The 72089-nt window shown below is 34.6% G+C and overlaps 3 protein-coding genes and 1 pseudogene across 3 annotated transcripts; 3 read left to right on the top strand and 1 right to left on the bottom strand.

Moving 5' to 3' along the window:
• Positions 1–492, top strand: part of LOC145578720 (protein GLUTAMINE DUMPER 3 pseudogene) — a 1195-nt pseudogene extending 703 nt beyond the window's left edge.
• Positions 493–9944: 9452 nt separating this feature from the next.
• LOC145578719 (putative receptor-like serine/threonine-protein kinase At5g57670) lies at positions 9945–15129 on the top strand. The gene is made up of 9 exons (XM_081636019.1): positions 9945–10151; positions 10358–10476; positions 10611–10729; positions 11006–11517; positions 13036–13290; positions 13489–13646; positions 13759–13980; positions 14423–14572; positions 14776–15129. Exons 1-9 carry the CDS (start codon positions 10013–10015, stop codon positions 14935–14937), a joined length of 1836 nt encoding a protein of 611 aa, XP_081492145.1. The 5' UTR covers positions 9945–10012; the 3' UTR covers positions 14938–15129.
• A 28123-nt stretch (positions 15130–43252) lies between these two features.
• On the top strand, positions 43253–45116 carry LOC145579954 (zinc finger protein CONSTANS-LIKE 3-like). Its single transcript, XM_081637265.1, has 2 exons — positions 43253–44272; positions 44382–45116. Exons 1-2 carry the CDS (start codon positions 43406–43408, stop codon positions 44697–44699), a joined length of 1185 nt encoding a protein of 394 aa, XP_081493391.1. The 5' UTR covers positions 43253–43405; the 3' UTR covers positions 44700–45116.
• Positions 45117–50632: 5516 nt separating this feature from the next.
• On the bottom strand, positions 50633–58547 carry LOC145579953 (ADP-ribosylation factor 1). Its single transcript, XM_081637264.1, has 9 exons — positions 58379–58547; positions 58094–58281; positions 57930–57968; positions 57735–57797; positions 54209–54227; positions 51629–51740; positions 51365–51412; positions 50976–51106; positions 50633–50884 (listed from the first exon to the last, which is right to left on the bottom strand). The coding sequence occupies exons 2-9, from the start codon at positions 58194–58196 to the stop codon at positions 50851–50853; spliced, it is 549 nt and encodes a 182-aa protein (XP_081493390.1). The 5' UTR covers positions 58197–58281; positions 58379–58547; the 3' UTR covers positions 50633–50850.
• Between the last annotated feature and the right edge of the window lie 13542 nt (positions 58548–72089).

The following is a 72089-nucleotide window of genomic DNA, read 5'->3' as shown; positions in this document are numbered from 1 at the left end:
GAGAAAATCAAGAAAAAGAAATTATATGGTGGTATTAGTAAAGGTAATTAGGTTTGGGATGGATGAGAGGATTAGGTACATATGTAGAAGGTTTTTAGGTAGGTAACTTTTTTTTTTTTTTTTTTTTTTTTTTCGGCTGGAATTAAGAGTTATGTAACAGCTTAATCAGATGGAGGGAGTAACTTCTTTTCGTTTTAGTTGCTGATGATAGAGATAGCGGTTAGATTTGATCATTATTTATTGAAGAATTTCAGGGACATAGGTAACTTTTTCAGTTTTGTGTTGTTCAAGTGATTGCAAATTGCTAATTGCTATATAGAGATTGAAGTGAAAGGGAGAGATTTCATGAAATTGTGCAAAAGTTAAGCATGCTTTGTTCGTTTTTCTTTTAATTTCTGCCGGATATTACGATCAGTTGGGTTGGTTACGAAATGAGACAAATTTCGTTGAAACTAAAAAATCATAATAACTTCGATGCTGTTTAGATTTAGAATAAATGTGAATGATGTACAATAGTAATAGATGGAATGGTAAGATCCTTATGACACTCACATGAAAATAATTACGAGTAATCAAAGAGAAGAAACTTGAAAAAATTTAGAAAAAAAAGGGAAAATGCTATATATAAGAAGCTTATAAAAAAAATCATCAATTTAGAAATAGTTTAGTCTTAAAATTAAATTTATATCAACTTAGAAAATTATTTTTAATTCCTACACAAGTAATAAAAAATAAAATGAGGAATATTGTTGTTGTTAAGACGTTGAAAGTTCCAATGTTTTCTGCGGCGAGCCGAGACTGCCTTGCACTTCACTTGTTGCGTATTCTCAATTTCTCATCTCCGGGTATCAAGTATCCGCCACCCTAGAGATGTGAGCCTACCTTAAATAATGTATTTACATTCTCTACCAACAAAATATTATTTTCTACTAAAAAAAAGTACAATTAAAATGAAAAAAATACGTAAACTAATTATATACACATTGCGATCTTAGATTTACAACTATAAAACTATATATATATATATATATATATATATATATATATATATATATATATATATATATATATATATGACTGAATTATTGTACTCCGTAGTTGATATCTTATTATTTTGTCTTTTAGCTATATAATCGTTAATGAAATACTTCTCCATACTAGTTTTGCGTTGTGTCCATTTTACAGTCATACACTGTATTACTGTGGGCACATCGATCTGCACACGTATGAAAAATGTATAATTAGGGGTCGTAATATACAACTTGAGTGTGGGATAGAAAATAAAAATTAGATGATATTGCAATAGCTTTGAGTCAATCAATTTTCTCAACTCATAAAGTTAAAAAGCATTCCATGAAATTATACCCAATTTGATATAAACTATAGTTTGTTACATTAACTTGTTAGCTTAATTTGTCTTATATGTCGAATAAGTACAATTGCTTTAAGAATTTTCCCCTAATTGATCAACCAACAAATAAAAATATGACTTACTATAAAGTATTAAATTCTTACATTTACAGAAAGGCCCATATATAATGAAGTTAGTTAGATTAGCAGGTAATTAATCACGATCTTCCAATTGTTCCTATCCCTAATATGAGTAACATTCCATTAAATTAAATTAAGGCCTAATAATGTAATCAAAATACAATCATTGGCTAAAGGACGTTTATAGTGCTTTTATATGTCATCCCACTAATTAAACAAACCAACAAAAAACTAACGACTAATAGTAGTATACAAAGAAAGGTGATTTTTCCTACTTTACCTTGTCTTTTTTTGCATTTTGTCATAAACAACACTAGGATATTCTACTTTAATTAATTAATTCAACTTGCATCACTGATTTTTCTAGCTTTAATTTTAGTAATAGATATTTTGCTTTAAAAAGTAAATGATTTTATATGTAGTTCATAAAGATATACTACTAGTACTTTGCATTTTGTTTATGTCAATTTCAAGAGTAATACTTGTACGTCCTCGCTATAAAATGTACTTTTTCTTCAATTCAATGTTTTCATTATCTGTTAATGCTCTAGAAATTAAATCGGGATGGAATTTTAGAAAGATTAAAACATGTGTTTGAGAGTAAATTACCAAGTTATTACATTAAATTTGAACTTGATATCAAAAGTGGTAATAAACATTTACATTGAAATTTTCTTAACAAAAACACACTTTTATAAATTAGAAAAAAAGGTTGTATATAAGAAGCTAAAAATGGAAAGAAAAGACAATAAATAAACATTTATTACAACGATTTAGGGCCTGTTCACTTCACCTTAATTTCAGTTAGTTCAGTTCAGCTCCTAATTTCCTTCTCTCATAAAATATTCATTTCAGCTCTATTCAGTTCAGTTCAGTTCAGCTCCAATCAGTTCAGTTCAATTCAGTTCGGTAAATGTAAACAGGCCCTTACTCATGAATTGTCGATAAATTTCCAATTTAATACTAAAAAAGAAGTATATTAAATGTTTAAGGGCTGCATTGCCTGCATATAGTATTACCCAAATAAATTTAGTATAATTTTGCCTATTAATGACATTATTCTGGCTCGATCACTAATATTTTGCATAGCTAATTAAAGGCTGGCCTTTGTTCCATTCGTAACAGACTAACTGAAAAGCAAAATCAACATCTGAAATTCAAATATTTTAGCCAAACCTTTATGCAATAAGACTTTAATGACTTATTTCACAAAGAATAATAAGGAATAATGAGTGCGCTTTTTTTTTTTTTTTTTTTTTTTTATTTTTTATTAAAAAAAAATGAAAAGATACACGATTTACAATTTATTTCGTCTTTTCTTAAGACACATAACAAATTGATCATAATAATGAAGAAAATAAGAGAAACAGAGTTAATCGATCTCTTGGTGATTATATTGTTTATTCGGTGTCTCAAATAGGGTTGTTCATCGGTCTAAAACCAAACCGGAAAAATAAATATCTCGATCCGGAGACCAGACCAATTAATTTGAATCTGTGATTCCGTCCTTTTTTTCGGTCCGAACCAATTTTAGAACATCCCTAATCCCAAATAAGGTACATAATTAGATGAGAAACGAGTATATTTCACATAAGAAAATCACAAAAAACACCTGAAAATTCCACACCTTCTATACATGAAAGAAAGTGTACGGAGCACTTTAGATTAAGGAATCATGCACACTTAGCTAGGCCACCTTAATTGAAATTATTTTTATTATTTGTAATTGATTGAATAGGTAATTAAGAACATGATAAAGAATCATAGTTATTATATTGACGATGGCATTGTTGGATTCTTGGCGTGACTTCATCTTTGTTATCTTTTAGAAGTTTGGAATCATTATGTTGTTGTTGATGGATAATATGGAACAATAACTCAAAAATTAAAATTAAAAGAAAGAAAGTGCGTTGTCATGGGATCCATTGGCTATTGCAATAGAAATTTAAATGTTGTGGCCTGACAGGTTAAATAATATACTGTTATAAATAATTGTGGAGAATATAGTCTTAGATTATCTAATGTTATGTTGAATTTATTGGATTTAATTTTTCAAAAGAAACAAATTATAAGGTGTTTATAACCAAGTATAATCATTTAACACAAAATGAATTTCAATGATCTATTAACAATCAATTTTCCATAGTGATTATTGATAAACGGGCTCGGACCACACCCGTCACAACTGTCCACTTTACACGATGTCAAAAATTGATTTTCCTTAGTTTGTATTTCTGTATGACAAGGTTTATATACAACCTAAAAAACATATTAGGGCATAAACTTAGGCCCAAAAGCTAAATACAATATTAAGGCTTGACACACGACCAAGGAGGTTCCACCTCAAAACCATATGGCAATAAGGGGAGTAACCCCTTAGCCTTAGCCTTATAAAGTGGACACAACTTTCTTATTTCTTCAATGTGGGATACACTTTTCAACACTTTCTACACTTAAATAATGTGGGACAACACACCACTCACATGTGGGTTTTCTCATGGGCTCAACAATTATTAACCCCCAAATGGTAGGGTTTTTATGTCGTCTTCCTCCATTGAAGATGCTCATGCATGAGTATCATATTTTTCATTAAAGGGTGAGTTTCGAACCTCCATTAAATTAAAGCTGAATAACTTTAATTAAGAAACTCTGTTAACCACTAAAACCAAGAAATATGGTAAATTACAACTCTACCCACATACTAAAATTGAAATTGATAAAAATACCCCAAAGATAAACATACACATTTATCTCGCAGATTAACCTTATACCATATGAAGTACTCGTATGTATTAACTCATAAAAAAATGTCTTTTTTTTGATATAAATCACACTTTTCTCAATACTTTCAATTGAAGCGGACATATGATAAAAAGAACCCATCTCCTAGAATGATTTAGTTGTAGTGCCCAAAATAAAAGAAGTCAATGATTTTCCATGAAAAAATAATGGAACAAGCAAATATATATCAATAATACACATATATTTACGGTCTAACATTATCTTCGTCACATCATGCTCATGAGACTATACAAAAATGTAAATAATGTAATCAAACTACGAAGTATATCAAAACAAAAAGAGGTGAGAGAAATTAGGAAGAAATTGAATAGATAAAGTTAAGGGACTCAAGCAATTGTAGCTTTCCATTTATTTTAAAAAGGTAAAAGATTGAAAACTATACATAGATAGGTCCATTTATTTTTATTTGTATGCATGATAAAGTTTAAATACAGCTAAATATATTCCATACCTTTGCAAAATAACCCAAGTATGTACACTCACTTTTTTTTGGTAAGCATAGTTTTGTACTTTTGTATTACATGATTAGGTTGTAAATGACCATTTTATACATATATTGATCATGCACAAATTTTATGTTTTGTTTTGTTCTTGATTGATTTTTGTAAAAGTTGATGGATTCCATCTAGTGCTGTCAAATTTCAAACCGAAACCGTTTAACTGCCCAAAACTAACCGACCCAAATGAGAACCGAACCGATTAAAAATCGATTTTTTAAAACCGACCCGAATCGTAGTTAAGTAAACCCGAAATTGAACCGATCCGAATAATGTCAAATTGTATAAGAACCGAACCCGTTAACAAACCGAACCAGTTCTAAGCCGAACTGAAATCAAATCGAACCGAAAAAGAACCAAACCGTTTCCAACCCAAAACCGTTTGAACCGAGGTAAAAACCGTTTACACCGAACCGTTAATAAACTGCAACCCGTTTGCACCGAACCGTTTATAAACCGAACCACTTACAAACCGAATTGTCTATAAATCAAACTGTAATTTCGATGTCACAACAACACATCAAATTATGATTATGACATATCAATTAGATAATTAAATAAGAAGCAGCTAATAACTTGATAGTAAAACAATAATAATACATTAATACACTAAACTTTTATAATCTACTTCGTAATAAACTAGTAAGATCAGTATGACTAAACTTGAAAATAACATGATGTGTATTTATAAAATCGATGAGAATTTGTATATAATATGATGCCTAAATATGAAGTGAAGAAGTCTCGGCTTAATATAAAACTTGTTAACCAGCAAAAGGTTAGCAAATACTATCAAATTTAAAACCAAAATCGTTTAACTGCCCGAATCCAAACGACTCGATAAAAAACCGACTTTTTGAAATAAAAAACCGTTCCGAACCATAATTTAGTAAATGCGAAATGGAACTGATCCGAATAACGTTAAACCGTATAAGAGTCGAACCCGTTAAACTGAACTAAAATAAAACTGAACATAAAACAAAAAGAACCGTTTCTAATTCAAAATCGTTTCCAACCCGAAACTGTTTGAACCGGTATAAAAACTGTTTACACCGAACCGTTAACAAACTACAACCCGTCTGCACCGAATTGTTTACTACCCGAACCGAATTTAAACCACTCAAGAATAAATCAGACCGAATCGAACCGATAATTAATTAAACCGAACTGAAACCGACTCGTAAGACACTTGAACCGATTTCAAACCGACCCAATTTCAAAACGACCCGATTTCAAACCGAACCGAAACCAAACTATCAAACCGATTTGACAGTACTAAGTCCATCCCATGACTATTGCCCCACAACTTTTTTACAAAGTACTACTATTTGTCTAACAATAAGACTATATTTTTCCCGTGATAAAAATCTCATTAGAATCCGCTAGAAAATTAAGGAATTGAAACAAATATCATTGATTGAAAACGACTTGAAAATCATAACACACTCTTCCTTGAAGTCATGAACATCAATGTGATGGATTATGTATATCCATATCTTTCTAAGACTTATCATTAGCTTGATCATGCTCCATCCATAGATATTTTGATCGATAAAGTACATTAAAATCTAAGACTAATTTAATAAACATCTTTAAGTCAAATGTCATACTTACATATTGAGGAATTATTATGATATTCCGAAAATGTTCAAGCATTATTCATGTTACTTTTTTCTAAATATAAAATTTTAAATTGGGCCACATGGATAGCTCAAACTAAAAGAACGAGGCGGAGATCTATTGATCAATTTCAATCTCGAGTTTCTTCTAAACCATTGAATAAATTATAATGTCAAATCGATTTTGAATTTCAATGGCCAGTTTGTCATTATTTTCATTCTATACCCAATAATTGTTTTGATTTCAGGTAGTAAATGGTTTGGAATTAATGATTTGGACAAAATAATGCACATCAAAGAGGAACTACATGTGATGAGCGGATAAGGTACGTGAGATTGTAGAGCCCAAGTATATTGCATGTAGGTTGTCAACATGTTGGATGATTATTATTGAACATTTCGATATTCAGATCTCGAGAAGCTCAATCTCAACACAATGAAATTACAAGAACAATGGGAAATACCTAGTAAATTTAACAAGAGCAAAGTGATTTCAATTGCTTTAATAGTTACTTGTAGGGTATTCTTCACCAAGAGATTATGAGACTCGACGTAAGACAATCCGGCTAGATGATTATAGTTTAAGGAAAAAAGGATTGTCTTCTTTCGAGACATAATTTTAATTTATATACACAACATTATGATTTAAACTGCAAAATGGAAGTAAAACTAATCTTTCTATACTTGAATACGAGATGGATTTGGAGTATGTACGAGGAAGTCTGTAATAACCCTATTAAATTCACCATAGACATTTTGTAAACTCTTGTAGAAAGCCAAAAGACGGTTGATGTCTTCAACAAGAGCTTGAAACTTCCATTGACTATGAAGTCGACCTAACCAAACTTTCTAATTCAATGCACAAGTTTAAGATTGTTATTACTAGTTATACTTCAACGTCCATTGTGGACTTGTGGTAGGTTGAATTTTTCTCTACTACCACTAGATAACTACTATTTTTTTTTGGTGTTTAGAGAGACACAAGAGCGAGTGATGAGAAATCAAACCCAGATTTGCCTAGAACCGGAAGGAGAGCTATAACCATTTGAGCTATCCTCCACTCTCGCTAGATAACTACTATAAGAATAATAGTTTAATGTAATGAGATTTACATTCTTGAATTAAGCCACCTTCAAATTGTAATCTTTATAAGAGCTGCTAAACGACTCCATATCAACTACACCAAGTACAATTAGGTAGATGCATTCTCTATTTCAAAATTCAACCTTGAGATATTCTACATGGTGTTTTAAAGCAGTCCAAATAGAATATTGGCCCGAAACAAGTAACACTAATATGTTAAAAGATAGAACAAGTGGAATTTAAAACCATTAAATATTAAAATGGACTGATCTAGTTGGGCCAGGCATATCATGGGCTTTCTGACCCAGCCCATTGTCATTTATCATTCTAGTATTCTATTGTATTGTGAATTACTTCGTAAATAAGATATTTTATGTTTTTTTTTACACCAGTTTAGTAAATAAGATATTTTATGTTTTTATTGCTTTCTACTTTAGTTTTTTTTTTTTTTTTTTTTTTTTTTTTTGGACAACAGTTTAGTCCAAATTTAAGTGTTGTGAAAACTCTAGGCAATAAACCAGGTTGTATGCAGAAACAGTGAATCACTTTAAAACCTAGGTTGTGCATATTGTTGACAGAGAAGAACCTAACATTTTAGTTTCCTAAAAAAATAAAAAAAAAAAAAGGTACCAACATTTTAGTATGGAAAATTTTGGACTAGAAATGACCCATAAGTCGTTATTAATTTAGCTCGTAACATGACTACATGATAATTTGAGTACGTATGCATTAATTGTAAGTGCAACTGGAATAAGGTGAAAGCCTAATCACACTATTATATTGTTCAACGTAGACTCCCGTGATTCATCATGCTCATAAATTATCAAAATGCCCTTAATATGGAATGCTTACGAATCATATCTCTCTTATTGATCAGGCCCTTAGAAAAAGTGAATTCAATATCAATACTTAGAGAATCCAATATGAAAATTTGGCAAATCGATCTGTATAGTAACAATAGCAATCTATAGATGACAATAATTATAATAACAAGAACAACAATGATGATGTGTTGGTGCAACACTTAACATGTAGTCTAAGACAAACAATTTCCAAGAGCAATCATTTACCTTATCATACTAAAATAAATCACCCCTTTATTTCTTCCTTCTTTATTTAATCTATCTCTCAATCTAACTAATTAACTAAAGTCTTCATCATATGCGTCAGTTACATCCTATTCCAACTGTTCATTCATTAATAAATTTTAAAAAGTTTATTTTCTTTCTTTTTTTTAAATTTTTTTTTTTGAGTGCCACATCATCAATGTGTCTTCTTCTACCAAACCCTTGAAAAGAATAGTAAAATTACACACATTTAATTTGTAGCCAGTAAGAGATGAGGCTTTTCTCAATTTTATGGCTTTCATAGCAAGAAAAAATAATCAAATAATAAAATTGCAATTGCAATGTAATCCCACCACCTTTGCTTACCCCTTAAAGCACCCTACCTGTAACACTTAACCATTCTCCCAAAAAATATATAAATTGATCATATTTTATTAGCTAGCCAATTATATTATCTTTTAGATTTAAGACTATTAGATTTATGAAGTTTACACGTTATAGAAAATTTTGGTAGACATCATAATATAGGACAATATTGCATGTTGTTGAACTTCTCATTTTATTTTGTGCTACATTGTTACAATGTGCATTACAAATTTTTATAACATGGATGGTGTAACTTGTTATTTTGTTTTAATGGATGCGTTGTTCTAAAATCATTTATATACATTTTTAGTTTTTAATTATTTAACATTTTTTCGACCAATTACAAATTGAACTATAAATTCTCTGAAACTTATTAAGCCATAAACTAAACTCGACATATGTAATATGGCATACATTTCCACATGGACAAAGTACATACAACTATTGATCTAAATTATCTATTTTTTCATCAAGATAAGATACATCCTTATTATTCATTTTATGATCAACACATATATGATGTCTCTTAAAGTATAAAAAAAGATCTGTAACAATGTTGAAGGGAAAAAAAATTTAACCCAAACAATAATACTTTCAATCCAATTACTTGAGTCTTGAAAGGCAAATGATTGTACATGAAGTACAACTCAATTTCCTTCTATATTCAAACTTCCAAAATTAGTCATTTATGTCAAACATGATTATCATCATTAAAAGTGGTTATATATAACACTTCTTGTTAGTTATTCATTCTTAGAAATCAATTGAGTAAATTTCCTTATTTTTATTTTTTTTTTCCCAAAAAAAAAAAAAAAAAAAAAAAAAAAAAAAAAAAAAAAAAAAAAAAAACATGCTTGTATGAGAAGAATGACTAGGAAGCGAGGCAAGCAAATAAGGTGGTGGTGTCACTCCTCCCCACTATACCTAATCTACTCTTTTTCATGCACATAAATAAAATTTCAAACTTCATTCTTTTTCCACTCGTGTACTTCTCATAATTTTAATCCAAGTTAATTTCAAAAAGAAATCAAACTAACAAATTCAATTAAACACCCTTTAATTTCATTACTATTATTATTAAATTGTGATGATCCCTTGTTCAACAGCTCCAGCAACAATAATAGTTGCAACTTCATTACAATTTGATGATGCAAAAGATCTTCTTTCTTGGGCTATCAACATTCTTTCTCATCCCAACGACACCATTATAGCACTACATGTTATAGGTTTGTCCTTATTTTTATTAGATTAATTATGTTTTAAGTTTAATTATAAGTATATTTCTTATAGTTTATTTGCTGAGTTCATGCAATTTTTTTGTTATCTTATCTTGTTACCTCTATGGAGTAGTTGAATGTGATATTGTTTAATTTCCTTAGTTTAAATTGATCTCTTAGCTTGTTATAATGAAATGTATGTATATATGTAACAGTAGAGAAGGAGCCTAAGAAACTTGTGCCTAAATCAAGAGATTATAGACGATTTCGCCGAGCTAAATCTTTTGTTCTTTCTGTCATGGGAGAGTTTGCCGAGACTTGCCAATGTAAACAGGTACATATATACTTTGCCAATTGCTTAAAATCATCCAATATGATATGGCTTTATTATTGTTCTATATATATGTACTACTACATGTGTTTCTTTTTCCCATTTTCGATTATATCGTGTTGAATGATATGTTGTAGGTCCATTTGGAGGCTAGAGTTGTATACAGCTCAAGTATAGGGAGTGGTTTGATCGACGAGGCTAAGAGAACAACCGCGGAATTTCTAGTTCTCAAAGGATCAAAGCTTGAACCTAAAAGGTAAACATATTAACATAATACTGGTTTTTGATTGGATTTCGAAATTTTCAATTATGTGAACCTTTTTAATCATTAGATTCATTGGGAGACGTGAGAATTAATGTATTCTTGTAAAACAAAACAAGTAATTTTGTAAATGATGTCATGTACATTTTTATGAGAAGTTCATAAAATATGACACGTTAATCATAAAAGAATTATCGATTACATGATATTAATTAAATTTATATTTTATATAAGTTACTAATGTTTTTTTGGAATCCACATGACAAACAGAACGACCGGGGAAATTACAAAGTATTGCATGAAATATGCACCAAAAGGTTGCTCAATTATCTCAATTGAGCAACTAGAAAAAGAAGCAACATTGGATTCATCATCAATCTTAAAGGAAGGTACATTAGAAGAGAAGTCTCCTAGGACAGTTTTGAATGGAGTTGAAGGGGAAAGTGCTCCTAGTACCGAAGATGATAACTCTAGTTTTGATGATTCGAGTAGCAACTCCGAATCATCTGTACCTGTATCACCACCACCACCACCGAAGACAACAACAATAGTAAAAACAAAAACAAAAACAACAACAACGACGACGACGACGACAACAACGACCAAGTTTAAGGAGTCGCCTTTGAGACGTGTAGCGTCATTTTTCTTGAAGAACACGTCAAGTGGAAGGAGAAGAAATAATGAGAAATGTAGCATTGGTGGAGTAGAAAAGCTCCCACAACCTTCTTTAAAATACTTTAGTTATGATGAGATCTCACAAGCTACCAAAGATTTTCATCCAGGTAAAATCATAGATTAATTTTTAGCCTTTTCTCTTCTTAAGCAATTATTTTTGTTCCAATTTTGCCGTTATTTATTTTCTTATGTTTGGCTTGACAAGTCGAAATAATTATTAATGCATATATGATTAGGATTATGTACCATCTCTGAAATGATAAAGTAATACGTATTTTTTCTAAAAAAAATAAAAATAAAAAATAAAAAAAATTAATGTGGTGATTTTAAACCATCTGATATAATTTATGACATATAATTGTATTACGTTCTCTAAGAATTATCGATTTTTATAAAACACAAATGCATGTCACACACTCACACTAACTAATAGTGGCAACACACAAAATATATGCTACGTCGTACGTACCTTTCAAAGTAGTATCAAAGAAGCACAATTATCGTTGGCAAGAACGTCTTCATCATTTTAGATGTTTAAGGGTCACCAGATTCTCCCATTGTACCTTAAATTAATAATGCATCATTACAATGACAAAAATAGATCGATTTAGACGTGATGCATTCTTTTTTCATGGTACATTAATTTAATAAGTTATGGACATCTATAAACATTGACCACTATATTAAAAAATGGAAATCTCCTTGTACACTTTAGCAAAAGGTCAATTAATGTCTTAATCTACCACTAAGGCCTCTAAATTATGCCAATAATAAACTAACAAAAACCTTTACAATTAATTTATGGGTTTTTTTTTTTTTTTTTTTCCTTATAAAAAAATTGCATAAGACGCTACAAGTATAAAGAATTAAGTATTATAAACAAAAATAGTTAATATCAATCAACACATAATTTGTCATAAATTCTTTAGCTAATACCAATTTAGAATAAACAAAGTAGTTGTTTATACGTAGTTTATAGGTTTCCATTAAAGTTGCATACATCACAAACCCATGAATTTCATAAGGGATTAAGTTTTGGTCATTCTAGTATATTGGATGCAATCTTATGTCCATTTGAGTGTATCATAAACAAGGGTTGTTTAAAAACAATAATAACATCAAGTTGACAAGTAGTGTGTGTTGCAAGGAATGACAGAAATTCGGGATTTTCTCAAACCTTCTTACCCTCTTCTCTTTCTTAGATCATTACAATTTACAAAATAAAATTTTTGATAATCGGTATTTTAATTTTGCCTATATCCCAACAATTAACGCTAAAATTAAGAATAATAGATCTAAAGAAATAGGGTTAAATTAACATTATCTATATTGATTTCACAATAAATTACTATATATTGTTAAATACAAAGTAGGTTTCTTTATAGTATAGAATTAAATAAATTTTCTTAATAATAATGACATTTTTCATGAAAAACCGCCTTTAATTTATACCCCATATTGGACTACTTAAGATGATGCATGCTACGAGAAAAATTACTACGTATATTAGATCCATATTTCATTGAAAACTATCAGACATTATAAATCTGTATTTTATATATGTTCTATATTTATGTTTACTAAAGTTATAGTTTCTAATCTTAGGCCGTTAAAAATTGATGCAGATAATATGATTGGACAAGGTGGACATTCGGAGGTATATAGAGGAGATATGCAAGATGGGAATAGCATAGCAATTAAAAGATTAGCCAAAGACAACACTAATCCACACAAAGAGAAGGAATTTCTTATTGAATTGGGTATTATTACTCAAGTTTCTCATCCTAACACGGCTTCCTTAATTGGTTATTGCATCGAAAAGGGTCTCTATCTCATTTTTCCTTTCTCTTCTAATGGCAACCTCTTTGATGCCCTTCACGGTAATTTCACCTTTCAACTCTTTGACTCTCACGTTGATAATACTCATTGTAATTATGATACAACCATGATTTAACTACTGTATAATATAGTTGTTAGAGGGAGGGATAACATATTTAAAATTCGATGATTTTTGCATGATTTCGACTTTATTAATTAAGACATGTGACAACTATTAAAGGTTATTTTCTTTTTACTAGGTGACGAAAGCAGGTCATTAGAATGGGCAGTGCGGTACAAAATAGCAATAGGTATAGCAAAAGGACTCCATTACTTGCACAAGTGTTGCAAACATCGTATCATACATCGTGATATCAAAGCTTCCAACGTCCTTCTTGGACCAGATTATGAACCACAAGTAAGATTATATTACCAACCACAATTTAAATTGTTTATTAAGCAAACTTTGATAATAAATACAATATAATCATGTCTATTTTTTTTTTTTTTTTTTTCTTTGGGGAATGTAGATTACAGATTTTGGACTAGCAAAGTGGGTCCCAAGCAATAAATCAAGTTATCAAAATGCATTTTTACCAATAGAAGGCACATTTGGATACTTAGCACCAGAATATTTTTTGCATGGAATTGTGGATGAAAAGGCTGATGTTTTTGCATTTGGCATTCTTCTTCTTGAGATTATCACCGGTCGAAGACCTATTGATTCTTCCACACAAAGTCTTCTATTATGGGTAATTATAATCAAGCTTAATTATATTTTATTAATTATTTAATTAAGCAAAATTGAATAACACTAAGCAAGGGATTTGTTTGAGCATTTGGTAATAAGGTATTGCGGATTTATATTGTCTTTTGAATTTAACATATTTTTGAATTTAACCTATTTTGTGAAAAAAATTTCATCAAAATAAAAAGTTTTGACTAGAGTAAATTTGTTTTGGTTGATTGTTTTTCCTAAAATATGGTTAGTAAGTTATTATGCATTGAGTGACAACTAATTTCGTCTACTCACTTTAAAAGTGAAAATATAGAAATTGCTAAGGCTGTTAATTGGTCAAACAATTCAAGTGAATTAGTGAACTTTAAATTGATTGTGAAACAAAGCTAGTATATTGTTGATTTGTTAAACCCAGAGTTATGTTTTATTATCTTATGTTTGTGTCTCTCGTCTAGGCTATGCCATTAATGGAGAATGGGAAAATCTCAGAGCTAGTTGATACAAGATTAGAGGGTGAATATGACGAAGACCAATTACACAAAATTGTACTTACAGCTTCTTGTTGTGTGAGACATTCCTCTACATGGCGTCCCTCAATGAACGAGGTAATTTAAGCTACAATACACTCAGTAACGGTAATGATTTAATTAAATTCGTTTTCAACCTTAATAATACTCCTACCAAACATGCTTTAAATCCCTAAAATTAAAAACCAATTAATTTACATAAGAACATAATATTATAAGTCATTTCCTTTCTTTTCTTTTCCCGTCAAATCTTAATTTGGTTATTTTGCATATGTGTGTAGGTGTTGGAGTTGTTATCGGAAGGCCAAGACTCTGAAATTGCTCGAATATGGGGTGTCCAAAAGAGTTCATCGGACGAAATAGATGATTATTCTATGGTTTTTGGCTATAATGTCCCTATTGATAAGGAATTAGAAAAAGCAATAGCAGAACTTGAAATTTAGAAGATTTATAAACCCTAATTATGATATAATAAGTAAATAAACTTATTGTTTTAGAGGATTTGAACGCAATGGTATTGAACAAAGACCGTTGTAAATATAGGAAATGCATTATGGGCAAAATTTCGCATGAGATTGTGTTATAATTTTTTCGTTTTGTGAGATAGGGTGACTTTTTTTTTTTTTTTTTTTAATTGTAGGGGGTGATTTAATTGTTCTTTTATCGGATATTCTAGCTATCTTTTGTACTCATAATAAATTAGTGTAAGATTGTTAGCTTAAAACTTGTTATATACTATTATATAGAGATAGAGTGAGGAATAGCTCAAGTGGTTAGAGCTTCCCTCCCGATTCTAGGAGGTCTTGGGATCGATTATATATATATACATGCGCGCACGCACATAGGTCATTATTAGCTAAGCTAGCAGCAATGGTAAAAATGATTGTTAGTACCTTTGCATTTTCGACTTTTGGTTAAGTTGATTCTTTGACATAATTCTTAGTTTTTTATTTTTTTTAAAATGGCCCTTTGGTAATTTATTTTGTAAGATTGACATAAAGCAGAATTGAAGAATGCACTACATGAATTAGCTTGATTGTTGTTGGTTTTGTATAAGCAAGATCTTTTGTTGGGCAAAACACAAGGGCTATCTATCAAAAGCAACTCCAAACCAAACATGTTTTACTTGGGGCATTTGCAGAAGTGGGCTTTCTTTATAACATCTTAAAAAATGGACTCAAGGCCCAGTGATTACCCAACTTTTGATGCGAACTACCTCTTTATAACTTAGTTGTATCTTTGATCTTTTAGCCTTTTAGGCTATTGATGAGCTACTGTGTTGAGTTAAGCCTATATATTTTTTGTTATTTAAGTGCAGATCATTTACCTAGCAGGTTCAATCAGTAGCGCTGTGAGATTGCTTCCTAATCCTAGTTTTTATGATTAAGCTTAGCTCAATCACTATCACAATAATTTACAGTTTATATGGGAATTTTGATTAATCATAACCTAATCTCCAATTTTTAAGCTTTTAATTGTCCTCAATTACAAACCTAGCTGCCTAATTAGCTAGCCCAAATCAGTTCATAAATTGTGCTTAGCATCAAAGTTACATCCCAAGACATGAGATGGAACATGAGCCTAATCTCTGGCCTAACCCTTTCTAAGTTTTATAATAAAAAATCTCTCTGTATTCCAAGTTCCAATTGTAATTAATATTATCTGGTCAAAGTTACCTTATCTATTTGGTGGTAAACATCAAGTAGGTTAATTAGGAAAATAAACACATTTTTGAATTTTTCTTTCATAATAGAACACAATGTTTAATTCAGTTAGAGATAAGATTTAAAAGTATGATAATTCATGCAATACCCAATGAGAAAAAAATAAAGCATTTATGTGATTCTACACTTCAAATTCTCATACTTATTTTGGATGTGTAATGTTTTAATTTGATTCTTAAACAATTAAAAAGGCTATTATTTTCAAAGGCAAAACTTTAGCAAAAATTTGTATACAGCATTACACAGGCTTCACAACAAAAATTATACTACGTATGAAAGTTAATTTTACAAATGACTGACATGTCGGCGACTTGTTAAACCGTAATATACAAGACATTTATTTTCAATATATATTAAATACACATCGAATATCAATTATTATTATTATTATTATTATTATTATTATAAATTAACAAAAACCAACAAAGTCAATTAATTTACAAAAAATTGGAGGGGAGCCGAGATACAATCTGGGCCCCCACCCCTCTAGCTTTAGCGAATCCGATCATGTTGAAGATGTGAGCAGTTGCACGAGCACCAATATCCCGAGTCTTAGCGAACGCCTGGACCCGCTTCAGCAACGCAATAGTATCCTTCTCTAATTCCCCCAACGAAGAAAAGGAGAAAGGAAGAAAACCATAGCCAATAGCCCAGCAATGCGCCCCATACTTGTCCCGCTTCTGCTGAGCCGCTACCGACACAACACGACCAGGAACGAAGTCAGACAACCCCGATTGTGTTAAAGGTGAAGACCCCGTCAAGTCTACACATACATCAAGGCCTCTATCCCAGGAATAAAGCAACACATCTGCTGGTCGAAGAGCCCCGTCGTTCCCTCCGGTCAACCCAACGTCTATTTTCCTAATTATTATTATTATTATTATTATTATTATTATTATTATTATTATTATTATTATTATTATTATTATTATCTTATCTAAGCATTGAGTCTAATTTGGTACATCTTGGCATGATGCATGTGCCACACAACCACAATTACAGTTAGATTTTTGCTGCAATCTAATAAAAAAAATACATATATTATACGGAGTACAATTATTGATTAATACATAATATTAATTATATCATTAGGGCAGACACGTAACGGACTTGGGTTGCAGGAGATAGATCAAATGTAGACGTGGACTTGGCTTTGACATATACAGTGAATCAATCTTGATAAGATTAGTTACTTAAAATAGCAATTCTACTCTTATTTTATTAAAAGATCCTCCATAATATTTTAAGCAAAAACGTAAGTAGTAAGGATACTATTTATGGAAAGAAAAAAGATGTAACGTAAAATGCACGAGCATAAGCAAATCCCGTGATTCGCGAAAGGATGATTGAATTGATGTGAATATTTCATTTAAGGGGTCGCATATTCGCATTTCAACTTTGGGTTCTTCTTAATTGGTCAATTAAAGACTTTTATTTAGTAAGGACTACTAAGAAAAAAATTACGAGTACTAAAAGTGAGTAGTAAACCCTATTTGTCGTCTTTAGATATTCATTTAAGATGCTCGATACTCTCGATGGAATTAGATTAAGGATGGGGTCTTTAATTTAATCATCTGGTTGAAATGTTATCCAATATAACTCTTATCCTAGAAATTCAACTTGATCTCTCATAATAATTAATTATTTGGGATTAAATCTATTTTGGGTTTGTAAACTCTTTTCCATAGATGATGATGACTCCTCATTAGATTGTGAGCATAAGCCCATTTGTTCATTTTAAGGCTATGTTCTGTTCACTTTATTTCCACTCATTTCAGTGTTAATAAGTTCAGATAAGGGTTAATAAGTTCAGATAAGATAAGTTCAAGAAAAATAAGTTGTGATAAGGGTTAATGTTAAATTTCGAAACAATATAAAATGGGCCTGGGCAACCCGAACAAGGAGGACGAGAGTTTGGTCCACAAACAAGGTTTAGGAATTTCCATACTAAAACCAATTGGCAATAGTAGGAGTTACTCCTCTACCTTATAAAGTGGAACCACCTTTCCTCTTTCTCCAATGTGGGACACTCACAAGTGATACACATTGGGTTCCAACAGTTAATCAAAGCTACCCAAGTTTAATTTATAACTAAAATAAGTTCTAATATGGGCTAATAAGTTCAAATAAGATCAGATAAATTAAGATAAGTAAAAATCAGGTGAATAGAACACCCTTAAGTCAATTCCACAATTTGGAAATGTTTAAATTCAATACTTCAACAAATAATGCTGCGAGTAATTAGGTGCTCCGTTTAAGGTCTTTTAGGGTTATGTCATATTAAAGTTGTTCAGCAATATGCTTAAACTTCAAAATCAAGTTTAGTTTGGCTTCTTATAAGTATTCGTCTTGAACCAACGTCAATCAAGAGTATCTGATCCCCATCATCAATATCTATATATTATTATATATTATATATATACTAAAAGATACACTAGCAATGATACGTGTCATCACCTAGTGTGTCATTTTTTTTATTTTTTATTTTTTTGAAAAAATTTCAATTATAGTATAAAATCTTATGTAATAATAATTTCTTACATATGTTAATATCAAAAATTACTTTGAATAAAAAAGATTTGATATACCTTCTACATAAACATTTATGACTATAGTATAAAATATTAACATAATTGACATATTTTAATTTACTTCAAGTATTCATATTTTTTTCCCTAATAAAAAATAGTTGTTTATTTATTGATTAAAATTCACATCAAAGTGGTGTGTATATTTATTATTTATTTTTTAAAATTTTGTAAAATAACCAATTTTATTCAAAAGTTGATATTATTTTTTGAAAATTATTGTGCGTGGCACGGGATCTAAACTAGTTATGACTAATAGTTAAGTTTTGTGTCGTGTTCAAATATTTTGGTTTAGATTTAAAATTTAAGATCGAGAGACTGTTCAATGTAATAAAATTGAGTTGGATATGAACAATATTACAAACCAAAATGATAAGAGTACTATAAATACAATCACCTGATAAATTGTTATCATAGTTGTTGTCGTAGCCTAACAAAGAAGAGCAAATGGATGAGAAGTACATTGATATCTATCTCATCATCCTCATTAATTTCACATGCATACATAAAATGAAGGACATAATAATTAAATTGATGGATCTGCAAAATGCAAGTAGCAAAATACCAACAAATCTTCAATTGACACATCACTCTCATTGTTGCCAGCTTATTTTCGTTGCCCCCATTATTAATTACACCTTTTTTCGTCTTTATTTTTTCTTTATTACTCTTATGAATTTTCCCCACATCCCATATCCAATCCCTGGCCTACTATTGATTCAACCATTGTATTATTGTATTACTTTCTTCGTTTAATTATGGGTTACAAACTTCCAAGATTTTAACTTTTACACTGTTTACACACCTTACTTTAATTTATTATCATTGGTAATGTATTCTTAATTAAATATACAATATTCATGTGAGATATTATTATTAGTGATTAATTAAATTAATAGTGATTGTAATTATGCATGCATTGACAAGCGTACAAATAGAAACATACTCCGTAGCAACTAAAAATAAATGAAACAAGTATTATTGGCTAGAAATGTGTACTCCTACAAATGTATTCCATAAGAGGCATGGTAATTCCAAACTATATTGTACTAATTTATGTTAGTTGAGATAAACACTATAAGAGGGGGGTGAATTGTATGTGACTTCCTAGTGACTACTTTTACGGAATATAAAACAGAATGTAAAGGAACTTGCAATGCATACAGTGTTTTACGAGGAAACCTTCCAAGGCCCAACTGGAAGTAAAACCTCGACCCTCTAAGGGATTTCCAAAACCAAACCAATTCACTATAATAGGGCAAACTCACAAGTTACAACCTATTATACTCAGACCTTTACTCACAAGTCCAGATTGAACTTGCTACACAGTAGAACTCTATTCTACCCAACCTAAGTCTCTTACTTAGATTCACTCGTACTCCCTGGGTACTCTAACACTCAGCTTCAACCTTGAAGCTTACAAAACTGTATGCAAAGATATAAATCACACACACCCAAAAACCCAACCAATACAAACAATTGACCTCTAGTATACGAAGGTAAGTTACACATGAAATCCGAAACTAATATGACAAAGTATGAACTTGGCAAACTTACACAATTAAGCACTCTTCGAATTCTTCACGCATAAACTCACAAGAAAATGTGAAATGTGATTTCTACAATGTATACAAGACTAGCTCGTATAGAAAGTAGGGTTTTCAAAAGATATTAGAAGAAAATCTTTTTAGAAAACTTATCAAAGATAAATTATGAAAAGAATAATATCTTTTAGTAAATCCGGATTTTATGAAATAAAATCTTTTTAATAAATCTTTTCATAAAACTTATCTTATATTAACCTTTACTAATTTAAGCTTGCCAAACTTTTTGTCACGTTTCTAGTAGATTTCATATGTAAACCTGCCAATCATATTTACAACAATTCTAAAGGATAAAAACTTAACAAAACTAAATTGCTTCATCAATTATTGCATTCCAGTATACTTGGGCTCTACGCAGTCCAGGACTAAGTCCCTGCTGTCACTTGATTTCCAGTTCTCAACTGGAACTTCGCAGGCCAAGTTCTTGTGAAACTTGTTGTTTACAACGTAGGCCAAGTTGAGCTTCTCAACTTGCTGTCTTCATGTTCCTGTTAGGGAACTCAGTTAGTTCCTGGTTGGAACTCCTCTTCTACTAACTTTCCTCTTGATTTTCCTTGAGTCTCCATAAAACAACTTGTTCTTATTCCAACACTTAGAAAATACTTATTAGATGAAGTTTGTTAGTTTGTGTTCATCATCATCAAAACCTTTAAGCTTTAACAATTTAATATTCGTATTATTGTTCGATACAGATAATTACCTTCGCAATACTTATGAATGTACTTTGTAACATCTTGTTAGGGTTGAACTATGGCCATGTTTGGAGAAAATTTGAGGTCATCCTTCGATTGGAGGTAAATAAATTAAAAGAATAATAAAAGTCAATGGAAACTAGCTAGGAAAACATATAAAAGTGATTAGAGGTGATGTTATTTGAGATGGGGTGTTTACAAATAAAATAAGACAATTGTAACATGAGGAAAAGAGAAAAATAAAGGTATTACCCTCACTTTGCCCTCAGATAGTTATCATCAATTCCCCAAAATATTTTCTTCACCTCTCACCAGTGAGTCGGTCACCATAACATTACCACATAATCCCCCTTTAGAATTACACCATCACTATTCACTATCTCATATATCTTTCCTTTTATTTACTTTCATTTTCTTTAGTTTGACTTTTATTACCCTTATAATACATGCATTATTACTCTCAATTCAACCATAGTTTAAGAAAAAAAATGTAATCATTTAAATGTTATGAGCAATGCATTTTCGTATATATAAGGTGGCAAGGTCATGCGATGTTGCAATATAATAAATCCTTGACCCAATTTAACTTGAGAAAATACCTGTTAATATGCCATATTAACAGGGCTCGTTTATATGAGGGCCTCAGCGTCATTCCCGCTTCACTATTAAGGGCAAAGTCGTAAAGATGCAGAAAGTCACACTAATAGCTAACTACTAGCGTAAAATGTTTCAAACAGTTGTCCCCCGTGTCAACACCTTCCGTATTCGTGACTCCATACTCAGTCGAACATTTAGGTTTGCAACAGCTTAGACGCTGCAGTTTCAGATCATCATTGTCCACAACTCCGGAGTTCGGCCCTTAGTGTTGAATTCAAATGTATTGTGACAGAGGGTTGGATTAGGGGACGCAATTGTGCATCTAGGGTTCCGACAAGGTATGTGTGTTTTAGTTTGAACTTTTTAATTGATTCCATTCAGTGCTTATAGGGTAAATTGGAGGAATCAAATTTGGTCAAGTTTTGGTACAATTACCTAGCAAAGCTCAACACTTTTCAGATCCGACGAAGCTAAGCTCAATGGATTGACGGCTCCTAAGATAAAATACCTACCCTTTAGGGTTAATAATGTCCTTTATTTCTCACTTTTTCCTCAGGGTTTTCGTAGAATTCGGCGGCAGAGCCGCTGGGAACGGCCGCTGAAATGGTGGGTCGGGGTTCGTGTATGTTTTGGTGTTGGGTTGTTGTCTGAGATGTTGGTAAAAATTCTGCCATTGTTATGTTGAGAAGGAAGGATGAGGAAGAAGGAAAGTAGGAGGAAGAAGGGAAAACAGACGTTAACATCCACAGTTATGTGCCATGTCAACTACAAAACATGAAAATATTAAAATATTGAAAGATGCTTGAATATTAACGAAAATGCCATCATATTAACGAAAAACGTTAATATGGCATATTAAATGGGGCAGGCTCATTTAACTTGATTTCTTATAATTCTATTCTGACTCGAACCTTGGTGGCCTAGCCGGGTGAGTGAAAATAAAGGAATAACTAACCTTGCCATTAGGCTAAGTTTTGCTCGGTTATGAATGTCTTATACTAACCAATCTTCAAAATAACAATGAGCATATACACGCACTAAAGGTTACGTACGTGCTTAAGTGGCAAGCATGAGTAAATGGCAGCTATACACAAACCCTCATGGGCGGGTACGGTGCATGAAATCTGGCAAAAAAAGGCCAATTTTTTGCCATTAAATCCACACTAATTAATCCTAATCATGTTATGTTATCATGTTATGTAAAACTTTTTATACCCCGTATTATTTGATCTTGTAATTGAGGATACTAAGGCCATTGGGAACAACTTTAGTAATTTTAGTGTTAGTCATGTTAGACGTAATGGTAATGTAGTTGCGCACTACGCTGCGAGATTACTCCCTCCTAGTGGGTCGGAGTTTGTATTTCATGACTCCTTTCCTCAGGGTATAATAGCCTTGGCGGATGTTGATTTGGTGTGATTAATAATATTTCCCAATTCAAAAAAAAAAAAAAAAAAAGAAAAAAAAAATTATTAAATTAAAGGATGTTTTATCAAGATCTTCAAACCAACAATCTTACTCAAATCAAAGAACTGACACATACATGAATACTATCCCATTTCTTCCAAGGGAAATATAAAGATGCCATTTAATAACAAGGGATGACGACTAGCTATTCCCGAAGCATATGATCTTACTTAAAATTGGATTATATCATTATTGTACGAATGTACGTTAGGAAATTTATATACTTCAATTTAGACCCTGTTTAGTTCGCCTTATATTTGCTTATCCGAACTTATCTGATCTGGTTTGACCTGACCTGATCTGATTTGATTTGATTTGATTTGATCTGATTGTCTGATTTGGTCAAACTTTAACCTTAAATGTACGATAATCTATAAAGAAAGAATGTATCAAGTGGGATCTTGTTAGATTCGTAATAATGTGTACTTTGTTAATATGTGATTTTCATAATTTTTTTATTATGAAATTAAAGATATTTAGCGATAAAAATTGCACATAAAACGATGATATGATATGAACCTATTTTTTCTGATCTGATCTGGACTTATTTTTTTTGATCCGATCTGATTTGAACTTATTTTTTCTGAAATAAGTAAAAATATGGTGAACTAAATAGGGTCTTAGGCCATGTTCTTTAAATTTGTTTTTCACTCGAATGAATAAATTTTTACTTAGCGTAGGATATGTTCCGTTCAAATCAGCTTAATTTCAGATCAGTTCACTTCTTTTGCTAATTTATTTCAGTTCAGTTCATTTTAGCCTTAATCAGTTCAATTTTTTTGGTAAATCGGAACAAACTCTTATTAGTGTATTAATATTGTGCTTTTTAATTGAAATATGATGTTTGTAAATTCAATTAATACTCGATAGTTTTATAAGAGTATTATTTATTTAGAGCTAGTGAATGAATCAAGTCAGTTAGTTTAGTGTTGTATCTTGTATATCCGTCACATACTCTCTCTCACACACACACAAAATTTTTTTTTTAAAAAAAAAAAAAAAAAAAAAAAAAAAAAATAATAATAAATTAAATTATAAAAAAAAATCAAGGTCTAATTTTAGTTTTAATTTATGATGCAATAAAACGCGTCTTTATTAAATATCTAAAGTTTTGAAAAGGACTGTTACATGTAAATTTAGGACAGCCAAAACAAGAGAAGTAATAGAACGTAAATGAGGTTTTGTAGGCTGTTTGGCAGCTATGTAGTTCTAGTAATGTAGTATTCCTAGACAATTTCTATCCTACTACTGTCCCATATCATTTTGCTACAATTATGAATTTTTCTATAAGTGCCCCACATTATTGGGTAATTTGGATCAACTGTCCTGATCACAATGTCTTATGCATAGATTTAGACCATTAATTTCATAGCCCACTAAATAATACTAATTGGTCAAATTTCAAAGGTTTCCTATGAATGGAAAAAATCTCTAAAATGGTTAGAAATCGCATGAAGGGGATAATTTTTGGTGTAGAGAAACTCACAAAGATTATTCAGATACCATGCGTCAGACTATATATGTGTTGTAGCTTGAGATGTTCATATGACGTTAGTTTGCACACATTAGAAATGATGAGAGCTAAGTGTCTGTTCTGATTTACTAAATTGAACTGAATTGAACTGCTTTGAAATGAATAGAGCTGAAATGAATTGTTTATAAGACAAGGAAATTAAAAAGTGAACTGAACTGAAATTAAGCCGAAGAGAACATACCCTAAATGTACCTCATATATTTGAGGAGTTACTAACTTAATTTAATTCCTAATTAAATTCGGAGAAGAACTTCACTGGCATATATATGTATAGGTCAATATTGAGCCAGCACATACATATGGTATGTTATTTAAGTGAGATTAAAAGTGTAAAAAAGTAACCCGATCTAACTTAATTGATTCAAAAGTAACTCATTTTATATACAACTATCAACTTCTATAGTAATGATTTAGTATGACTCAAAACTTGAAATTGACTTGAACCGATCCGATTCAAATAAACTCAACTCATACCATTTTTATCTACGTAATACATGCATGTGTCATCTACAATATGTCATGATTTTATTTTTCTTTTTCTAGTTTAGGTACACAACCAATATAATTTCACAAGTAATTTGTACTTCGTATTTGAGAAAGGACAAAGTTATGGCTTTCTAATATCGTATTATCGTGCATTCATATGATGTATTTTGACTTAGTTATTATCATAATTAATGTCTAACTAATGACATGATTTTCTGTTTGCTTAAAAAAGAATAAGGACAAAGCTGGTTTATAACAGGCATTAGGCAATGTAATTATAATGATTTTATTTTATTGTTTTTAAAGGAACATTAGGCAATGCATTATCTTAAATACTAGGCCTTAAATGATTCATATAAACATCATTTGCCTAACAATCTGTTGTAAACCAATTTGGTTACTGACGTATCAATCTAAATTTCGTTGACGTATGAATGTATAATAACCTTTTTTTTTTTAATACTTTTGCAATTTATTTCATTTTTGAAGAACGATCGAGTAATCATTGTAATTAAGTGGAACTTCAATATATTAGGTCTGATAAAGTTATTCCACTCAGAATGTGTGAAGTCCACTATACAAGCATTATTCTACCAAGATCTGAGTAGTTTTCATAACTCCTTATATGCATAGATAAGATATAAGGTATACTAAAGGATAATCAATTAGAATTCTAATTCGATCAATCAAAAGTTTAAACTAAGGGGGTGTTTGTTTAGGGGGATAAAAAGGGATGGGATAAAGATAAAAAAAAGTAGGGATAGAAGAAAAGTAGTGTTTGTTTAGTAGGATGGAGATTAGAAGGGGAAATTTTTTTGTTTATAACTGGCCACATTGTATGGCAGGATTACTCGAGTTACTCGGTTAGAGATTACTTAAGAGGTTCGATCAGGGGTCAGGGGTTACCAAGTCAGGAGTAACTCGAGTAACTCCTGACCGAATAACTCGAATAACCTTGTCCACACGGTGTGGTCAACCACACAGAAAAATCCCCCTCAAAGGCTCAAAAGGGGGTTAGGGATAGGGGTGTCCATTATTCGGATGAAAATCAAAATACAATCCAATCCAAACAGAATTATTAATTCTGATCGGATTTAAAATTTAAATCGGATTGAATCGGATTGAAATTTATTAAAAATTCGGATTTTTGGATCGGATCGGATTGATCTTGTTTGGATCCAAAAAACCGAATTAACTGAAATATAAAACCATACTTTTACACATAAAGATACTTTATATTAATCCTGCAAAATTATATTGATAATTACATTAATATAACTTATGTAAAATTAAGTTTTCAATATTTGTATTAACCATGTACAATTATGTATTTAAGACTAAGCTTTTTATAATTGTATTTTTATTTTTATAATCAATTTTGTCCCTAAAAATTTGCAATGTATTTTAATTCAGATTTTCGAATCGGATTCAAATAACTGAATTTTAATTCGGAATGGATCAGATTGGATTCATGAGAAATTCAGATCGGATTGGATTTAAAAATCAAATACCAAATTTTATTTCGGATTGGATTTGGCCTAAATCCAAACCGAAAATCGAATAGACACCCTAAGTTAGGGATAGGGATAAAAACACCCACTTATCCCTTCATTTCTACAACTAGGGGTGGTATAAGGGAAAGGGATAGGGATAAAAAATGGGTTAAAACTGAAATTAAAGGGTAATAAAAAAGTAGAGGTTAGTAAGTGTTATGAAAAATTGTGTGGATATCCATTATCCCTTTTGTATGTTTTCGGAATATTTATATCCTACTCTATGGCATAATGTAGACTAATCTATGATCTCCCAATTTCTCTTCTATTTCCTTTATTTTATAACACGTTATTAGCACCAAAACTCTACCTCTTGTCCTCTACTGTATCTACTGTTGAAATCCATAACATTGAGATAAGTATTTATTGTGTTATTCGCTTTTGTTAACAATCTGAAAAAACGATTATTGATTATTAGATTTTTAATATTTGATTTTTGATATGTTGAATTTAGGATGCTTTTTATTTGACGCAAACAATTCAAGAGGATTTATTCTGCCATCGAAATCAACCTTTCGTGGGTTTTTGTTTTCGAGACATTATATTAAGTTTCTGATCTTGGAGTTGGGCTCTAGCCTTTCATGCCACGTTTGGTGATATACTAATATTGCTATTTTGGATTATCTTTTAAATAAAGTTCTAGTGGCATTTAATTAAATTTAATTTTGAGGATTAATTATATGCTTTGGAGTTATTAAAATAATCGAAATTGTGCGGCAATTATGTATTTATGTTGAAGATCTTTAATCCAATTTGTGAAAAAACAATTAGTTGTGTCAGATAGTTGATATGATTTCATGGTATTTTTGACTTTATGGAATTTATTAATTGATGTTAAGCAAGTGATGATCAATCGGCAGTGATATTAGCAATTAGTTTCGTGACTTTTTGGAACATGAAATATTCCATCAGGATGAACATAGAAGTTTGTTTTTAATTTACTATGCAGGCTACAATAAGATATCATAAGTATGAGTTGCGTCATTAGATCATCTTGAAATCAAGGGTGTTTCTTGAAATCAAGGGTGTTTCTTAACTTTAATAGTCGTGACGTTAAACTTATGCGTATAATATGACTATTGTTTGCCCCTGATTATGAGTATTATTTGAAATCGTGATTGTTGTCTATGTGGGGTTAAGTTAGTTTAGAGACCAACTACATAGTAAGTTGATCCCACTAATATTTGTGAGTGTTGAAGAGAAATACTTTCATGTAAATTTATCTATGACTAATGTGATAGTTGATTACTTCTACTAATCTTTATTTTATTCATTGGTAAGCCGTGATTTTTTATTGTGGAACTTATTATTTGTCTCATTTGATTATGTATTGTTTGCTTACTTTTGAATGATTAAAGTTGTTTAACTGTCACCTTGATCTAGAGGCATATGCAATTGATGATCAGAATTGTTGAGCATGGACTAATTGCTAGGTTTATTTTGTGAGTATCTTGTTAGCTTGCATTGACTCCAAAGAGAATTTACAATCATTATTGGTATTTATTCTTGTAAATTTAGCATTTTATCGAACTGAAAATGTATATAATTGCAAGGGGTGCAACATTTATTTTCTTTTTGAAGGTTTAGATGAGACCCAATATTTCTCCAAGATTAATAACCGAAATGAAAGGTTTGTTTTGGCAAAGGATCAATAAGGTCATACAAAGTATATTTTAAATGTAATATACATGCGGTAAGAATGAGAAATTTGAACCTCAATTTCTTGTTGATGAAATTTCAAGAGTAAATAGGTTTTGATTTATTTTATTTATATACACACACACACGAAAAAGTAATGGGTGAGCAAAAGTTCACCAAAATAACTTATATATATTGTCATGGTGTTTGATGTGTGATGTGTGATCAATATCAATATTATTTGATAGTATATGTCTACGTAAAATTAGATTATTGGAATGATGAAGTTATTTGAACATGTAATTTTCGTATATATAACGGATATGAAAAAACCTAAATTTATGATAGCAAAGGTCAAAGACCCTCAAGAATAATACGAAAACAGAAATGACTAATATAGTTTCTAAAGTATGTTGACTAGATTATCCACCATATTAAGATATATATAAAGTTTTTAAAGAGTTGATGTATCTTTCTTTTGGTTGGATTTTTTTTAATAGCAAACTCTTTGTGAGATCAAATTGGTAAATGATAGCTAACCAGACTCACTAGCTCATTCCCAGAAGTGAATGAGAAATTGCATGATTTAAAGAAAACTAAGCATGTTTGCATGATGTTCTTTTGATTATATTATTTAAGAAAAGTTCATAAGAATATCTATTTGAACAAAAAAAAAAAAAAAAAAAAGTGTTATGAGTTCAAGTAATTACACATGATATTTTGAGCAACTTACTTGAAAAAAGTATTTATTATGCCCATAGTTTTAAGAATTTTCAATATAAAAATTAATATAATTGGGCAAGAGTTACGAGTACGAGTTTATAAGAATAATTTTATTATGTTTGATACATGCACTTCTAAAAGAATTTATGGCTTAAAAGGAGCAAGGGATTTAAAGATTGTTGGACTATTTTTATACCCCCATATGCAAGGATTAGGGGGAGATAGTGTTTATTCCATTGTTTTTATGTAATCCTTGTACATGAATAATTAAATATGTTAATGATTAGTTTGGTACATACACTAGCCTAAATATCAATGATTTATTTAATAGAGGCCACGTGGTAATCAAATATTTAGAATGATACCATCCTGAAGATGAATATGAATAAATGTCATTACCTATATACTAGTTATAAATGTACATATTAAGTTGATGTCCTAGATGGACAAGATCAGTTGCTATTGAACTAGCACACCTGAAGTGTGGTAATCCAAAAGGTTATAACGATAAGAATCCTTGGAAGAAGAAAGGAGCACTAATTGACAATAGCAAATTTGAGAAAGTGACACATTGTGATGTATCTCTTGAAGAGATCAGTTCTAATACATTATTGTCCAACAAGGTAAGCATGTATCAAGATTACAATCAATGCTCCAGTAGAGTATGAGTATTAGTTAATTGTCTTGCCAATTGTAGAAAGAAATACATTGGTGTACTTATATCACATCATATTCATGGACATGCATAAAGTATGTCTAATAAGGTGATCACCAATATTATAAAATTGACCATAATTTAAATACTAAAGGAAAAGTGATTGGATGAGATAATTAATAATCAGACCATTCGGGGTTTAATAAATTCCCTTTATGAAAACCTGAAGTTTCATTTGATATGAAAGAAATAATGTGCTGACGCTCTCTCATGTTAAATATATGAAATAAATTGAATGGCAAGACATAACATTGAGATTGAGCTATATTTGGATTGTGATTTTTAATAGTTTGTGTTAAAAAAAAAGTTCAAATGATAATATATTGGTTTTACTGAATAACTGGTGATTAGAAGTTCACTAGAATAATTTATATGTTGACAAATATTAGGTGACCAGAAGCTCACCACGTACAAGTTATATGTGGAAATTTTAAGTAACTAGTATCATACTATCAATGTTTCTAATGATCCCGAATATCACTACCTAGTGAAATTACAAGAAAGTTTATATTTGTATAACAATTCCCTTGATTGGGGCTATTGTATGTCAGCACATAAGAAATAGAATAAGAAATTAAACAAATGCATAATTTATTACCCCTCTATTAATATTGATATCTAGAAGAGAACTAAATTTCATTATTCTCTAGGAGAGATAGAAATTTGTTGAATTTATATTATTATCCTACGAGATGAAATTTGTTGCACGTGAAATTATATTCTAAGTTAGTGAACAATTGCCCCAATATTTGAGATATTTTACCAACTTAGGGGGAAGAATTGAAGTAAGTTGAAAAAATTATAAAATTATAATTAGTTGACCCCTCTAATAATGCTTTGTAAAGTTATATGCCAACTTTTGTATCAACATATATTGCACATCTATGATTTGATTTGTATATCGTTATGACCCCTCTAGAGGCATAGAGAGATATATTTTAATTATAGTGATAATGATATTATGTGCATACATTAAGATACATCTTACCAATTTTTCTTTAAATCACTACACCCGAAGTGTAGTTTGTATGATCGGTGCTAATATAAATATGTAATATATGGAAAGATAATATAGTTGATACTTTTAAAGTATAATAATAGTGTATTAATACCATAGTATGAGAAATACCCTTGATAGGTGGTATAGATATCTGAATTATTATAATAGATGGCCTATTATGTAAGAAAAGATTATTTTTTTTGGTGCATTTGTAAGAAAATATATGATGGTACCAATGAAAAATGTATTCAGATATCATTATAAAATAGCATGCAAAATGTACATTAAAGTAATTTTATGATACCAGTACACAATGGAACCGATGAATAATTTGCTTATGCATGATAGAATGAACTATTGAATAAGGGATTTAAAACATATGTCCATTATGATGTCGACATAATGATAATCATGGACCAGAAGTCCAATAAAATATGGATTTTTAAATCCACGTTGTACAGTGGCTTGCATTAATTTGAGTCTTATATCCATGTGCATGCGTGAATCATAGGTTAATGGATTGCTTATTGCATGTTTAGGAAGTTGTTAGATGCATTACTCATTGTATATTTTGTTAAATATCTTATCATGATTCCTATATCTCATATTGCATGCACTAGCTAGTTTCTATATAATATTGTGGTATGTGTGAATGTATGTCCAATGTATAGTAAAGCGTATATACAACATTGATGGGAACTTACAAAGAAATATTTATATTCCAATGGGCTTACACTAGTGATGAAATTATTGATGACGTCATTTTAATTAATAATAGCTTGTTATGATTCATGTAAGAAGAGTTCCTGAAGAACTTATATACGACGTATTTAAATACCCAACCCTAAATATTTTATATCTTGAATATTGCAATTATTATCAAACTCATAAAAAGTCAATATGACTACATCATCGATATCTCAACCTGAAGTTTGAGTATGTGATATTCAACAACTCTATGTATTCATTGGCGAACTCTCGTATAAAACATGAAATGTCTAATTAAATAATAGAGTTGAGATACCATTGAGTGAGAATAATATTCTTATGGTCCAAAAGAGCCATGAGAAAAATATGTAATTAGTTTAATTTCTTAATTCATACGATACTGGAAAATGAAATATATGTGATGATATCAAGTGTTGCCATGAAATTATGTTTGGATAATGTGATCAATTATTGATCACCATTTTGTAGTATATATGACCTCCAGAAGAAGGCATACATCTAATTGTTATGATAATTCGAAACAAAACTATCGAATGAAATAGTGGTAAACACTTGTATTATTTCCACAAGTATGAAGAAATGAAGACGCCTCAATAAGTCCATATGAAGATTTGAAGATTCAAGTTCAATTTGAAAAGATCAATCATCAAGAAATGGTATTCTGCTACATGGAAGAAGTTACCCAATCATATCGCGTCGGATTTATTGCACTGGAAGATTTCACGTTAATACGTTATGTATTCATCGGGGAGAGAAAATACACGCTGCACTCTTTTTTCCTTGACCATGGTTTTGTCCCACATTGGGTTTTCCTAGTAAAGTTTTTAATGAGGCAGCATTGCAAGCGTATTACGAAGAATGTTGTACACTTTTTCCATAATTAGGTTTTTATCCCATAGGGTTTTTCCTATTAAGGTTTTAAAGAGGCACAATCTTCGATAATGGACATCCAAGGGGGAGTTTTATGAAAAATTGTGTGGATATCCATTATCCCTTTTGTATGTTTCCGGAATATTCTAGATCTAGGATTTATTGTTATCTAAGCAAATCCTAGTTATATTGTATATATGTTTATATCCCCACTCTATGGCATAATGTAGACTAATCTATGATCTCCCAATTTCTCTTCTATTCCCTTTATTTATAACAGTAAGGGTATTTTTATAATTTTATTACTTATCCTTATTTTGTTTCACACTTATTAAACATAGGATAAAAATTATTTATCCTTGTCCTACCTATCATCCCCTATCTTTATCCTTCTTTCTTATCCCTCCAACCATACGCGTGTAATAATTAAAGTCTAATAATAGGTTCTCTAACCTATGAACTTAGGACTTGTTCTGTTCAGCTTAATTTTAGTTCAATTCAGTTCAGTTCCTAATTTTCTTCTCTCATAAACAATTTAATTCAATTCAATTTAGTTCAGTTCAATTCAGTTATTTTTAGTGAATCGAAACAAGCTTTTACTCAACATTATAGAATTATAGTTAGTCTTGTGGAATATGCCACCTAACCATCACCCAAAAATCCCACTAAACCACCATGCAACGAAATGCGTATGTGCTGCCATAGCAGTATAGCACCGCTCGCTCTCGCTGCTTCAGCCTCCATCACATCCTCTTTGTTTTCCCAATAATTTTGTAAATTTTAATAACTTATTTTAGGAAATTAGTATTTTTTTTTATTCAAATGAGGAATATATTCCAAAGATAAAGGAAAAAACAAGCAAACAAGAAAAACAAGAAACAGCAAACTACTACTACTAAAAAAACAAAACTAGCAAACTAAGGGGGGACTAAACGAGGGAGTAAGACACCCCTCGCATCCTCATTCAAGATCTTCCCAAGCTCAGTCGGAACAGAATTTATGATTTCAAGTTGTGAGTCTTAAGAGACGCCGCAGTTGGCCAACCAATCCGCCGCTCGGTTTCCTTCTCTATATATGTGAACCACTCGAACTTCCATCTATCATCTCGTAGTAGCTTGTGACAATGGTTTATGTCATGTACATTTTCTCCATTACCATTGGAATGTTTCTGGAAAATTCTCACACAAGCTTGATTGTCTAGATGCACTTCTAGCTTCTTAATTTGCAAGTTCTGTGCAAGCTCTAAACCTCTTACCAATGCCATAACTTCAGCTCGGAAAGCAGAACAATACCCAAAGTTAAGGCAGAGATGAATTGGCCCTCATGATCTCTGATTATGGCTCCCCCTCCTGCTGGACCTGGGCAGCCCTTAGCAGCCCCATCACAGTTGAGCACAAACCAACCAGGTGAGGGAGAGTGCCAAGCAACATTCACTTCAATTTTCTCTTTGTTGCGCTTTGAGTTTCCAGATTTATGTTTTTCTAGACTTGTACGCATCTCATTGTATCTTACTCTCAGAAATGCTCCAAGGTCAATAGGAATTTCATCTCTTTTGTTGAAGATCCTACAGTTTCTCCAACGCCAAATCCACCAAGCTGCTACGCAGAACATCATATCCCACCCTCCTGTATTGATATCACTATCACTGTCAAGATTATAACATATCCAATCCTGCAGGGGAAGTCTATAGAACTCAGCATGATACTTCGGATGAAGAATCTTATTCCAAGCCAATTTCGCACTTGGGCAGTCCCTTAGTATATGAATTGCATTTTCCTCTCCATTCCCACATATAAAACATGTTGGATCATTATTCATCCTTCGCTTGAACATGTTTGAATTACCAAGTAATCTGTCATGACAAGCTAGCCATAGAAATGCTCGAACCCTCTGCTGTGATGGTGCTTTCCAAATGAGGTTCCAACAATTTTCATTAAGAACGTCTGTCTCGTGCCTCATTATGCTCATGACTGACTTTATGGTAAACTTCCCCTGCGAATTGCCCTTCCAATATACCAAATCTCCAATCGAAGGATCAGCTCTTACTTCGTGATTTTGTATGCGTTTGAGAACATCTTGAGGCAGGAAAGGAGCAAAAATACTCCATCTCCATCCTTGACCCTCTTCCCACATCTCTTCGACTGTAACTCCCTCAAGTTCCATAGGAATAGGTTGTGTGACCAAATCACCTAATGGTTTGTCAGTAGCCCATTTGTGATCCCAAAACAAAGTTCGATTACCATTGCCAATCGCTACTTGTAGACCTTCCCTTAACACTCTTGCATTTTCAGTTATACCGCTCCACACATTTGACATACCCGGCTTAGGGACAAACATGTCTACATCACACCGACCTTTGCAATACTTTGCCCGCAAAACTCTAGCCCATAGTGAGTGAGGTTCACTTAGTATTCTCCATCCTAACTTAGTTAGGAAAGCTGAATTAGCTTGCTTTGCCGAATAAATTCCAACTCCCCCAAATTCCTTAGGACGTTGTAGGCACTCCCATGACAATAGATGGACTTTTCTTTTCTCTTCATTACCACCCCAAATAAACCTCCTCGTTTTCTTGTCGATGCTATCACAAACCCCTTTCGGAATCTTAGCGGTTTGCATAGAGTAGTAAGACATGGTAGCTAAGGTCGATTTAGCCAATGTAATTCGTCCTGCCAAAGACAAATATTTAGACTTCCAACCTGCTAATCGCCGGTCAATTTTCTCACAAAGATGACTAAATGTCTCCTTGGTTACTCGGCTTGTGATAGTGGGCATTCCCAAATACATTCCCAAGTCAGGTGTGACCTCCATACCCAATTCTGTACCGATTTCTTCTTGCAAATTCAAGTCTACATTTTTCGAAAAATAGACTCTAGATTTCGGTAAACTCACCTTTTCCCCCGAGGCATTGGAAAATCTGGTCAAGCAAGCACTAATAAGCGAAGCTTGTTCAACCGAAGCTTCAGCAAACAATACAATATCGTCAGCAAAGAAGAGATTTGACAGTGCTGGCCCATCCTTACTTGCATATATCGGCTTCCAGTAACCATGAACTATAGCCTCCTCTATTACTTGATAGAATCTTTCCATGCACATTACAAAAAGGTAAGGTGATAAGGGGTCACCTTGCCTTATTCCACGACTAGGCTTGAAGCTCTTTGAAGGTTCTCCATTCCATAACACTTGCAAAGAAGCCGTAGTGATACAATCCATAATAACCTCTATCATTGTAATAGGGATATTCATTTGCACAAGGGTATCCCGGATAAATTCCCACCTAAGCCTATCATAGGCTTTTTCAAAATCAATTTTAATTGCCATATATCTAGTAGAACCTTGCTTTTTCTTTATGGTATGCAACACCTCTTGCATAATGACAATGTTGTCAGTTATTTGTCGACCCGGGACAAAGCTCGATTGAGTATTCGAGATGAGGTGAGGAAGAACCGGCTTGATGCGATTGATAATGACCTTTGTAATTATTTTGTAAGCTACATTACAAAGGCCAATAGGTCGAAATTGGGAAGCCAACTCAGGTTGCTCGATCTTCGGTATTAAGGCAATATAAGTATTGTTCAAATCCTCCGAAGATTTTTTTCCTTCAAGTATTGGCATGACTGCATCATAAACATTCTTCGAAACCAATTCCCAGTATTTTTGATAAAAAAAGAACCTGAAAACCGTCCGGCCCTGGAGCTTTGAGAGCACCCATTTCTTTTATAACATCATCAATCTCATACTTGGAGTAATTCTTGGTTAGCAACTCCCAATCAGCACTAGATAATTCTGGGAAAACATCCTGTGGGATATCCCACCGCCCATGATACTCTTCTTCTGTAAAGAGTTTAGAGAAATATTCAACAATTAGATTTTGAATATCACCTTTGTCCTGTATCCATATCCCATCATTATTCTTGAGTGCACTAATTTTATTCTTCCAACGCCTCACTATGGTGCTAAGGTGAAAGAATGTAGTGTTTCTATCACCATCTCTTAACCATGTTACACGAGACTTTTGGTACCAAAGTGTTTCCTCTCTATCCAATATTTCATCTAACTCCCTCCTGAGCTTTGCCTCCAATTTCATTAAACCCCTATCAACACGTTTTGACAGAGCTTTTTGAATGCCTCCAAGTCGAGCAAGAAGGCTTCTTTTTTGTTTGAAAATGTTTCCAAACGTATCCCTATTCCAATTCTGTAACTCTGTCGAGAGATTGGCTAAGGCAGGGACCAGAGGCTCGTTCTTTTTCCATTTTTGCTCTACAAAATCCTTGAAATTTTCGTGTTGTAGCCACGCAGCTTGGAATCGAAAGGGACGGTGAACAGATTCAAGGGGAGCGAATCCATTTGGTGAGATGAAAATTGGGCAGTGATCTGAACTAGCAGCAGGAAGATGCTTCATCGAGGCTTTCTCAAAGCGCATTGCCCACATGTCATTGCAAAGTGCTCTGTCTAGCCTCCCACTTTGCCTTGTTTCTGGTGTTTTACCTCTAGCCCACGTATGTGCAGCACCAGAGAATTCAATTTCCAGTAAGTCCAAGTCTTCAATCCATTCGTTGAACATAGCCGACCTTCTAGTAGTTTCATAGCACGAAGTATTTCTTTCAGATGGAAATCGAGGTTCATTGAAATCCCCTGCTAAAAGCCATGGTTCGCTATGAGAGTGAGCAAATTCCTCAAGTTCATTCCACAGTTCTTTCCTTTTCGTAGGATCCGGACTTGCATACACTGCCGTGAAGTACCAGGGAACAGCCCCAACACGAGAGATTTCCATGGTGATACATTGGTTATGTTGCATAATTGGACTAATTGACACAACATCCGTCTTCCAATACACCCATATTCCTCCACTGAAACCAATAGCATATGTTCTAACGTGCCCATCATACCCCAAAATTGAAGCTATTTTGTAATATAAATTAAAAAGTGATGTTTGGAAAATTGTAAGGTTCTGTTTACTTCACCTTAAAAAAATAATAATAAGTAAAAATAATTTCAGTTTAGTAAAAATAAGTTCAGTTCAGCAAAAAAAATTTCAGTTCAGTAAAAATAAGTTCAGTTCAGTAAAATTAATTTCAGTTCATTAAAAATCAGTAATTTCAAAGAAGAAATATAACATAGAATCAGTAAAAATAATTTTAGCTCAGCAAAAATAATTTTAGGCTAGTAAAAATAATTTCAGTTCATTAAAAATAATTTTAGTTCAGCAAAAATAAGGTGAAGTGAATGGGGCCTAAATGTAGGGTGTGGCCCAAATTTTATAAGCCCTTTTTTTGAAGGAATATTTATGCATATTCTAAAAGCTTCCAAAAAAATTAAGCAACGAGTGTTTGCTCATGATTTTTCTAGATTAATATATTTTACCGTTCTATAGAATTCTTGACACTAGAAGCAACTAGAAATATGGTTTTTGATCATTCTAGAATATTGTGGCTCCAAGAATGATGAAGGAATTTTTAAAATCTTCGTGTTATTTCTGCCAAGCTTCATCTTCAATTATAAATATAGGTTATGGGCATTCAATCAGGGCATAAGAAGCCACGCATACTCACATAAGCCTTTCACCTCCTTGTAAACCTACCTATTTATCTATTCTAAAAATTTACTATTATCTTCTTGTAATATGTTTTTGTGAGTTCTTATAGTGAGAGTTTCCTTATTAGTTCATTATTAAAGGTTATAGTACTCTCCTATTTTATAATATAGCGGATTTCAGTGCTCGTCGTTCGTGGGTTGTTTACCTTTTAAGAGAGTTTTTTCGACGTGTAATTGTGTGTTGCTTTTTAGATACTTGTCTTGCCTAATTGTTATAACTTATTATTTTTCTCAATCCATACATCTTTATTTCCGCTACGAACGCACTCATCAATCCTAAAAATGAAAGCCATATTTGGAGAAATTATAGAGACTTTTCAAATGATTGTTGTAAAATAATCTTTATTAATTTGTTTTTCCCATCATGACTTATTGTGTGACTTTGTCTCACAAAAATATTTTGAATACAAATGATAAAAAGGATAAGATTGAAGGAGTAATCAATTATTACCAAATAATTAGATCAATATAATCTCTTAGCCAATAACACTACAAGGGTGTTATTAAAAACCTAAAATTCGAAATATCCTTCAATTTTTGTAATTAAATATATAACTTGTGAACGTAAGGAAATATGGTTTGTTTATGATAGTTTTTTCATATTAAATTTGGTCAGTGAAAGATGGTTTTGAAAACAGGTATCAAGAATTAAGAGGATTAATTAGCGAGATTTGTTTGTAGTTAGTAAGATATATCATTCAAAATATGTAAAATCTCTTTATTACATAAAATATTATTAACATAAACCAAGCTACAAAAATTAAAATAATATAAACAAAAGAAAATTCACGTCTACAATATAATTTAGCAAACTTTATAATTAGATGGAATAATCACATATATAAAAGGTTGATATTTTTGTTCCTTAAGATTTTTAAGAGGTTTTTAAAAGAAAAAGTAATGAAAACTAAAAAGTTTAATGTACTGTATTAAACTACTTTGCAATCAGTATTTAGATTTTTTTTTTTTTAAAAAAAAACTATGAAAGGAAAAAAAAAGAAGTTTTGGCGGGAAAAAAATTTGAGGAGAAACTGACAAGTGTACAATTTGAAAAAAGTAATGATATCAGCGGTTGTTGTTTTAGTAATATTTATTTATAGATTGGTATAATTTTAGTAGATATATAAAATACATTTGAATACAATTGAGTTCAAGTGATTTTATGATACAAATTGTAAATTATTAATTATAGAATTTTACAGATGTGCTCTCTTCATTCAGTTTAATTTGCACAATAAGAAGGATTGCACAAAAAATTTAAGGTGTTAAGTTGTTGAGAATTTAATTAGATTTAGCAAAAAACAATAAAGTAAGTGCAATGAGAGATAGTTGAAGAAAATAAAAATTCAATATAGTAAAATAAAAAGAATTGCTCCCTCAGTCCCTGTTTATTTAATCTAGCCATAGGTTTGAGTCAAACTTCAAAAAATTAGATTATAAATTTTGTTAATTTATAAGTGATAATATAGTCATGTAGGATTTTGCTGGATTAGTCTCATTGTATATTTTATTAATATCAACGTTTTTAAAAATTTGTACGCGTATAAATATGAAGATATATATTTCCTCCGGTTTTAATACTTGCAACACAAATTTTTTCACGGTATTTAAGGAAAGCGGGCCTCATATGATTTATTACACCTAAAATAGATGTGAAAGATTGTTACGAGTATAATTTAGTGGACCATGAGCTTTAAATAAGGTTGAAAGAAAACCTTCCAAATATAGTGTATTGTAAGTATTATGAAATTTCCATCTTAGGGTAGTGTTGAATGTATTAAAAAACATAGGAAACACATTTTCAGATTGTCTTAAAGATCGTGAAAAATTATATAGGGCAAACAATTAAGGACAAATCTAGTGGTACTACGGATTACTTATTACTCTGGATACCTACTATTGTAAGGCAAAATTGGTTGAAGCACAAACTATTTGCTCGGGTGCGCTCAACAACAAGACATTTAAGTGGAGCAAATTAAAGTACAACTTTGGGGGTGGGTGCGATTAATGACATAACTGATTCCGAAACTAAGAATTCTTCTATTTCATATATTGTTCTTTATTTATTCTAACCCATTCATCGTAAAATATAAGAGGATTGACTTGTTGTGCTCGTGCCTAGTTAAACCAAAATTTGAAAAAAAAATGTCCATGCATGCATGACTCATAAGAATGCTTCTGCTGTCGTGGTGGGCTAGCTCATGCTGAATCAGGTCATTTTCGCACTGTGTCTGATTATCCCTCACAACAGCTCAACACGTGCCTAATTCTAGCTTGATTGCAATTAGAGATTTAAGAAATCACATCAAAGTGCATAATTATAGTTTTTAAGACATTAATAAGACTATAAATCATAGTTAAAACTTTAGGTCCTCAAACACCATTACGCTAACAATTCTTCAAACAAATCTAAGCGAGATTGTGTGATCAATCTCCACTAAGAATACTTTTTGGGTGGGGATTTTCTTACCTTTATTCCTCCTCTTTCCGAGCCTTGCTTGCTAACTCAGTTAGGTTAACTTAGGGGAGATTTTCTTTTAATAATTCACATTTCCTTGCCTTAAATAAAGAACTCAATTACCTTTTATTATGAAAATAAAATTAACTTTACATCATGTGCACAACGGTTTATTTCTTTCCTAAATATTCGTTACTTTACCAAAAATAGTAATTCAATTAACAAAACAAGTTCCGATTGTTGGAATAAAGGGAGGAAAAAGAGTTATCGCATTGAGCATCCGCCCGATCGGGCTAACTGTGCTCGATCAGGCACGAGGAAGAATAACAGATATGTTGGAATCCCCACCGCCCGGTCGAGCGCGAGTGAAATTGTGGAAACAGACCTTCGCTCGTCCGATCGGGCGAGTCATGCCCGGTCGGGCGCGAGGAGCTTCGAAATTTATCAGATTGTTCTTGGATGCTCGCCCGGGCGCAATTGTATTCGTTGAAATTTCAACGGGTTTCTTCCATTGGATTCTTCCTTGATCTCTTGATGATCCTTTGTAACCCCCACATTAAACAAGATGTTTATGGTGATTACATTATAATATTTATTCTTATTTAATCACCCTTTTCATGTCTAGATTCATTCTCTTCATCTTACGTTCTTGGTTATAAAAAGCTTGTTCATTATCTGAAATACATACACTTGTACATAACCTTGAAAAACAAGCTTAAATACATACTCTATATTGGGTATAAGTTACTTGGCTCCAACCTTCCACCCAAAAGTGTCTTTGAGTGGAAGCGGTGTGTTTACCTTAGGGAACGTGCTGGCGAATACAATTGTGCACATCGGCTGCGCCAGAATTTCGTTTTCAAGTCAGTGAATTGCTTCACGACACACCACACTCTTTCCATTGTCATAAGATCAACTTTTCAATCTTATTGTTTACTTCTTATTGTAGCCTTGAAATATCTCTTTATTTTACAACACCGATTAGCACAATTATCTGCAAGTCTAACTCATTTACATTCTAGTAACCCAAATCTAAATTACTTACCATTTTACCATCAATATCAAAATCAACAAATAGTTACAAACAACACAAAATTATGTTACTCACATACCTTTTGGGTGGGGATTTTCTTACCTTTACTCCTCTTTTCGAGCCTTGCTTTCTAACTCAGTTAGGTTAACTTATGCGAGACTTTATTCCATTAATTCACATTTCCTTATCTTAAATAAAAAAACTCAATTACCTTTTATTATGAAAACAAAATTAACTTTACATCACGTGCACAACGATCTATTTCTTTACTAAATATTCGTTACTTTACCAAAAATAGTAATTCAATTAACAAACAAGTTCCGATTAGCACAATTATCTACAAGTCTAACTCATTTACATTCTATTAACCCAAATCTAAATTACTTACCATTTTACCATCAATATCACAATCAACAAATAGTTACAAACAACACAAAATTATTTTTTTTTTGAGGGACAAGCAACACAAAATTAAGTTACTCACATTCCTAAAACCCCAAAATTATTACCAACCAATAGCAAAACAAATTGACAACATCTCAATCTTAGCCCAAATTGCCAAGCTTTTGTGGGACCTACAATGTCTTATGTCGGCACAGCCCCATGAATCCATGATAGCTACAACCCCTCCTCCCTCTTTCCCAAGTTAAATAACCCAATTTATAAATGCTATACATAGCCCTAAGGGCTATGCATAAGAATCAACAATTTCATATCATTAATTCTATTTTCTTGTTCCAATGGAATCTTATAGTATTATTAATTTAATTTATTATTAATTTAATGTAATATTATTTACGAGATAATTATTATCAAAATGCATTTATTAGCCCATTAAACTATTGTTTTGTTTTTTTTTTTTTTATATATTTTTCTTTCAGAATTAAACTATTGTATTTTAATTAATTATTTAAGCACTAACAATCTAACATCACACCAATAGAAAATTATACATACTGTAAAAAAAAAATAAAAAATAGTAGTATCTAAATCCAAAATAAACACCGTGCAAATCAATCTTTTACCCACATTCTTCCAAGAAACATAAAGCAACCAATACTGCAATTTAATATTGTGCTGCTCTTGTCAAAAAAATATTGTGCTGCTAAGAATTTTTTTTTTTTAAAAAAAAAAAAATACAAAAAAATTTTTAAAAATTGTTAATACATTGTGGTCGCCTGATTTGGTTTATTAGAAGTTAAACTTAGTTACTTTTCCTTTTCAAGCTTTTAATTTGTTTCTACGTACTCCCATCCAAACAAAACTATGGAGTACTGTTTCCATGCCTAGCCAATCTTCATTGATTCAAAATATTTCATTCATATAGATCAAATAAAGGTATCTTATTAGAAGATGATGACATTGATTTTTTATTTTAATTTTTTGGAAAAAAGCATTTTCATGGTAATTAATTGTGTTGGTAAGAAAACTAGAAAAGTATTAATTACATTTTTGGATGAATTAGTTCTAGATTAATAATACTATAAGATTCCATTGAAAAAAGAAAAATACAATTAATGATATGAAATTGTTGATTCTTATGCATAGCCCTTAGGGCTATGTATAGCAAAACCCTTTATAAATTCATTAAAAATCAACTCTTACAATTAAATTAATTTAATCAAAATTAAACTAAAACCAAGAAATTGATTTCCCCATATCATCATACTTGGACATTATTCTACCACGTGTCCTTTTGACCTCGTCATCACCTTCCCCCCATTTTTTGGTAAATTTGTACTACTACTACTACTACTACAACATTACAACACTATTAACAATTTCTCATTTTAACACCCCCTCTTTAAACTAAACTTCCCAATATAATCATTCTTTCACTCAAATAATCTCTTCATTTTGCTTCTCTCTCTACTTCTTCTCCCCTCTTTCTCTCTAAAACCACCACTTATGGCAGCGACTCCTACCACAGACGACAACAACAGCATCAAGGGGTTGCTTACTGGGTGGGGCCTCACTCTCACGGGCAAGCCGTGCGACAATTGCAACATCGCCAATTCATTGTTGTATTGCAACACGGACTCCGCCTTCTTGTGCGGCCCGTGCGATGCCAAAATTCACCCTACAACCCGATATCCTCGTCACGAACGTGTTTGGGTTTGTGAGGTCTGCGAGTCACAACCTGCTGTCGTCTTTTGTAAGGCGGACGGAGCTAACCTCTGCTCTTCCTGTGACCATGACATCCACTCGGCTAACCCGCTGGCTCGCCGCCATGAGCGTGTTGCTGTAATCCCGTTTCTTGAATCACCTATTGACGCCGTTGCTGTCCGCTCCTCCGCCTTCCTCGTCCCGGACAACCTCGACGCGACAATCATACCGAGCCGTGATATTATAGTCGGTAATAATAACAACAACAGCAACACGGCCGTGACAAATGACAGCAGCAGCGATGATGCGGACGCGTGGTTGATTCCAAATCCGAATAACAGCTTCCTCTACCATGAATCCGATATCCTTAATTATGACTTCGGTTGTTCGAAATTTCAGTTTCAGCCACAAATTGACACTAAACCGCAAATCATCGTTGATGACGATGCTGGTAATTACGCGTTTGCAGATAGTGTTGTTCCTTCGCAATCGCAGGGAAATTCCAACAACAAAAACAACTTTGCTATTAATAACAATAGTATTAATTACGTGAACTCTGATAGTTTGTTCGATAATTGCTTCAACATCGATTTCACTCAGCCAAACAAACACCACAAGAAGAACCACAACAACGATTCTCACCTCTTTTCGCCTTCATTCAATTACTCGGTAATTATATATACATAATCTATTTATGTTTATACATGTGTTTGTTTTATTGTTACGACGCTTATTGCTATGAATGGTCAATTGATCCTACTTATTTTGGTGATTATAGGTTTCGTCATCAGATATCGGAGTAGTTCCGGACGGGAGCGCAACATCGATGTCGTCAGAGGTTTCGTATGGTTTTGCGAAATCGACTGCGGCGGACGGAGGTCCGGCGATGAACAGAGAAGCGAGGGTGTTGAGGTACAGAGAGAAGAGGAAGAACAGAAAGTTCGAGAAGACGATTCGATACGCTTCTAGAAAGGCGTATGCCGAAACGCGTCCTAGAGTGAAAGGACGTTTCGCGAAACGTAATGATTCAAACGAAACGTCGGAGATTGATTTCGCCGTTGATAATGGTGGATACGGCGTCGTTCCAGCATTTTGATTTTTAAATCAATTGTTTTTATTTTTATATACGAGTACTAATTGTTAAAAAAAAAAAGTTTATAAAAAAGAAAGTGTTAATTCTTCTTTTTAGAAAAAGAAAAGTAAGAAAGAAAGTTCTCGACCCTTCTAATCTTCTCTGTAACACTATTTTTCTCTTTCTTAATTTTTTTTTCTTCTTTTTTCTTGAAATATAATTTTAGTTTAATTATTTTCATGTTAGGTTAGTTAATGTTGTATTTAATCAACAGCGGGTTTTTGCGCTGTTGATTGGATTGAAGAAGCAGGTCCACATCGAAAAGAGATTAAATTAAATGTAATTAAAAACTGTCCCTTCGAAATGTAAAGGGACTATGACGGAATTTCATGTAATAATATTAATTATTAATAATAATAATTTTAAAAAATTGTTCTTGTATTTCTTGGCTGTACTTAGTCGAGAGAGGGTGGATCTATTGCTGGATTCTTATTGGCTGAAACTTGCTTTTTAGGGCAATTGTTATTTTCTTATTGTCTTTATTATATGATGATGATGTATTAGACTTAATAGGTGTAATATTATATTCTTTTTTAAATGTAATGTATTTAATTTATGTCGACTAACCAAGATAAGGTTACTGTTGCAAAGTATTATTCAATTCAATCATGTAACTTAAAAAACTTCAATTATTGTTTGTAACAAGTGAGAACTTTATTTGAAAGTAAGGCTATGTTGTCTTGTTTCAAGATGGTGGTAACTTCTGAAATCTTTCACAAAGTACTACTTTTTTCCGTTTTTTTATAGCTGCAACAGTTTGACTTCTACACTATTCATGTGTTTCACTTTGATTAAGTTTGACGATTTATACATAAATAAAAATATTGTCACGTGAGATCTTGTTAGATTCGTCTCAATTTGTATAATTTTGATATCTAAAATTTATAATTTTTACATATTGATAATCAAAGATATTAATGATTCAAAACATGCATCGGCAAGTGTGAAAAGAGAAGTGTTGCAACTATAAAAAAACAGAGGAAGTGATAGAGTATAAAACATATTCCTACAGAGAAAGTGTTGCAATTATAGAAAAACAGAAAGTACTACTTTTCTCTCTCAAGCATACATCTGGTACAAAGCGTGTTCGACAATAACTTGTAGTTTCGTGTACTACACTATAAGTTGTGTTTAACAAACCATCATTTATTTCATATGTTGTAAATAAGCTGTGTTCAACAACGCATTACTGATTTTTTTTGGATGTTGTATTGTTAAAAACTACAAAAATGAGTTTTTAAGAATATTAGAATTTAAAATAAATAAAGGAATCGTCCAAAATGGAAATAAAAGAGAAAAATGGAAATAAAAGAGAGAAGGATGATACTTCGTAATTTGACACAACATATCGTCGACGTATCTATACAAAACAACGCATTATAATGGCCCTGTTTGGTAAACAACTAATTGGGGGTATATTAATTTAGTCAAATAAGCTAATACAAGTGTTTGGTAGTAAGCTTATTGAAAGAGCTTATTTACCTCAATAAGCTTTTTTTTCCAAAACGTTGGGTAAAGCAGAGTATTCAAAGAGCTGATTATTTTGGTGAATTTAAATTATAATTTTGCCCTCTTATAAACCCTATGACATACAATCAAGCAAAGCAAAATTAATATTCTCACTTCTTCCCTCAGCCGTCCACCACTCCATAGAAGATCTGGTTCTCAACTTCTCAAGGTTAGTTTTATCAATTTCTTTTCCTAACTTTTATTTTTTCTTCCTTAACTTTGTTTTGATTATTGTTTTTTAGTTTATTTTATTATATTGGTCATGCGTTTTTTTTTTTTAAAAAAAATTATCTATTTTGATCCAAATTTTAGCAATCCTTATCTCCTCCCAAAAAATTATCTCATCTTAACAAAAATTCGAAATCCTTGTTAGTTGTTACTTAGATTTTTTTTTTTATATATATATATATATATATATATATATATATATATATATATATATATATATATATATATATATATATATATATATATATATATATATATGCGTGTTTTTAACTAATTTGGCTTTTAGTTATGTGAAATTTTTTTCTTCTGAATTATATACTTCCTCCGTTTTCTTTTAGATGCAACACACACTTTTTCACGGTATTTAAGAATTGTGGGATTCACATGATATAATACACTTTAAAATGAGATGAGTGGTTGTTAGGAGTGTAATTTAGTGGACCATGTGCTTTAAATAAGGGAAATAGTATAGTTTTTCCCTAAAGTAACTTTTCTTTTATAGTGTGTTGCAAGTATTGTGACATTTCCTTTTTAGGAAAGTGTTGCAAGTAAAAGAAAACGGAGGAAGTATATGTTTATTTTTTTTAATCTGAATTATATATGCATTACCCAGAAAAAAAAATTATACAGTATATGCATTTTTTTTTTAATTATCTGAATTTTTTTTTTGTCAGATATATCATGTATTGAAGACTACTCACAAAGACGGCATATTTCTTAGAAATGGAGTTTTTTTATTTCATAGAAAATCTCATTTTCCTATATCAAAAGATTGTTTGCATTGTAACATTACAAAGTTTAGCTTGTAATATTTCTTTTCGATTTTATTGATGTTGTGCATTCAGTATTGTTAGTATAAAATTATTCTTCCAATTGTTCATATAAAAAATGACCTCACAACTTCATAAATAGAATGCTATAAAAAAATTATCTCACAATATCATTAATAAAATTATTTGTCCAATTATACCTACCATGTAAATTTGTTTAACAATAAATACATATATCATTTATGAAATAACTACTCCTTCAAAGTTAAATATGCTAATGTCCTTATTGGTCATTTTGCATACTCAAACAACTTTAAGTAATCAGCTATTTACCAAACACTTTTATACAATCAGCTAATACAGTAAGTTAGTCAAATCAGTTAATAAAATCAGTTAGTCAAAATCAGCTAACTTAATCAAGTTTGGCTTTCGGTTTTCAGCTTTCAGCTTTCCCCAAACATGGCCAGTATCAATTTCAACACTTCAACAACTAGTTGCGCAAAGCACGCATTTAAAACATAGTTTGACTACTAACTTCTAAAATTAAACCCTAATAGAGCGTAAAAGATTACAACATCAACTTCTAAAATTAAATCCCAGTAGCTAGCGTACAGGATTACAACATCAACTAATTTTTACTATTAATTCCACAATAAACTAATTTTCCACCTTTTATGGTACTGCCTCTATCTTTGGTACGTACTAATGGTTTCGATTTGACTTTTGCCGCATATGTCTTGTATTGACCATATTTCAACAAACAAAAGCAAATTTAAAAAAATAATAAAATAAAATTTTTACTAGCTAGCAATATTTCTCATTTCACTTATGTCAAATGTCAATGTCTTATTTCAATTACTCTTATATTTAATTATCAGTATTTTCCTCTATTTTCTTTTAAATGCAAGTACGCAACACTTATAGTCACACGCTTGTAAATGTGTTATTTTAACCATTAATAAATTTCATTATTAATGTGTAAAATTTATAAAAACTTGATTAAAAGTATAAATCGAGATGAATATAACAAGAATCCAGGTGATTTTTATTTTAACTATAAATTAACAAAGCTGGATAAATTGGAGTATATGAATAGTTCAAAAGTCAAAGTATTGCATTTAAAAGAAAATATACGGAGGAAGTATAAAAGTTTGATATTTAAAAAATATACATCGAGACTAATCTAACAAGTAACGTATAAATATTTTTTCCCATAACTATAAATCAACAAAGGTAAGACCTTTTCTCATTGACTGAAATGAGCTGAACTGAACTTATTAGAGTTAAATAGAACTGAATATTAAACGAGAGAAGGAAATTAGGAGCTGAACTGAACTGAAATGAACTGATTAGAGCAGAACTGAACTGAACTGAACGGAAAATAATCTGATGAGAACAGGGCCCTAGTATAGGTAAAATATATGAATAGGGTAAAAAAATGAAGTATAGTTTTATACAATGATAATTCTTCTATTTTTTTTAAACTGCACTAAGGGCATGTTCACTTCAGCTTAATTTCCGTTCAGTTCACTTCAGTTCACTTCAGTTTAACTCCTAATTTCCTTCTCTCATAAAATATTCATTTCAACTTTATTCAGTTCAGTTAAGCTCCAATCAATTGAGTTCATTTCAGTTCTGCTTAGTTCAATAAATGTGATCAGACTCTAATAGTGATTTCACATTTGTTAATGCATTAAGTTGGTCATTGATATCTCTAATTATAGTTTTAGTTTTTTTTGGAACAAGTAAATTTAGTTAAAATTACAAAAAAAACTAATAATTGAAAAGTAGATATTGAGATGAATTTAACTAAATTCCTCATGATTATATTTTTTTCACATATAAATCACGAAAGATGATGAAAGAAAATTGTGTGGATAGTGTAAGAGTCCAGGTGATGTAATAATAGTACTCCCTCTGTCCCTAAATTACATTCCTACTTCTAGCATTTATTTCTCACATAATAGAGAGAAGTAGGAATGTAATTTGGGGACGGAGGGAGTAACATTTTAAAAATTTAATGAATGTTTAATATGTGAACGAATCCTGGTTTAAGAAATATATTAAATATTTTATACACAAACTAATCATATGATTACCCCTTAAAGTAAAGAGTGATGAAGCTAATTAAGTAAGGAAGGTTCCAGAAAAAGAGAGACTTTCCCTTCAAAGAAAGGATAATTTGGTGCATAAAGGAAGTAGATGCATGTCTTGTTACCAATATAGTAAAGCAATTAAAAAATTGAAGTGAATCACGAAAATGAGCATATTCTACTTGACTATTGCTTTAGATAATCGTGATAATCCAGTTAGTTGCCTTTTGAAGCCGTTGAAATACTACAACTCAACTTTCTCTTTAAGTTAGGTGGCTTTTATGGGGTTTTGGCTTTACCCCATATTTCATCTCGTAAATTGTTTTATTTTTTAAATTTTGTTTTCTATTCTTTCAAACCCTTGATATAGGTGACTAGGTGAGTTTGATAACGTTTTAAGACTCTAAACTTTGGATGTATTAATGTATTATTATCTTCTTATAAATTATATTGTTATTGTAATGGGGGATAGGATTAATGACATCGGACTCGGTTCAATTCATCTTATTCATAATTGATTATTATGGATCCTCAAAAAAAAAAAAAAATGATTATAATGAATTAAAAATGATTTTTTAAATTGATTTACTACTATTTAAATTAATTTTTAATTGATTAAAAATGATTTTGTTTGAATGCATTTACTAGTTGAAAAGATGAATTTAAAGAGTTAGACGATACGGAAGTATTGTATGAGTATATGTTGTAAGAGTCAATTCAATTTCATATCTTGAAGTATAGAGTATTACTTTATTAAATAATCCGGGGCTAATTGGTTCGCAGAATAATACGGAGTATGTCATATTGAGTTTAAACTTTGGTAATAGTAGATTAGTTTGAGGTCCCTTGAAAGTGAGGGGAGGGGAGTTAAATGAATTCCCCAATCAAAAAATCCCTATAATGAAATTTGATCACACAATTTCACATTAAACCTTATCTATTAGGCATATAAGGCCAAACATTGCTTAATTATTGGACCAATGTTAGCATTGTACGGAGTTTAAGTTGTAAAGAATGGAGATCATTTTTCTTCTTGCTGGGTTTAGTGGAGGCTGTCTGTTGGCGTTTGTCAATTGTTCGTTCATTGAGCCAACACACATTGCTTCTGCACGGCCGTGTGGTGAGCTTCGGTTTGTTACTGTGAGAAGGTCATGTGTGTGGGCCTACATGATACGGCAAGATTGGCAACTTATGTTGATAAACTAGATGGCAAGATGCTGGAATAATGTGTGGCTTCATTAGAGCAATGCACCATTAGACCAATTAAAAGGCAAAGCAACAACCATGGAAACCATGGTTATGGACCGCGATCAATGATGGAATCTCCAATATTTTTCTTTTCATATAAGTGACAAAAAAATTATACACGTCTGTTGGTGGTGAAATTCACCAAAGATGAACAATAATGATTTCCCCCAGTCTCAAATTTCGATCATAAAGTAACACTCCCTATCGAATATAATCTCATTTTTGCTTCAGCTACATGATTTTCCATTACCTTCTTTCAAAGAGAAGTTAACCACTTCCAGATTTCAGTGTATTACTCAACCTAAAAAGAGTCGAGAGAATGTTTACAATCAGAAATATCGTGTCGACAGCTGAAAAAGGAAGAGTTCATTAGATAAAAAGCAAAAGCATACCAGTCTAAGCCCTCAAAGAGGCCTTCTCCTTTAGTGGCAGAAGTCTTGAAGATTGCCCATTGTCGGCTTTTGATCTTGTGAAGCTCCAATGCCTCAGTGACAGCAGCATCGTCAAGTGCACCCGGCAGATCCTATCATGCAACAGAAATTTGGGAAGAAAAACTTAGATAAGTGGCTGGTGATTTTTGAATTCAAGTATTATTTGAGGCCACTAAATTACAGCAGACAAACAAGGCAACATTGGTGCTGGTAGAATCATCCACCGTACAAATTAGTTATCTCAATTTAGTTATAATAACTACTGTGCAATCTATACAGAAAAATCAAACCATTTAAAGATGATTAAATGACACATTATTGATAATCAAGGGCAGGGTAACACAACCAACCTGCTTGTTAGCAAAAATTAGAACCACGGCGCCCTTCAGTTCTTCCTCCTGAAAAGGAATGGAGCTCATGATTTGCATTTATAAATCTTCATCAAGTCACTTCAACATTAGAAATAAATCAAAAAAATATTATATATGAAAGATATGTAGCAGCTTGCTATAAATCAGAGCAAGATTACACAATCCCATCAGTTTCAACTTTACATCTTTTAAGTATATGATAGAAGCAACAATATACATAAATTTAATAACTAGAGACAATACCTCCAAAATTGCATGAAACTCATCCTTGGCTATTGCAAGCCGATCAGTATCACTTGAGTCCACCACATAGATTATGGCTTGAGTGTTTGGAAAATAACATCTCCAGTAAGGCCTGGTTTAAAAAGGGCAGATAGAGTAACAAAATAAGAAAATTAATAAGAGGCGAGCATATGTCACACTCTAAAAGTCAATAGAACTGAAACTGCAAAACTTAGACAAAACAATTTCTTTTGGCTCCTGTAAAAGCTTAGTGTAAAAAAATTCAATTGGAAAATATCTTTCATAATGTGCCAAAAGAATACAGCATTTAAAGCAAACCAAACAATATAATGTCCAATATATTACCTTCTGAAAACATATTAGTAAATTATTAAAGCCTGCACACAGAAGGAAATATTTCTGGAGGGGAATCTAAGAAAGAAATACTACCTTCTGAAAATATTAGTCAGTAAGGTAACGTTAGTTCAGCAGGTAATGTATAAACAAATTTGGAAAGTGGTTAAAAAAAAAAGGCATTACGAGTTTCTTTATCCATGCCTATTTCTGCCAAACACAATAGAGTTGTTTAACATCAGATAATAAAATGCATTCCCTCTTCCAATGCATGCTAAAACTGATGTATCTAGGGCTTCCACTAAGATGGGCACAAACAACGCCTTTTCAGCAAGTTATCCCCTTGTTAATTTCTTCTTTTTATTTCTACACCCATCTTCTAAGTTGGAATAATGAGACGATGACCAAATCAAAAACAGTGATGAATGGACTTCAAACAAGGTTTTTGTTTAGATGGATTAAAACTTCAAGATGAGTCGATGACTGCATGTCAACTAAAACAGGATTAATATGATGATAAATTGATGGGTACTTCTGTCAGAAAAAATAGATGGGTACTAGTTACAAGCTGTGGTATGCATCGAGCATGTGGTTTTTAATATAGCTTTTCAGATTTTCCATGAAGCCCATTACCTTACATACAGACCGGAAGGGGGCACAATACTGAGTAAGCAGCAGGTTATAATTTATGAAGAAATGAGGACAAGCAATTTCCAATTAGCTTTCCTTTGGTATTGAGTGCAAGGTTGAACTTTGAAAGATACATGACTCTTCAAGCCTAACTGGGCAACCAACTTTCAACAAGGTTCTACCAACTCTAATACATTTTAACTTAGACTGCCAAGTATATCATAGTATTACCAGAATGCCTATAAATAGGCTCCCACTTAGGGCACATAAAATGGTTTCAAATGTAGATAGCCTTAAAAGTAAATGTCATTACACTACAGAGGAGCCACATATTCTGCAGCAGAAAAAAAAAACATTAAATACATTAAATGTAGGCCCAATCACCTATTCCAATTATAAAATTGAATGGCACAAATGTCCTTTACTTTTGATTTAACAAGACACATCCTAATCCCAAGTTAGTAAAATAAGGGGGTGAAACCATAGTGAAGCTCAGAGTTGTCCAGTTTGAAAATCCACTTTCCATCTTTCTCGCTGAACTTATATTGGCCCACTCCCAAATTATCTTAGATCAAGGTTCCTTGTTTCTCTCATCCTCAAAGACCCAACAACAAAATTCAATCAGTTTAAACATGATGGTAATGATGGCAGAATTTCCACCGGAACACCAGTGCAGATAGATGTGCCAGTGTCCCACAATGTCAGCGACAGGTTAAATGGCAATTTTGGAAATACGAGAACATGGTGGTGGTGCACTTAGTGAAAGATGTAAAGAGACCACTGGGAGCTAGAAGTGGCACTACCATTGCAGGAAGCACTAATGAGAGTCATAACTTGGGTGGAGGTTATGTTGTTCAAAGTCAGCTGGTAGTGTCAATTACCGACGCGTGTCTCCAAGGGATCAAGCTCAGCATTTTTATAGAAAAGTTTACCCTTTTATTAGTAATAAAATATACTGTCAAGTAGTTCTCAAAAAAAAAAAAAAAAAAAAAAAAATATACTGTCAAGTTTCAAAATAAATATTGGACACCTTAGAGCCTGTTGAATGTCACTGCCAATTTTTAATTTTTGGTTTTAAGATTATTTGTTCAAAGATATAGATAGTATATAAAATCCAGAAAGCATGCCTTCATACAAACACAGAGACATATGTGAAGCTTTCATATAGTTAGACGTCAAAAAGGAAAAACTAACAAGTTGTCAGATTTTGCAGCAACATCAGAAACTGATCTCCAGCGCCGAGAAATTCTCTGGCTCTAATAATTAGAGTCATTCATGACTCTAATAATGATTTGTTGGTATCAATTTGTGCTTAGATGGTATTACCATGATACCAAAATACTTCTTCATTAATACCAACAAAAGAAAAATGTTTTGTTCGTATCAATAGATCTCTTTGTTGGTATTAAACAATACCATCTAAATACAATTCTATACCAACAAGCATAATTAGAGTCATTGATGACTCTAATTATTAGAGACTAAGAAATGCTCCTCCAGCGCCACCATAAAAGGGCATATTACTCAATGCATACAGACAAACAGGAATCATTATCACCAAAATACTTAACTAAATCTTTTAGCTTTATGACATAGAGATTGGGTATTAGGAGGTACCTTATACTTGTCTGCCCACCTGAGTCAACAGGAAAAACAACAAATATCAGGTGAAGTTCAGCAAAATATATAGGCTTCTGACCAACAAAAACATGCATGAAATACCAATATACATGCATAAATCACATACTGTAAAAGTACTACTGCAGCTTCTGACTAACAAAAAGAGGTCCAACAAAAGCTATTAACAAGTTCCAGAATACGTACTTTAAGAAATTTCTTAAATTGTACATCCTATACAGGACAGGTGCAGACAAAACTCTGCCAAGAATTATCGATAAAAATGATTTGGTTCTACATATTCCAGTATCTCAGCAGACAGAAACTAGCTTAATATTAAGGCAAATTGTGAATCTAATAGCGAAAAGAGAAATTCATCCTGGCTTTAATTGCCAAATTTCCTCAAAGATGGTTCAGAAGATGCAAGCCATAGAGTCAAAGTCTGAAAGCTTAAAGGAATGTGAGTCCACAAGAAAGTGAAAAATAGGAGTATTATTTCGGATAAGATAAGAATTGATACTCAATGTGATATGAATATTACTGTATGTCAGCTAAAGGAAGCAAACTCTACTCAAGGGGGATAATTAAAGACATCATCAAGAAATAGAACAGAAGTTCTGCAATTGTCAGTAAGTACATCAAAGTGATCACACTGATATCTGCACATTATGGGGAATAATAGCAAGTTATAATGAAAGTACTGGAAGACACAAGGGAGAAAAATCTAATGTCTTGGGCGTGTGTGCCAATCAGGGAGGTACAGAAGTAAGGTAGATATTAAGGAGCATCTGATTCGTGAATGAGGTTTCTGAATCCTGCGTCCTATTATCTAAAACTTAAAGAATAAAGAAAAAATGTATACTCTAGTAGATAAATTTAACAGAAATTGAAACCAGATTAATATTTCAATTAGAAGATGATAAAAAATAAATGTCCTTGCAATTTTCATTTATACCCACATCACTATCAATAACTAATAAAATAGACATCATTATCTACATTAGACAATGGCTCTTGACATCAGGAAGCAAATGTGGCTATATTAACACATTATTTCCAACTTTATTTCAAATGTCAAAAAGCATTAAAAAATATTATTGCTCTGATTTGAAACAAACAAAACCATGTAAAGTCAGGTCCCCTGTATTTTGGTGATCAATGTTTTGATACTAAAGAATGCAACTCTAATTCAGTATGGTGCAAGGCTATATGACTAATATGTAATTTAGTTAGCCCGAGTTGTGTTTGAAAAGAATAAAGAAAATATTTACTAAGATCTTGAACAATTACCACAGAAGTAGGGTAGGCTCCAATAATTTTTCATGTTTGGACCAATTGCCTCCATATTACTTACCCTCATAGATACATACTTAGAGCTTGTTTTGTGCTGATTAAAAAAAAATGCCAAGGAACTACCTACCATTTTTCCTCCTTATATATCAAGACTTTGGAAGGAAAAGAATTATACAGATTATTCAATTACACCAATGGTGATGTCAACCATATACACAAGGAGAGCTAGGGTCAGAATATTAATGACCTCAAAGCATTTACAAGTCTCTCAAACAAAAAGCACTCAACCTATAAAGTCATGCTTGGTCATGTATACCAAATCAAGAATCACAGGATCCTCAAATAATAGAGCCTCAATGCTTGGTTTATACTGGCTTTTCACTCAAATTCCATCAATTCCTTTTCATCTACACCATCAATTAGCTTAAGATACCAGCTCTACATTTCCGCAAACTCATTAATCCTTCCACTAAAACTTATCTTTGTAACCCAAAACACCATTTATAATTTGGAGTAGCCATTTAGTCTTTCCTTTAAATTTCAATCCAAACATCATGATTGTTACCTTATAATCTATGTTCCTCACCCCAAGGAAAAATAAAATATAGATTTACCTTCACTCGCCAATAACATGGCTACTCTCTCTGCACATAGCGACATGGCTATGCTTATAATAAAAACCATGTCATTATCGTATGGTGTATGTATGTGCTTCATGAATGATTGTCAAAAAAAAAAAAAAAAAAAAAACCTTGTTAAATCACTCCAAAATAGCCAAACCTTGAATCTATCAACCTTACCAATTCAACTTTTGATCATCCACCATGGTCATTCACCCAATCCTATCACCTAATTCTCAACACCATAATACTCACATAGTTTGACTAATTAAAAGAACCCCAGTCCCCCACATAACAACTTACAATCCTCTCCCATCATTTTTAGTCAGGATCTCTTATATATATAGCCCCCTAATTTTCTCCTTCAGTTAAAACTTCCATATATGATGCTAAAGTCACCAAATATACAGACATCATAAGCACTCCTACCTACACTTTTTATAACTCCAACAACCCCTCAGTCATGGCAACTTACAAATGCCAATGAATTTCTAAGAAATACACATGCCACTAATGGTATGGATCCCCAAAGAGAACAATTATATTGAAAATGCAAAAGTCATTGGAGTTCAATATACATGATTACACGATGACTGAGTTCCAATTTAGTTATGTTGATGATGTAAAAACTATAATATCAGTTTAGAAATAAAAAGAATGATAGGCCAATACAAGATCAAAACCAGAGGCAGTCTCTATTGACAATGTGACAATCAAATTCTAAATTTTCATTGAATTTTTTTTATGAATGATATTTTCCATCCAAAACAATTTATCTGACGATCTACTCCAAAGTCAATTTCCATCCCACATCACCCACTATTGTCTCCACATGAACGCATTTCAGTTAAGGGTGATTTTGAAATCAGGCCTCACTTAGTAGTGGTCATTGTCTACAAATCCTCGAAATGTGTCAGCTAACGTCCCAGATATGAAAAATATCCCATATACCAGGCGAAAAATTTTCTGCAATTCTCCTACTACACCATATATTGCATCCACTGTTATGCAGCACACTAATCCCAACAATACTGGTTCAAGATGTTTGAGGCATTGACGTTACAGTATTTACATCTATCATTCATAAAATCGGAGGGTAAAATTGTACAAATTTTTTTAAAAAAAGCGAGAACGAATCAGGAGTAAATGTTTGGATTCAAACACTCAAGATAACTGGTGCCATAAGGTTGTAATTACTGTTTGGTAAATTGGTAGAAAAACGAGAACTGTAAATGTTCATCAAATAGCATTGAACGTATACTTGTAATTCTTCTCAGTCACTACATTGAATGTATAAACCAGCACGGTTAGCTACTTAAAGCTTATCATCAATACGACAATACCTCAGCAAGAAAAGCAGTAGCTTTATCTTATACATAACTACCCTAGCATAAAACTTCACTGATATACACATGATTCATGAAGCCATTGAATAACAATTCCGGATTACAATTCCTTTACATATTTAAATCAATCATACATGAAGGCAGGTCAAAGAAATTCAAATTGTGAACTGATAAGCCCACCACCGACTCTAATCACCCATCTTAAACATTGCAACGACACGAAATCAGGCATAACAACATAATAATAAGATAGAGCAGGTCACATACCCAGATCCCACACTTGGAATTTAATGTTTTTGTACTGCACTGTTTCCACATTGAATCCAATAGCTGAAAATAACAAACCCCAAAAAAACCAAATCTCAATAAACACTCTAATCAAAAGATTAAACACTTTAATCACACGAATTAACACTCAAATCAAAAGCTTAAATCATGATAAATTAAGAACATAACACTTACTTGGTATAGTAGAAACTACCTCACCCATCTGAAGCCGATCTGGGGTTATAAGATCAAACACAAAACAACAAAATATGAACAATTAAAAACTACCCAAATCATAAAATTGAAAATTATAACATGGGTTGAAATCAAAATTAAGAAAAATTAAGAAAATAACATACAGAGAATGGTAGTTTTGCCAGCATTATCAAGACCAAGGACGAGGATTCGAGCTTCTTTATTGCCGAAGAGAGAAGAAAAGAGGCGAGTAAACAAAATACCCATTTGTAAATTGGCAGAAAATCAGTGCATCAAATGGGAATAGATCTAAGAAATTGCAGAAATTTTTGGGTAACTTATCTTCTTGCCACTGCAACAAAATCAATAGAAAGCAATCAAGTGAGAATGAAGAATAAAGGAGATTAATAAAATTGCATGAGGAAAATGTTGAAGGAGAAAGGGTGTGCCTGAGTGAGAGACAGAGACTGGTGATCTGGGCAGAAGAAGTCTGCAAATCATAGAAATTAATTCGACGCACAGCAGAAAGAAAATATAGAATCGGAAGATGAAAGGAAGTGTGGAAAAATGCCAAATTCTTCCTTTCCCTGTATATTCTATTCCCCTCTCTCTTAATTTATTTTTTTCCGTTTCTTAACATGTGTTTTTAGAGAGAGCGAGGGATAAGTAACGTGGTTAGAGCTTCCCTCTTAATTCAGTCAATTTTGGGATCAATTCTCATTCTGTCCTTGTGGCTCTTTAAATATCGGGAAAAAAAAAAGTGTTTCCAGACAAATGAATCCAATTTAACCCAAAATAAGTTAGTACTCGCTCCGTTACCAATATATTAAGAACAAATGTCATTGTATACAAGGTGAACTTCTCACCAACTGCACCAAATACTGTTTGATTTGTTGACTGTGATACACTAATACTTTTTTTTTTTGAACGAGAAGTAATAATATCATTAAATAATAGCCATACGACATGTACAATAATAAAGATCTGTAAACCACAGATTCAGAGAAAATATCATAACTTTTACAATCAAAATCATAACTAATTTGCATATTTGACATAACTCATACTCTATCGCTTCGAGAAAACTAAAACCCTAGGAGAGAGAAGAGAGAAAAAGAAAAAAGGGCATCTGAATATGAATAATTTCACACTTGATTAGATACACTAGTAATACCTATACAAAATGACTGACACTAAAATATTTAGCATCTTCTAAATTGTCAAGCCCGCTAAACCGGATCGGGAGGACATGTGAGACGTTTCGGCTCGGTGAGGCCCTTGCCTTACCATCAAAAAAAAAAGAAAAATTAGCATCTGTTGTACTTATTCCGTTTATCGTAATTATTAATCAAACACTAATCAGTAATCACTATTCACTACATACTTACTTGTCATATGCGAACCAAGCACACCCTTAATTCTTCCATTTCTCAGTTAACCAAGTCACTCCTCATCTTCAATTTGAGCCACCATTACTTGCTGTTTAGGTCCAATTTATGTCAATTGGGTCGGTCCATAAATGATTCAATTATAAGCCCAAGGTCAAAGGTTCAACTCTCCAATCCATGCCAAGTCAACTCAAGGTTCCAGTCAACGTGGCAAGCCCACTTGGCTCCAAGCCCATTTCTCCCCAATGTGCTAAGGTATAAAAGCCTTCACTTCTCCCACTTTGCATTCATTCACAAATAGCCTCAAGCAATTAATTCTCTTGCATAGCTTTCTCTCCCTTTACGCACTGTACTGACTTCAGCATCGGAGGGGCCTTCCTCGGCACAACCCCCGAGGCCAGTTTACGTGTATTTGCTGTGCAGGAAACCTTCGGCCCAGCATCACTTGGACCAAAATCAGTTTTCAGCCCACTTCATAGGACCTTGTCGAAGGTCCCATCGTTTACCCAAAACAATTTGGCGCCGTCTGTGGGGAAGACTTTCAAAAAACCAAGTCAATCTTAATCGTCCTACTCAATCTTAGTAACAATGGCTAAGAACCGTAAGAACAATAAATCTAACGAAAGTGGCCCCTCTTCGTCAAAGAAGAGCCACATGGCGCCGGGGAAAGGTCCACTTTCCACTCCGACATCACCTTCTCCGTCTCCACCGCCTTCACCGGGTAGGCACTCCTCGGAGGGGGCCAGCTCGGAAGGGGCATCTCGGGAGAGAACTCAGTCTCCTTCTCATCACACTCGGCGGACGAACTCCCATCGTCCGAGTCAATCCAATGCTCGAAGTCAACCTTTGAGCATCCATTCTCGTTCCCATTCTTGGCCGAGAACCCCTCAAACAGGGCCCTCGACTAAGGAAATAGCGAGAGCGTTTGCGGTCTTCATGGAAGCCATGAAAGCCGGGGTCATGCCACCTCCACGTGACTGATCACCTCCGCATACGAGGCATCAGCGGAGGAGAATCGACCAGGAGGGAGGAAAGCCTCCATCCTTCAAGGAATTGGAGCATAAATGGGAAGAGGATACTTGGAGAACCGAGCGAGAAAGAAAAAAGAACTCGCATTACTTCAGGGAGTCCAACACCCAAAATTACCAGAGCAACAAAAGCAGCAGCTTTGCCTCTCGGTCAGAGTCTGCTCGCCGAAGCGTCTACGACCTTCTCGGCACGAGGGAACCAAGTGTGCACAGTCGCCTCTCTTTCCCTGACCACGCCGAGGCTCGTCCCAAGTCTTCCCGGCCTAGGACGAAAACCACTTCTACCTCTCTGAGAGGGCGGAGTGCGGTCCCCACGGCTAGGAACAAAGGAAAGGCAGTAATGTTTCCCACCAGTTCTCCATTCAAGCAATGGATTTTGGAAGAGCATGTGCCGACGGTTAAAATCCAGTCGCATATCACGTATGATGGTACTTCGGATCCGAAAGACCACATGGCCTCTTACGAGGGGCACATGCATCTGAACCCCAGGTCCGAAGCGACCTGGTGCAAATACTTTTCCACCACTCTCAAGGGGGTTGCGCAAGCATGAATCCCCAAGGGGGTCAAGGAAGGTTCGATAACTGGGTGGGACGATCTGTCCACCAAGTTTAAAAGCAAGTTTTCTACGGCAAATCGCCGAGAGAAGACAACTGCAGAGCTCATGGGCCTGCAGCAAGGGGAGACCGAAAGTCTCCGAGACTACATGACTCGCTTCAGCAACGAGTCGTCTGGCATCACAAGCCTAGACCAAGGGTTGGCCGTTTTTGCTTTGCAACACGGCCTACGGACTGGACAGTTCCTTGACTTCATGGTCATGCATCCCCCGCAGACCTTGAGGAAGCTCTGAACGCTTCGGATAAATTCATCCGAGCCGAAGAGTGGAACAAGGCAAAAACCCATCCCCAAATAGGGACTAGGAACAAAAACAACAATCGTCCAAAGGCTAAGGCCAGAAGAAAGGAAAGGGGAAAGCCTCTAAATCATCTTCAGCCGCCGAGCCGAAAAAGGACAAATCCACCTCGCACACGGGTAGATTCGAAACGTACACTCTGCTCGCCCTTTCCCGCACAAAAATTTACAGCGTGACTAAGGATGAGCATAAGTACAAAAGGCCGAGACCACTTCCCCAGTGGTATCGGTAGAAAAACAAAGATCATTAGTGTGAGTTCCATGAGTCTCCTGGACACAACACCGAGGAATGTATCCAGTTGAAGGACCAGATCGAGGATATGGTCCGAAGAGGATACTTGAAAAAATACCTCGTGGATCACCATGAGGAAAAGAAAGCTGAGAATGCCGAGAAAGACTCTCGGCAACAAATTGACTTTCCCCGGAAGAACAAGGCACCAGAAAAGGAGATATACCCTCTGATTCTGGCCATTTCAGGGGGGATGTGTTCTCGGAGGGAGCGACAACATCACCTTAGGGCACTGACCCACCAGGTGAACAATGCTGACGTTCAGCCCCCTCAGTCGCCGGTGCCGAACATGACGTTCACAGCCGCCGACTGCCCGGGGGTGACATACCCTCACGAGGATCCGTTGGTGATCGTCACCACGGTGTTCCGAAAGGCCTATAACCAGATTAAGTTGAAGACCAAGCACATCACGCCGGTACCCTACCCGGTATTCGGATTCAACGGGTCCTCAACTTACCTTGATGGGAAGATCACTTTTCCTGTCACCATCGGCCGCGATGAAGCAACCAGGAATGTCATGGCCGAGTTCTTGGTCATCGACGCTCCATCAGTATACAACGTGATCATGGGGAGACCTATGATTCACGAGATTCAAGGGGTAGTCTCCACGTATCATCAGGTCATGATCTATGTTTCAGACGTCGGCTACCCCGAAAGAATCGAGGGCAGCCAAAAGGAAGCCCGAAGATGCAACTACCTCAAGCCATCCACTAGTCGCTCGGAGGACGACGACGACAAGGATGAGGAGGAGAAAGAAAAAGAAATGGAGCGAAGTACAAAGAAGCCGAAAGGCCTAAGTGCTTCGGCCCAAGGTTCCCTGGCAAAAGAAAAATCGCCATGGAAAGAAAAGGCTGGTCCCTCATTTGAGCCGAAAGACTCAGAGGACCAGCCGAAGAAAAAGTCTAGGAAGCCTGCTGACATCGACAGCAGGCCAGATTGCGAAGAGTCCAGCCTCAAAGCAATGGAGTTGGATCAGCAGACTGAAACCATAGAGTTGACCGAAGGAGACCCGAAAAATGCATCTCTATCGGACAGGATCTCGATCCGAACGTCCGTGTCGAGCTCATCCAACTCCTTCGAGACAACAGAGATGTGTTCGCTTTCTTGGCAGCTGACATGCCCGGGATTGATCCGAACCTCATCTCCCATAAGCTTAACGTCGACCCCACGTGTCGGCCCGTTAAGCAAAAGAAGCGGAATTATTCCGCAAGCAAGAACCGAAACATCGCAGCCGAAGTAAAAAGTTGTTGGATGCAGGCTTCATCGAACCTTGTCAGTATCCAGAATGGCTGGCTAATGTGGTGATGGTTCCAAAGGCAAATGGCACCTGGAGAATGTGCGTTGACTTCACGGACCTAAATAGGGCTTGTCCGAAGGACTTCTACCCCTTGCCGAGGATTGATCAACTGGTCGACTCTCTGCTTAGTTTCATGGACGCATTCTCGGGGTATCATCAAATCTTCAGGCACCCCGACGACCGAGCAAAGACGGCCTTCGTCACGAACGTCGGGGTGTACAATTACAAAATGATGCCCTTCGGATTGAAAAATGCGGGGGCAACATATCAAAGGCTGGTGGATCAGGTCTTCGCCGATCAAAAAGGCCGAAACATGGAAGTTTATGTTGACGATTCTATTTTCAAAAGCAAGGAAGATAAAGACCATGTCACGGACCTAGCTGAAACCTTCGCTACCTTGAGAAAGCACCAAATGAAGCTGAATCCGAAGAAGTGTGTTTTCGGCGTGAAGTCAGGGAAATTCCTCGGCTTCATGGTCAGTAAAAGAGGGATTGATGCCAATCCCACCAAGGTGCAAGCAGCGCTCGATCTTCCCGAGCCGAAAACAAAGAGGGACGTTTAGCGGCTCATCGGAAGAACGGCTGCCCTTTCAAGGTTCATCTCTAGAGCCTGGACAAGGGGTTGCCCTTCTTCAAAGCCCTTAAACTCCCAAAAAACCAAAGAGCTCATCTGGGAAGACGAGCAAAAAGAAGCCTTCGAGCAGTTTCCGGAGCATCTAGCTCAACTTCCGACGCTGGCTTGTCCAGCCGAAGGGGAAACCCTGTACTTGTACGTGGCAGTCAGCCCAGCCATTATAAGTTCAGTGCTGCTGAGGGAAGAAGAAAAAGTTCAGCAGCCGATCTACTTCGTCAGCCACACTCTGACGGATGCCGAGACTCGCTACCCCCTACTCGAAAAAGTTGCTTATGCAGTAGTGGTAGCCGCTCGAAAGTTAAGGCCCTATTTTGATTGTCATCAGATAGTGGTCTTAACTGATCAGCAGCTGGAAAAAGTCCTCGGCAAAGTGAAAAAATCTGGTAGGCTAGCCAAGTGGGCTTTCCAGCTCACTAAGTTCAGTATCAGCTACCAGCCGAGAGCAGCCATCAAGGCTCAAGCTCTAGTGGACTTTCTGGCCGAATGCTCGTACCAGGAAATGCTAGATGAAGAAAAGAAAATTTGGACCGTTTTTACGGATGGATCCTCCGCCATAAATGGTTCGGGGGCAGGGGTAGTGATAACCTCTCCCGAAGGCCAATCCTTTGAGTATGCACTCAAATTTTCATTCAAAGCTTCGAATAACGAAACCAAATATGAGATAGCAATTGCTGGCCTAGAGCTGTGCATCTCACTGGAAGCCGAACATGTCTGTCTCAAGACAGACTCTCAGCTCGTCGCAAATCAGATCCGAGGCGAATATGAGGCCAAAGAGCCCTTAATGATAGCCTATCTCGCAAAGATCAAAACAGTTATTGCGAAGCTGATAACTTTTGAAGTTCAACTGATCCCAAGGGGTCAGAATGCACAAGCCGACGCACTCTCCAAACTTGCAAGTTCAACCCTAACCGAGCTGAACCGATCTGTGTATGTGGAAGTGCGCCAAGAAAGAAGCATCGACGAAGCACCTGAAGTGTGCTGCGTTAACCCAGAACCAAGCTGGATGGACCCTATCCTAGCTTACAAACTTCAGGGAGAAATTTCCGAGGACAGAAACTTAGCCTCCAAACTGAAGCGAACCTTCTCAAGGTTCATTGTCTTCAGAGGGGAGCTTCTGAAGAAATCCTTCTCAGCCCCGTTGCTAAAATGCGTGGGACCGACAGATGCTGATTATATCCTTCGGGAAATCCATCTCGTCATCTGTGGGAACCACATTGGGGGAAGAAGTTTAGCCCATAAAGCATTAAGGGCAGGGTATTATTGGCCCACCATGATCTCAGACGCTAAGGAGCTGGTCAGAAAATGCGAAAAATGCGAAAAATTCGCACCAGTTATCCATCAGCCAGCCCGAGATCTTCAGCCGATCTTGAGTCCGCTTCCATTCGCTCAATGGGGGCTGGATATCTTGGGTCCCTTCCCGGATACTCCGTTCCAGAAAAAATGGCTGATAGTCGGCATCGACTAATTCAGCAAATGGATCGAGGCTGAGGTAACCTCAAACATTATAGAGCAGACTGTCAGAAAATTCATCTGGCAGAACATTATCACCCGCTTCGGTATCTCGAAGGTCTTTGTCTTTGATCATGGATGGCAATTTGATAATTTGCCGCTGAGGCGGTATATTGATCAGTTCGACATTAAATTGGCATACTTAGCAGTATGTCATCCGCAAAGTAACGGTCAAGTCGAAGCTGCTAATAAACAAATCCTTAACGCTTTCAAGAAAAGGGTTGAAAATCAAAAGTCCAAATGGTTAGAGGAACTTCCTAGAACTCTCTGATCACTTCGGACAACTGAAAAAGAGGCTACAGGCCATTCACCTTTTGAACTGCTATATGGAGCCGAAGCCGTCCTTCTAGTGGAAATCGGTGCTGAAAGTCTCTGAGTGCACCACTTCTCGGTTGACAACGAACAACTCATGAAGGAATCCCTCGATTTCCTAGACGAGGTCAGAGATTCAGCCCGAGACAGAATGGCTGCATATAAGCAAAGGATCAGCAAATTCTACAACCGAAAGGTTCATGCGAGGCCTCTCAAAATTGGAGACCTCGTCCTTCGGAATGCTGCCGCTGTGCAGAAGAGCCGAATCCATGGGAAACTCTCAGCCGCTTGGGAGGGACCTTATGAAATTTATGATGAGCTTCAGCCTGGAACATACCGACTTCGCCAGTTGGATGGTACCGAGTTGAAAAATCACCGTAAGTGCATCTTTAATTATTAATGAAAAGGCCTCTAAGCCACCATTTCTATAAATACTTGCAAATTTTTGCTCTTTTATTTTTCTGTCTTCTATTTACTCTTTAAGGGTTCTTCGGCACTGTCCGAAACATTTTCCTTGTAGGCACCATGTTTCAGATTGCCAATAGACCCGCCTAAAACGGAACTATGGTCTTCCAACCGAAGCAAATGCTTCGGATAGATTTGTTCCTAAAGGCAATGAGTCTATGGACGAATCTGGGGTATTGCCTTAATTGAACCTTGTATCCCATATGGTTATTGTTTGAGACATTGCCTTAAGTTGGCCTTGTGTCTCGGATATCCATTCTTTCGGATAGACAAAAATCAAGAGAAAATAACGTTAAGTATTAGAAATGTTGTAAATGTTAAAAGCTTCGTCTGAATCGTAAAGGGCAAGCAGCATCCTTAGAAATCCGCAGAAATTGACTTCAGACTTCTAGGGGGCAGGAAATGCTACAATTCCTTCAACAAAGATTTCACGCCAAAGTTTCATACTTAGAAAAATTTTGCGAAATTTTCGAAAATCAGAAAAGAGCAAACAATTGAAGCAAGGCAATGAAACAGAAGAAAAGCAATTCATATCATGAGAAGTATGCTCGGATTCCGAGCTACAGTAAATTAAAAATGTTTCAGAACATGAAAAATAGATAAAGTTTGTACATCAAGGCAAGCTGAAGCAAAAAAAAAAGGCAAAAAATTCAAAAGCGGCAAGTCAGAAATTAATCACAAGTTGATCCGCAGGATTTTGAAGACGACTGCCCGAGTTCCTTGGCTTCAGCTGGAGGGTCAGGCCGATCAGCAGTGTTGGGGCTCCTATCAGCTTCGGCTATGGCTACGAAGGAGGTAGGCTTAACTTTCATCTAAGCCTTTTTTTCCCTGTTTTCGGCCTCCTTCCTCTTTGTAGCTGCTTCCAGCTCAGCGGCTTGAAGACGAGCCAGAAGATCAAGTTCAGCTCGGCTGGCATAAAGCATGTGAGGGTCATTAATAACTTCGGCCCAGACCTCACACTGATCCCATTGAATATTAGGCTCAGCATGATGAGCCAGCCTCCTGGCCACGTTGAAGCCATTCTCGTAGCCTTGAGCATACTGAGCCGCGTTGTAGACCCTGACCTTCAACAGCTCCTGAGCTTCAGTCAGGTTCTTCTGGACCTCCTCTAAGCTCTTCCAAGATTGCTCTAATTCAGCAGCGAGCTTAGAGGGGGACTCCTTTTGTGCCTCTAGCTGTTCCCTGGCCTCAACCAGCTGAAGCTGAACCCTTGCAGCTTCATCATTTGGTTCTACAACTGACCCCGAACGAAATCCACAGCAGTTTGGGCCTGAGACAATTCGGTCTCCTTTGCTTGCAGCTGGGCATCTAGGTCTTGCAGCTTTTGGCCATGAGCTTCAACATTAGCCTGGGCCTCGAGGAGTTGGACATCTCTGTTCTCAACAGCCCGGTCGAGACACTTCACGTCTTCTTCCAAGCTCTCGACCTTCTTCTGAAGCCTCTCCTCTTGGCCAGCCATCTGAACCCTTATTTCATCTTTAATTTTCTGCTCAATTCGGGCTCGGAGACTTGGAACATCAACTGCCCCAAACTCATTCAGCAGCTTCGAGTCTTGGTCGATAGTGGGAAAAACATGCTCTTCAATTTCCGAGCAGAATGTGTTGAAGGCTTCCAAAGCCTTCTTTTCGCATTTCTCAGCGTCAGCATATTTCTCCTCCGCAGCCAAAGCCTTTAGTTCTGCCAGCTTAGTTCGGGCTTCAGCTTTCTCGACCTTCTGCTGAAGGACCTCAATCATCTCTACAGTCAGAGTATGATTGTGCACAGCTTGTAACCCAAGGCGAGGTTCAGCTGAAGTTGAAAAAAAAAAACTGAAACTGAACTGAACTTGAGTTGGAGAATCTGAGTTTACCTGCATCAGCAGTCTTTGGTTTTCGATCACTAGATCAGGGACCTTCCTCCCTGGCTCTTCAATCCCAACAGTCGCTCGGATGGATCATTCCTTGGCTCGGTCCACCTCAGACAGTTGGGAGGAGTCCCCAAAATAGGCCGCTGCCTCTTCTCGACGCTGTCCCTAAATGGTTTCTCTGATGCTGGGGGGGGGGGGACAGGAACGAGGGGCGCTGAAAACCCCATGTCTCCAGACTGAAAAGTCCGGAAAGAAGGGAGGGAAGACGAAGGAACTTCATCAGCTTTGGCAGGATCAGTTCCGTCCTTCGTCTCTTCAGTGGAGCCCATATGGTCTCCTTCCAGGTTGATCACTTCAACCTCCTCTTCTTCGGGCTGATTCAAGAAAGCATCAGCCTCCCGCCGAATATCATCAGCGAACCCTCCTTCAGCTGCAGCAGCAACACTCTTCTCGGCTGCACCAATGGCAGCATTAGTCTCAGCTGCATTCTCAGCAGCTTTTTCTTTGTTCATTTCTTCATTTTGAACCACCTCCTTCGGATCAGGAGTTCTCTGGTCAACCTCCATATCTTGGGTTGCGGGAGGTGGTGGAGGAGTCTTGGGAGGGTTCCCAGGTTGTGGAGGAGCCTTCGGCGAAGCTCTACCATCTTGGGGCTCTTGAATTTTAATGCCCCCAGTTGGCATCGGCCTAACCGAAAACTAATCAGGGGGGACCACTGCCCTTCTTCTCTTTCGGAGTGGCTCATCCATGTCTGAGTCAGAGCTCTCAGATGAAAAATCTTCAGCGGTTGCTGGAGCTTTCCATTCTCTCCTTTTTCTGCCGCCATCCTCTTCATCAGACTGTTGAAAATGGGGGGCAGAATGTGGGGTGAGCAAAGGAATTTCTAAAAAACAAAAAAAAAAGGCTAAGTCTGGAGAACTCACCGTCTTCATCAGGTACTCGTCCTCAGCAATCCCTTCCTCTTGCACTTCAGCAGTGGCAGAGGGCCCTTCTCCGCTCTCAAAAGCTTCAACCACCCGGGCTACCTCAACAGCAGTGAGAGTAGCCTCTTCCTCTTCGGGAGTCAAGCGGAAAAGTGGATCCCTTTTCTCCCACCAAGGTATCCGCTTCAGATAATCCCACCAAAATATACGCTGAAGTACTAAAACTTAAAAATTAAAGCAAAAGAAATGAAGTCATCGGCCCCAGCCGAAGGTACTTACCGTCTTTATATTTTAAGCTGAGGCCGACAACAGCGAGCATGCGCTCCTGGAAAGCATAATAGGAGCACGTCAGCCAATTCTCAGGCACGAATCTCCATCGGCCTGTTCCCCTGGGATTCTCCTTCTTCCCGAAATAATTCAGCTGGGCATTATTGAGGTGAGTGGCTGCCCCAGGCTCTTCGGGACCAAGATCTTGCATCCTCGGATCAGGCTCTGATAGGTATCGCGAGACACCAAAGAAGTACGGATGCTCAGGATTCGAGGGTGCCCTAACCCAGATCCACTGGCCTGGCCTCGCTAGTCCTTGTCCGAACTGTCGTTCAGCCACATAGTTAAATACTTCGGAAAACTCTCAATTCGCCACCAGCTAGGACCGTGTTCGCCGTAACCACTCAGAATGTTCGGCACGAGCCGATGCAGCTTCTTAAAACAGTGTACACTCGGCTGAAGGCCATAGAACAAGCACACCCATAGATAAGTCATTATCCTTTTGATACTGACAGGTGTGAGCTGGCACAAGGAGATGCGATATTTGTTCAGCACCTCTGTTACAAAAGGATGCAGAGGGAACTGAAGCCCATATTGTAGTTGCCGAGTGTACACCCCCACATAGCCAGGGGGTGGACGATGAATCCTATCAGATGCAGTGGGCATTCGGCACCAATACCCATCTTCCTCCAAAATGTCGTAGAACAACTCAATCTGTTCGGCGAAGCGGTAGGTTTCAGCATTATTCACCCACCAAGAATAGGGCGTGCTAGTCATCAGCCCCCAATTCTTTTCGGTGTTCACCCATTCTGTCGCCCCGGGAAGCAACTCCCAAGGCGCGGCGGCCGGACCTTCCTGGCCGGAAACGCTCGTCTCCTCCGTCCCTCGGGGAGGCGCTATAGATATCGGCACTGCCGGAATCCCTTCTTCCGGGGCAGGGCGAGGATTTTCCTCATTTTCTTTCCTAATTTGGTCTCTAGGGTGTCGGGTTCTGCCTCGTGCCATGGTCAAGTTGCTCGAAAGTTCGAGTGAAAAATCGAAAAAAGAGGGATACTTCGAAAATCAAAGAAAATCGAATAAAATTCGAAGAAAATTACCATTATCTGGAGTGAAATTCGCCGATCTATCGGTTCGGAGCAACGAATTTAGGTTTTGAAGCCTTGATCTCGGGGTTTAAGCGAAGTTCAAAGTCGGAATCAAGGGTTTTTAGCGTGAGTTTGAATGTGAATTGGTGAAGAAATGAGGAGAGAGAGAAGAATCGTGGTTTAAGTAATTTCAGAATTGGAATTCTAGAAGTCGCGCCACTAATTTCCCATTAAGTAACCGTTAAACACACTTTCTCTTACTTAACTACCTACTAATCCGTTCAGCTTCCACAGTTATTATCCAAATGACAGTTATTTCATTAATGACTGCTTAATTTTTAAATCTTTTTGATTTAATTAAATCATTTACTTCCCTCCATTTTTTGTTAATCAAAACCCGACCCGTCATGCTTCCAAATCGGGTCTGGGGGGCAAGTTGTTTGGGTCCAATTTATGTCAATTGGGTCGGTCCATAAATGATTCAATTATAAGCCCAAGGTCAAAGGTTCAACTCTCCAATCCATGCCAAGTAAACTCAAGGGTCCAGTCAACGTGGCAAGCCCACTTGGCTCCAAGCCCATTTCTCCCCAATGTGCTAAGGTATAAAAGCCTTCACTTCTCCCACTTTGCATTCATTCACAAATAGCCTCAAGCAATTAATTCTCTTGCATTCTCTCCCTTTACGCACTGTACTGACTTCGGCATCGGAGGGGCCTTCCTCGGCACAACCCCCGAGGCCAGTTTACGTGTATTTGCTGTGCAGGAAACCCTCGGCCCAGCATCACTTGGACCGAGATCAGTCTTCAACCCACTTCATAGGACCTTGCCAAAGGTCCCATTGTTTACCCGAAACACTTGCTATTTACTCGAAGAATTGCGCTTTAACTTGCAAGGTAATTTTCCGAATCTGCCATTGATGGTAAATTTGTTAGTTTCATGGTTAATTTGGTAACCCCTGTATTTTTTTCATGGTTTATTGCACTGTTTTGCACCAATTTGATCAATGATTTTCTAATTTTAGGGTTCATGAGTAATTTTGAATTAAACTCGATATTTGCCCCAATTTTAAACTGTGTAATGGCACTCATTAACTTGCACTTGCCTTTGTTAGTACATTAATGAAAAGAAAAAATGGCAGTATTATATGACTGTAATTTTAGGCCATGAATATCCCCACAAATTTTAGGTTATTTTTTGATTATTAGGAAATACTATGTGATGTTTTGCAGTACCCTGGATTCTTGTATAATAGTTGAAAATGGGGGTGACAATATCTGTTTGTAATGCCAAGGAAAAAATTAATCTTTAATCAAATCAGTGCCAAATTTGGTGGTGTTTTAAGAAATACTACTACTGTTATCAGTAGAATATCCAATTTGTGCATTTGATGAAAGAATCTCTGTCCGGAATCGTTGGCCTGAGCGAGGTTTTGATCCGGTAGGGTCTCGATTTATAGCCCAATTTCATACTGGTAATGACTGATGAGTAGCATAAATTATTGCAGGGCAAGATGGTGATCCCTCCACCGGTTAGAGCTCTAAAATTGCACTTGACGAATAAATTTGTTCATGCTCAAGTCATTCACTCTCCGACAGCCACAGTGGCTTCTTCTGAAGCTCACAGGAAAAGGCCTTGAGATCAAACATGGGCATCACGCGTGATGTGGCAGGTGCTGCAAAAATTGGGAAGATTCTTGGTGAGCGCTTGCTTGTTAAGAATATTCCTGCTGTTTCAATATTCTTTAAGAGAGAGCAGAAGTATCATGGTAAGATCAAAGCAGTGGTTGATAATATGAGAGAAGCCGGTGTGAAATTACTTTAAATTGAAGAACTACTTTACATACAGATGACATTAGGTTTCTAGAGGTTTGGTATATCGTCTCAAGCAGCTCTTCTATAGGGATGATGTAAAAGAACATATCTTAATCCCTATTAATGAAGTTTAGATATCTGATTCGAGTATACTTCTTTTCTTTCAGACATTATGGTCAAACATTGAAATGTGGCTTTGTTTGGCCTATGTACTGTGATATCATTGGTGAGCTTCATCTCTTTTCCCCTGTTTCCTCTGTTGAATAAAGAAAAAAAAAAGTATGAAATTTTGCGGAACTTGGCTCACTGATCTTGGTAACCAGTAGTAGTTAAATTGTTATTTGTTGAAGCGCACAACCTGTAGTTTTGAAATTACTGATTGCAAGTGTACTAGTGGA

The sequence above is a fragment of the Chenopodium album genome, chromosome 14, assembly GCF_948465745.1.
Source record: "Chenopodium album chromosome 14, dcCheAlbu1.1, whole genome shotgun sequence".
Taxonomy (NCBI): Eukaryota; Viridiplantae; Streptophyta; class Magnoliopsida; order Caryophyllales; family Amaranthaceae; genus Chenopodium; species Chenopodium album.
The sequence above is the reverse complement of the archived record's forward strand: the minus strand, read 5'-3'. Positions and strand labels throughout refer to the sequence as shown.

What these genes read in the sequence shown, in the direction of transcription:
- LOC145578719 (XM_081636019.1), top strand. Translation starts at nt 10,013, where the DNA reads ATGATCCCTTGTTCAACAGCTCCAGCAACAATAATAGTTGCAACTTCA. An exon ending in TATAGCACTACATGTTATAG is followed by an intron (nt 10,152 to 10,357) that starts GTTTGTCCTTAT and finishes TATATGTAACAG; the next exon opens with TAGAGAAGGAGCCTAAGAAA. An exon ending in TCAAAGCTTGAACCTAAAAG is followed by an intron (nt 10,730 to 11,005) that starts GTAAACATATTA and finishes CATGACAAACAG; the next exon opens with AACGACCGGGGAAATTACAA.
- LOC145579953 (XM_081637264.1), bottom strand. Translation starts at nt 58,196, where the DNA reads ATGGGTATTTTGTTTACTCGCCTCTTTTCTTCTCTCTTCGGCAATAAA. An exon ending in TAATTTTTGCTAACAAGCAG is followed by an intron (nt 51,107 to 51,364) that starts GTTGGTTGTGTT and finishes GTTGCATGATAG; the next exon opens with GATCTGCCGGGTGCACTTGA. An exon ending in CTCTTTGAGGGCTTAGACTG is followed by an intron (nt 50,885 to 50,975) that starts GTATGCTTTTGC and finishes GACTCTTTTTAG; the next exon opens with GTTGAGTAATACACTGAAAT.
- LOC145579954 (XM_081637265.1), top strand. Translation starts at nt 43,406, where the DNA reads ATGGCAGCGACTCCTACCACAGACGACAACAACAGCATCAAGGGGTTG. An exon ending in CGCCTTCATTCAATTACTCG is followed by an intron (nt 44,273 to 44,381) that starts GTAATTATATAT and finishes TGGTGATTATAG; the next exon opens with GTTTCGTCATCAGATATCGG.